General features: G+C 41.5%; 4 protein-coding genes and 1 long non-coding RNA gene across 8 annotated transcripts; 3 read left to right on the top strand and 2 right to left on the bottom strand.

Moving 5' to 3' along the window:
• Positions 1-1,304: 1,304 nt before the first annotated feature.
• MRE11 (MRE11 double strand break repair nuclease) lies at positions 1,305-21,787 on the bottom strand. Of its 3 annotated transcripts, XM_086739632.1 has the most exons (20): positions 21,569-21,787; positions 21,143-21,257; positions 20,489-20,621; positions 19,431-19,591; positions 18,719-18,806; positions 17,674-17,815; positions 16,514-16,628; positions 15,237-15,422; positions 14,406-14,577; positions 13,584-13,664; positions 12,892-13,018; positions 10,947-11,050; positions 9,312-9,485; positions 8,078-8,140; positions 6,902-7,109; positions 6,029-6,112; positions 4,978-5,033; positions 4,460-4,527; positions 3,988-4,066; positions 1,305-2,841 (listed from the first exon to the last, which is right to left on the bottom strand). In XM_086739632.1, the coding sequence occupies exons 2-20, from the start codon at positions 21,160-21,162 to the stop codon at positions 2,791-2,793; spliced, it is 2,112 nt and encodes a 703-aa protein (XP_086595758.1). In that variant the 5' UTR covers positions 21,163-21,257; positions 21,569-21,787; the 3' UTR covers positions 1,305-2,790. The 3 variants fall into 3 exon arrangements, with proteins under 3 accessions (XP_086595758.1, XP_086595759.1, XP_086595760.1); XM_086739633.1 differs by lacking the exon at positions 6,029-6,112; XM_086739634.1 differs by lacking the exons at positions 21,143-21,257; positions 21,569-21,787 and having other exon boundaries at positions 19,431-19,572.
• A 190-nt stretch (positions 21,788-21,977) lies between these two features.
• Positions 21,978-24,787, top strand: ANKRD49 (ankyrin repeat domain 49). The gene is made up of 3 exons (XM_086739630.1): positions 21,978-22,026; positions 22,295-22,858; positions 23,749-24,787. Exons 2-3 carry the CDS (start codon positions 22,601-22,603, stop codon positions 24,205-24,207), a joined length of 717 nt encoding a protein of 238 aa, XP_086595756.1. The 5' UTR covers positions 21,978-22,026; positions 22,295-22,600; the 3' UTR covers positions 24,208-24,787.
• Positions 23,598-28,677, bottom strand: LOC147602389 (uncharacterized). Its single transcript, XR_015257508.1, has 2 exons — positions 28,536-28,677; positions 23,598-23,933 (listed from the first exon to the last, which is right to left on the bottom strand). It is a non-coding gene; the product is annotated as an uncharacterized LOC147602389 (long non-coding RNA).
• C1H11orf97 (chromosome 1 C11orf97 homolog) lies at positions 28,555-33,764 on the top strand. 2 transcript variants are annotated; one of them, XM_086739631.1, is made up of 5 exons: positions 28,555-28,648; positions 28,773-28,872; positions 29,342-29,446; positions 32,521-32,646; positions 33,239-33,764. In XM_086739631.1, the coding sequence occupies exons 1-5, from the start codon at positions 28,613-28,615 to the stop codon at positions 33,244-33,246; spliced, it is 375 nt and encodes a 124-aa protein (XP_086595757.1). In that variant the 5' UTR covers positions 28,555-28,612; the 3' UTR covers positions 33,247-33,764. The 2 variants fall into 2 exon arrangements, with proteins under 2 accessions (XP_086595757.1, XP_010117144.2); XM_010118842.2 differs by lacking the exons at positions 28,773-28,872; positions 33,239-33,764 and adding an exon at positions 32,777-32,839 and having other exon boundaries at positions 28,558-28,648.
• A 7,135-nt stretch (positions 33,765-40,899) lies between these two features.
• On the top strand, positions 40,900-42,156 carry FUT4 (fucosyltransferase 4). Its single transcript, XM_010129020.2, has one exon. It carries the CDS (start codon positions 40,915-40,917, stop codon positions 42,010-42,012), a length of 1,098 nt encoding a protein of 365 aa, XP_010127322.2. The 5' UTR covers positions 40,900-40,914; the 3' UTR covers positions 42,013-42,156.
• Positions 42,157-53,197: the final 11,041 nt, after the last annotated feature.

Genomic DNA, 53,197 nt, shown 5'->3' with positions numbered 1-53,197 from the left:
AATATAAAAGAATCATCCAGACATACTAAAAAATGCAATTTAGAAGCATTCAAAAAAAAAAAAGGAATAATGCCTTTTTGTCTTTTCAAATACACAGAGAAGTGTACATCCCTTCCCCCACCCCCCATTTCCCTAGGAACAATCCTTTTTTCACTACCAGGGCTTTGCTGAATTTTTGAGCTTTCCTGGGGCAGGTGGATTGGAAGATCCATGAGTGAGAAGCAACTTTTCAAAAACTATCCAGTGTGATCTCTGAAAAATAATGTTGATTTTATGAGCATTTTAACCCCCCCCCCCCCCCGCCATATAACAAATCACATTAACAATTATGAGAAGTATCTGTTCGTAGCAGTCTTTCTACACACACCAGGTTACATTTTCCCTCCTGACGTGAAGGGTGTCATGTTTATCTTCCACACAAGACAATTTGAGAACTGCTGCAGTTCAATGCTACAAACAAAGCTGCTGTGGATTTGACAGCTGACTTAAAAAAAAATTGTGAAAAAGGTAGAAAGAATCTTTGATACAATTCCTCTTAATCCTATATACGTTGCAAAATCTCTGCCTAGGATGTGCCTGAAACATTAGAAGGCAGCGTTCCCTTAAGACCTTAAAGAAACATAAACCAGGTGAGTTTGAAGCCTTTCTAACAAAACAGGTTTAATTTGTCATGGTGGGTTGACTCTGGAGGGTTGCTAGGTGCCCACCAAGCTGCTCCCTCCCTGCCATCAGCAGGACAGCGGGAGAAAGTATTAAAAAATTGTGGGTCAAGAGAAAAGCAGTTTAATGGACAAAAACAAAGATTGTATCTAAAAGCAAAGCATAAAAAGATTTATTCTCTATGTCCCATCAGCAGGCAATTTCCAGCCACTTCCTAGGAAGAAGAGCCTCAGTACGCATAATGGTTGGGTTGGAAGACAAACACCTTAATAACAAACTTCATCCCCCGCTCTTCCTTTCCCTCAGCTTTTATTGCTGAGCACAACATCATACGGAATAGAACATCCCTGTGGTCAGCTGGGGTCAGCTGTCCCAGCTGTGCCCTCTCCCAGCCTCTTGCGAGGGCGTTGGAGAGACAGCCTTGATGCTGCAGAGCACTGGTCCGCAGTAGCCAGGACACGGGTGTGGCATCAACACCCTGCCAACTACAGATGCAGAGCACAGCACTGCGTGGGCTGTGATGGGGAAAGTTAACTCCAGCCGAGCCAGACCCACTCCATGAGGATAGCAACACGAAGCAGAAAAGTGTTTTAAAAATGTAAATCCCTCAGATTCAGCGTGGTCCATACAACTGACATTCACGATTTACTTAACAGAAATAGTTTATTTAAAAAAAAAAAAAATATCTAGACCCTCACCTTGGAGAGTATTTACAGCAGCTTTTTAATTGCATAGGTAATATTACAGCTTTGACAGCCCTTAAAGAAAGGAAAGAGCCAGACTACCAAATTATTTGCTGGTACCTTAAGAGATCCCACGGCTTTGTACGTTGCTACTAAGCTCTACGCTAGAAATTTACAGGTCTTGATCATTTTTTTTGAAGTCTCCAGGAAGCTCAAGGCTCATTTAGGTTCCCTGCTACAACATGTATGCAGACAAAGTAACAACAGTCACGTTCAGTGAGAGCCAGGGAAACACAAGTGCTCAATCCCATCTCTTTGAAGGAGAAAGTAAAAATGCAAAGGCATGGCTGCAGCTACTCAATGCATTTAGTGCTCCTCTGACATGCTGGGGCAGCTGATGAACTCTTCTGGTCTTCTCCTTGATTAGCTCTAGTGCTTTAGAAGAACATTTTTTTGGGGAGCAGGGTACACAGAGCGGGAAAGGGAGAAGGAGGAATAGGTCTAGGTCTTGGTTGCCTCAACAGAAAGAGTGATTCCCCACTGTGAATACCATACTGTGTTTTAAAACCCACATTCGGAGAATATTTGGAAAATAGTGATGACATTTTAGGAGGGTTACTGAGGCAGTGGGCTGAGGAAACAGATACCTGAAAAACGTCAACTAAGAAAAAGGTGAGAGGCAATGTCCTGCCCACTACTGGCTCGATGGCTTTATTCTTCAAGCAGCATTCCTGGTGAGGCTGTAAGGTTCTAGCCCCTACATCTTATTTACAGGGTAAAAGCTGACAACGCAACTCAATCTGAAGTCTTTGGCACTTCTTGAATTACAGAGCAGAATGCATTCCCATACAGTACAACATCTAATAACACTGCATTAGTGGGTTTAGTTCTCCTAACAGAGCTGAAAGTACTAGAACGTTTTCCAGCTTCAATACTGAAAACTGTATTTTTGGGTCAAACTATTACTCTTCAAAGTTCTCAGTTGTAGCCATAGAAAACTGCAAATAAGGACAAGTTTCGTTATGCTGACCAAGTCCGTGTCCCATACTTGCGTACTACTGTGAATTTACTCCTCTGCAAAATCTAAGCCCAAAAGATGGAGTTTTCTATAAAAGATATGATCATTATTTACACTGTCATCCCAGAAAGAAAACAGGCTTTTAGATGTTTTAAACTAACTTGCAGTTTCAGGCAGTATTTCAGAATATTAAGACACTCTAGTCTAATCCATCAAGAAACACAATACCCAAGTCATACCAAATTTGATGCCATTGGGGAAAAAAAAAAAAAAAAAAAGCAAAACACCAAACCAAAAACATTTCCTACACATGAAAACTGAAGGCAAGCTGTCGTTTATAGAGAAATGCCATATAGAGAATGCCTTGCAAACTGCCTTCTCTTTTCTTCAGTAACTTTCACGTTTCTCTCTTGTACAGTGAGCCAGAAATCACTTCGTTCTTCTTGACATTGCAGTGCTTTTGAATGGATCAAATTCATCCTGCAATTTATAAATAGGTATGAATTACTAGAACTAGCATGCATTCAGAGTCATAAAAAGTCAAGCCATCTTTAGATTAAACTAGAAAGCCTGGTCACATTATTCCGTGTTTTCTGAGAAACCTGTTTTTGTTGGTTTTGACATGAAAGACATATTCCATTGATTCAAAAGTCCAGATAGAAACTGAGTTTAAATCAATATGATCAGAACAGCTACTCTGAAATGAGGAACACTCTATATTTCAGGTGTGACCTAGGAAAACACTGTCATGAGCAGCACATACCTCAATGAAGTTATGTCCATGTTCATATCACTCATCATAACTTACTGAGATTTGCATAAATCAAAAATACTGTTTTATTTTGCATGTACAAGCAAACATGTAGTTTTGTATTTCAGGTACAAGAAGAAGAGATAGTATAGGCGAGAGAAAGGACAAGAATTTAAACATCTGACATTGTTAAGGCTGGGATCCTGACATACATGATAGTCTGCTAGTCTGTGAAAACAAACTGCACAGCGCTGGACAGTATCATGTGCATGCTATTCAGTGCAAAACTGTGAATAAAGTTCTCCTTGTTTAATTATGGAAGAAACCACTTCCTAGCAGTTCAGATATATGCTGCAAAATCAGATGTCTTAAACTTGAAGATAGTGTTCTAATTTTTTTTAAGTGTATTTACATAACAACTTGCAACAATAAAACAATAAAGTGCCCTGGAAAACAGTCGTTTTAAATGCAAAAAATTAAAATTCTTCCTTTTTAAAAGAAAAAAAAATACATAAACAAATTAAAGGACATAGCCAGGCACTAGAAGAGATTATGATTATTTTCTTCCTCAGGCAAAATAACCAATTCCACACATTTCAGGAACAAAAATTAACTGATTAACAACTGAAGGGAAAAAGGACTCGATATTTTTCTGAGGTCTCTTCTAGCCTTATTTTTGATGATCATGTAGATATTCTAATTAAAGCTGGTTGCAATGACCTAAGCCTTGTCAGTGAAAACTTAAAAAAAAAAAAAAAATCAATTTTACTCTGAAAGGCTTTATTGAAATAGTGGTAAAACAGTAAGCTACAGAAACTTACACAAAATACAAAAAAAAAAAAAAAAAAAAAAAAAAAGACCACTATGTACCATACCTCATCTGACTCAAAATCAACTCCTCTAGATGTCTGGCTCTGTGAACCTCTTTTACTAACTGAAGGAGTAGTTGACAACCTTGAAACACACAAAAGAGAAAAAAAAAAAGCATCCATCAGCATGTTCTCAATTACCAGACACTCCAGTAACTTTCCCTTCAACTTAGATTTGGACCACCAATACAAAGATTAAGAATGAAAAGAAATAGCAATAAGTAGGACGATCCAAATTCTCAAACTAACATATTAATTCTAAAGCTCTGACCTAGCTTCTCTCAATCAGTAGACCAATTTATTGTTATAGAAAGATCATCCACATGAATAGGTAAAAATTTATAGAAACTCTCTAAATAGTGTTATGACTTTCTTAAAAATCTGTTTTCCCAGGCAGTGGATCAGATCCCTGGCCCCTGCTGACTGCCAATCAGCAATAAGGCAGTCGTAGTAACATTCCTGAAGCAAACACACCGACCTTTGATTTACTTTGGAAGAAGGAACAATGGACATGTCTTCTATATCGGAGTCATCATCTATAATAACCTGAAAAAGTGATAGAATTTATAAAGCTTTTTCACAGAATTTATTCTTACAGAGATATTACAGTACTATAGCATAGAAATATTTTTTTTTAACTACACCTACTTCGCTATAATGTACACCTGACAGGGCACCAGGCTGGAACTGTACAATGTGCAAATGCAGCACAAGTTTTGCTCTTCAGATCTCTGACCTTGCAGAAACCCACAAATACACATGTACATACACGCTGTATCTTAGACTATGGTCACAAATAAAACATGGTCTTTGTTTTTCTCAGACAAACCTCCTATAAAAAAAAAAAAGGTACAAAAGGTCTACAAATTAACATGCTGGAACTGATAGCTTGGGAACATCCGCTGGTTTAGGTCAACGTTTTGACCATATATTTATTTTTCAAATCAGAAGACAGCAAAAGGCAGCACAACTTCATTCATGCAAGATGCTTCTTACCTCAGGGGAATATTTAGACGAATTCAAGGAGGACTCTGGTTTCAAAGACCTGAAGGCTAGAATAAAACAAATGTAATATTTTTGAAGTGTTGTACAATAAAATGCAAACAATGACATATAATTCTTTTTATTTAAGAACTGCTTAGCATGCATTTCCTCTGCAAAATACCCTGTAAAAAACTAAAGCAACCCCCCCCCCATAATTTAAGCGTTTGCTAGAGTCTGACAGCCCAGGGGTCTGTAACCCTCTGTGCAGCGGCAGGTGCTTCTCAGTCTGGCTGAGAAATCTGCAGTAACTTTGGTTAAGAGGAAGGTAAAAATATTACTATAATTCATATTCCTGTATATCTAACACTTAGTGTAGACACTGACACATCTGCCAATATTGTTATCTCTGCAGTATTTTAGGACATTTGCCGAGCAATTTAAAATTTAGGTAATTTGCTGATTATTTTGAAACTTGCTCTACCTTTGGGTATCTTGTGTGGGATTCATGTGTAGATTTGTGAGCAGTATTTTTTTCTCTAATACTCAGATCACCTAAGCTGTTTCCTCAGAGCCTGTCCCCTGTAGCAAGGAAGGGCCGCTCTCAGAGATGCAGCTTAAATGGCAAATAAATTTCTCTTCCCTAGTACAAACTGGCATTTCTAAAACTCGCCATATTGCAAGTCTAAATGGATTTGCATTAAAGCTTATGAGCTTGGAAACATCAGTCAAGTTTAAACATTTTATCCACTGAGGAATATTCTGCATAGAATAGATGCTATTAAGCCACAATCTTTCTATGCTTATTCCTTAGGGAACTGCATACAGTTCCCTATTTCCAGTTCGACTCAGAACATTTCATGGCTGCAGGGTATCACTATTTTTTCCCACTCCATTTTCCTTTCTCTCATCACTGTTTGTTATTCTATTTCATTAGAATCAAAAGAATCTCTCACAGCTGTATTGGACTAATAGAAATAAAGACAATTAAGGCACTTCATCGTTAAAGAAACACCTTTGTTACAATTTCAGAGAGATTAGAGTAATGGATAGATCGAAGGCCTACCATCCATGATAGACATATTCTTAGCAGGCACAGATACAGGCTTGTAGGTTCTGCTGCTAGTAGCTGATTCTTGGCTAGTGCTTCCTGTAGGGATAATAAACAATATGCAAATCTGATCAGTGGTTATTTTGTGGTTTTTTTCCCCCTTTTAGTCTATCCTTAATGAGCGTGAAGTCACTTAAAAACATACACTCCTCTTTTCTCCTTCACAAAACTAGTTTAAAGGCATTAACTAGATCAGTCCTGCTTTTGTTTCAACTCATCCAGCTCTTACACCTTTGGGCACATTACTGAGATAACTCAAAGGAGTGTATTACTGCAAGACCACATATTTTCTTTTTTTTAGTTAAATATATATTTACAAATAATGAAAGTATACACATAATGGAAGTACTGCTATCACTGTAAAAATGTACCACACGCAGCTAAGGAGCTTTTAAATTCATTTTGCTTAGGAAACATTCCCAGTTTTCTGTCACTAGAAATAATGAAGTCTCTTGTAAACTGCATTAGGACAGAGACAGTCCGTACCTCCTCTCTATACTGACCACCATTAGCAGTAAGAAAGGTTTATCCATGCCCTTCATAGCACAGACCTTCCTAATAATGAATCTTTTAAGAGTCTAGTATGTTTCCATAGCGGGCAAGCAAGATATTTTTCTTTTAATCACGTTGTGAAAAAGTCACAACTTAAACCTTGGAAGACAGTCATGTGTATGTAATACGATATCAAAAATATTTGTGAATATTTTTTTTCCAGTAGAAGTCCTTAAGCAACAAATTTCCACCTGATGGAAGCATCAGAAGAGAGTTCCCTTTTAAATTAAAAATAAGTCAGTAACTGTAGTACAAAGAACGTGAAGTTTTTCTTACCTCTTCCCCTTCGAGATGAACCTCTTGCTGACGAATTTTGTCCTCTTGCCCTACCTCTTGCCCGACCTCTTCCTCGGCTCAGTGTTGCAGGAAGGCTATCATCTGAATCAACAATGCCTTTCATTCCTGTATCCATGAGTTCTTCATCACTGGAGGCTCCGACAAGAACTGTGTCCTCAGATCTGTGGGCTCTAGCCCTGGTGATTGCCTGAAATGGAACAGACAGTGCTATAGGAAAAAGAATCTTAAATGATGAAATGCACCAGTGTTAAATTCTACTTATGATATATCTTTCTAAACCACTGAAGCTTAAAAAACCCAAATCCACAGCTTTACGGAAGGTAAAGAAGTCTGTCAAAAAGCAGGGATAGTATTTAGTCTATTTGATTTAGATGTGCACCCATACGTAGTTAGCTAAGCTCTCGGAATGGGGCTAGTTAATATGACACATTGCCAGTGGAGTCTGGTGAACAGCTCAGGTCATCCTATGCCATTGCTGTGTGCATCTGCTCAGAGGAAGCATCCTCTGGGCTCCACTGACTTGACCTTCATGGATGACAGTGGGTGCCTAAGACAACTAGTTCATGTGAAGACACCTCAGATGAGGAGAACTAAATCTCACCCCAGGTGTTCTTTTTTTCAAAATTTCACTCCAGTCCAACATAGCTTGCAAAGACAAAGGAACACCAATGCTGTCAGTGGTTGGCAATTCTCTTTGGAAAGACATATGCAATCTAGATATGAATCTCTGGGACATCTAAGACGCTAAGATTGCTGATGAGGACAACAGCACCTAAAGGTTTACCAATAGTACCAATTTGTTCCAGTAACATCGCTCAATACAGCCATCCACTCATCCCCTGGTGATGGGATCACAAATAGTTTAAGACAGATCTCTGAAGGTCACCTGCCAGGTCTAACCTCAGTTCAAAGCAAGAACAATTGAACATTCAGGTTTGCAAATTTGCACAAGAAAAGAGAACTCAAAAGCAAAATTAAGCAGTAGTTGATGCACATATTATACCAAGGAAGATTTCAAAAGGACTTACTAATCTTCCCTAGGCAGACAGGGACTTTTTGGCAAGGATAATGTTGAAGCATTGCTAAGTGACTTCATTCATACGCAGAAGTCACCATTCTATTCTTCAGCCTATGTTCAAAATTCAAAGGAGTTACCTCACGAACTTCTTCATCCTCTTCTTCAGTGTTCTTTTTTCTACTCTCCCTAAATTTTCGCACCTGGAAAAAAAAAGTTCCCATCAAAATAACAGTTCATTTCATATAATAATCAAACCACAGTATGTGAGAAGTCTTGATGACTGAATTACTAAGTCAAACTCAGGCGAGAGGTGAAGAGTGCAAGAATAACTGAACAGTTTGTTTTGAGCCTTTTCATGCTGTCCTACAGTTTAAGAATTCCCATTCTATTAATAACTGGAGCTACATCACTGAGGAGAAAAAAGCTTTGGACATGGTGAAAAGCAGGAGATACTATGTTCAAGAGAAGTAGAGTATACGTAATTTGGCAGTCAGGGACAATGAAATATGAATAACTGTAAAAGATGGAGTAGAGCTAAGGAAGCAAGATAGAAGACAATGACATTGAGAAGAGACAAACGTTGCAATATATGTACAACTAAGACAGCGCATCTTGTCAAGTATGCAAAAAGATATGATGGGTGAGAAGGAAAGAAGACACTAGTCCAAAAGACAGACACACAAAAAAAAAAAAAAAAAAAAAAAAAATCCCCAAAATGGCACAGAAAGGCTACAGGCACTGATTGTTTATAGTCTCTGTCAACCCCTCATGAATTAAAGCAATTAGCAAGAAAACAGGTAGGTGCAACCTTCCTCCCCCACAACAAATTATTCTTTGCACAATGCATAGTTAAACTGCAGAACAACTTGTCATACAATGCTTGAATTTTACAACTGGGCACATGCTGAAGCTCAAAAAGTTCAGAGAAGTCTATTACAGTTTACTAGATACACATAAACCAGGTTTGTCTCTGGGAAACCCTGAGCTGCAAACAGTTAGAGCTAGCTGAGCATCTCAAGAATAAGTTTCCTTTTTGCTTGCCCTGTTCTTGTATTCTTCCCTAAGCCAACATGAAAAAGCTAAGAAGAGATTGTATCTACCATCTTTCTCACAGTAGAGAGATATAGTGCTACCTATATATGCACCTGTGTGCAAATAAAGTGAGAATCAGTATAAAAACCCCATTTTCAATACAAGCTTTCAAACTATGTATTTGAAACTTCATCACCATATTTATTAATGCCAGAAAATGACTAGAGGTAAGAGTTGCACATGCTCCACACACAGGAAAATCTATTAAACCAGGCTTGAGCACTGTTTTTTCTACTATTTGTCTTGACCTCTAAGGAATTAACATTAACAGAATATTACCTCCTCATCTATTTTTTCTTCCTCTGCATCAGTGCGACGCTCCTTAAGAAACCTCTGTGTTTTTTCTAGTTGAAATTTCACCAGCTCTTCTATGGCATCTTTTTCCTCTTTGTCCACAAACTCTTGCACTGCTTCTCCCATTCCTCTTTCAGTTAGAAGTGAAAGCTGTACTTTCTTTATAATTAGGGAAAACATTTTGTTAAGAAGCATCTGCCATCAAAGAAACTGAGGGGTTTTTTTTCTTTTTTTTTCCTTTTCCAAAGAAAACAAGAGTTCCAGCTGTTTCAGACAAATATTACATTAAGTTGGTTCCAAAAACAGTAACATGCACTGAAGATTTCAGAGAAAAGCACAGCAGTAAGCAAACATGTTACTCATCATAATACAGTTACAATCCTTTTGCTACTAGCATGTTACACCTACTTAACTGAGTATTTTCCAGACTTGTCAAAGAAAAAACATAAACAGTAAAGAAACTACAGTACAAGTGATATTTAAAATAATTTGTCTGAAATGTATTGCTGAGAGGAGAGACAGTAAACTGCATTCTTTCATAGCTACTCTCCTTTTTTTAAACTAAGGATCAACTTGCAGAGACATAAAAACACTATTAAAAACAGGCCCTGAATTATTACTGATGCTAAATTACTTAGTTTTACCGTAAAATTCTAACATTAAAAACCAGCAGTTACAGAGCAGGGCAAACTACTTTTACAAAGTATTAAAAGCTATTAAGCAGAAATCTACTCTATTGAAATGCAATTCTGAAATACCAGTAGTTCTCACATGTTCACCCACATGATATTCATCAAGATATTCTACATTAAGATATTATTCTACAATAAGATATTACTATGGACACTAATTAGTAAAAGTAGTAGATACTACTAGTGATGTTTTGCAGCCATTCCCTTCTCTACGCTCCTTCCCAACACAATAAGAAGAGACATTCTGAGAAGGAAACCTCCATATGGACAGTAATGTGTAAATAGCAGCCTCTTTTGTCTGTAAACTACAGCACAGATAATTTATTGGTAATAAGCCCTATAGATGCTCCCAAACAATTTCTGATCCTTCCAGGTGCCTTTTGGCATTTTTTTTGAGGGTTGCATCAGAAGCATTAAACCTTCCCTGAAATAATGCTGCACAGAGGAATAAATTTTACACCTGTTATAAAATAAGAAGTTTACAAAGAAAATTAAACAAGCATCTCAAGTGAATGACTGACTGTAATGATGCAGAACGTTAATTTCAGCAATTAAGTTTTCTTCCCAAGGAAAAAAAAAAGTTTGCTAAAGAGATAAATAGCAGGGATTTTAATTCCCAAGCCTCAGCTTACCAGCAACACTGGAACTGAAAAGAGTTTGGTATTTGTTTATTAGATATTTTTAGTCTAACATTTTTTGAACTTCCAGCTACAGCCTCATGCCATGTGTTCACACACCCTACACAATCTAATCTAAGACATATATACTTCATATAGGAATTCACATACAATTACATACGAAATAAATTCACTTCTCAGTGAATGTCAGTCTCTTCAGGGCTCACTACTTCAATTAAGAAAGTAAAAAAGATAAAAGACTATATTCCATTAAAAAAAAAAAAAAAAAATCACAAAAGGTAGAAAGATACCTTCTCTGCTGTCTGAAAATATTGCTTTACAAGGTCTTCCACTCTCAGTGTCATGCCCTCAGAAGCTGGCCTGCTAACCAGTTTTCCGAAATTAAGATCACTGTCTAGAATAGAAAAGCACAGTGGCACTGTCACTCACATTTGCAGCTTTTAATTATTATCATCCTACTGACAGTAATAGGAAAAAAAGGTTAATATAGGTCTCTTAAGAATTGCAGTCCCTTTTATGTGCAAAGGTTTATCGTTCTGTTGAGTCTATTGTCTGGAAATACAGGTAAACATAACGGATGCAATAATTGCACAAGTCAACACCACCTCTAGCAGACACAAAATGTTCTTCTAGCTACTAGATGTATGCAATTATAAATTGAAGACTATGTCCTGAAGGTGATTATAATTGAACTCTAGAAGATCAAAACCAGAAGAAAATCAAAGTACCCATCAAAGCACAAGGGGTTTTTGGTTTTTTTTTTTTTTGATAAGTAACTCTGTTACTAGAGAAGAAATTTTCCTGCACAGCACGCTGACTTGATTTTCAGCAGAAAATGTTCATAGGTCATTAAGGCTGCCCCCCATTCTCAGGCAGCAAGGCAGGAATGACAGAAGAATGAAAGGGATAATCAACTGAGCTTACCATATACCACACAAAGTAATATAAAGTGACTTGCATAGCAAGCACAAAAATTTGATTTGTTAGCCTTGTTACAGAAGCAGCTATGACAAAAGAACCAATAACAACTTCTGAACTCATGAAGTCTTAACAACACCTGCACCGAACCACAGCATTACGTGCACATGTAGTGAAAATTTTGACTGCTTTACTGGCCACTTCCCTTGTGTTACAGGATATCTAATAAAGTAATGCAAAGAACCATGGTATTCTTTTTACATTCCCTTCCTGAAGCTGAGATGCTCGTTAAGTAGGAAAATTAAAATGAACTGATGAAAGATAGTGACAGATGTAGTAGCTCTCTTGTATTCCTAAAATGTTAACGAGATTATACAACTATTAAAAAAAACAACAAAGCAAAATAAAACAAGGTCAATACAGTATAAATTAAAAAACCTCACTAAAAGCAGTTTTTATTCATGAAACATGATGCTTTGAACTTTATAAAACTGACAGTGTAAGTAAAAGCTGTCAACGGAATTAGAGTATTGCAATGCGCTAATATGTAATATTAACAGTTATTCAGCACAGTATGTTCTTGTGCAAGCTCTGTTTTCATTAGTGACTATTACAAATCCAGTATTTGGGCAACATCTATTAACCGTTTATTAAAAACACTAGGTCCAGTGAGAAATTCTACAATAGTATCACCTATTATTTGTTTTGCACAAATGCTTGAATAGAGACATACCTGGAACAGACTAAAGAGCCAAGAGCACCCCATACACATGATTAATTAGGGCAAACAAAATGCTGTTGTACATTCAGACCATTTAAAAAAAAAGAAAAAAAAATTACACAAACATCTCTCAAGCCCATCCCCTCCATTAGTATTTAAAGTATAAATTAATTATGACAGTAATTAAAAAAAAAAAAAAAAAAAGAAAAAACACAACACCTGCCTCTTTTCCTTCAGAGTGCCCAAAAGCAACCATCTCATTCTGAGAAGTCTCAGGAGTGACATGTTTAATGCCTTTCATGGTAATTATCACAGAATCATGGCGTAACTCAGTCTGCTATGGGGCTATATGCATTACTATAAGCAACTCAATAATATTTGAGGCCAAAGAAAAAAGAATTATTTATGAATAACTGTCAGAAGATGCTGTGATGAATATCAGAATTTTAGACAAACCCAGAAGTAGAACAGAAATAGTTGTGCAATATTTATACTTAAATGAGACTATGCATCTTTACTCCTCCTACAACACATCAGATGGTAGACACCAAGCCTTAAAACCAAGGAAAGTCAATGATTCTTTCCTTTATAATTACCATTTTTCTCTTTTTGTTCACGATGCCTGAAAAAGTGTATGATGTCTTTTGGGTTAGCCACCCTATCCAGGTACTTCTGGCTAAAACGATGGACATTGAATGGTTCGAAGCCCCCTGTATAATCAACCTAAGAGAAGAAAGGAAAAATTGAAATATGAAACAAGCAGAAATAGAGAAGCCACACAAATCGAGATGAGTTTGTTATCCTTCAAATTAAAAATCAAAGTAAGAATTAAGTCAACTTATAATTAACGCTTTACCATACTATGGAGAATAGTTAATAGATAATAATAGCCAATAAATAATATTAGCAGAATAGCTAACAACAGCCCAGATTCATAACTTGTTCCTAACTTGTTTCATTTACTAATCTTCAGGAAAGTTTCCATAAATTAGGTTAGGAAGAAGCTCAGGATAATACGACTTAAGAAGAACTTCTCTGCAAATAGCCACTTTTGATCCCCTTACTCAAACCAGCAGAGAAGTACACTTAGGACCAATCTCATCCTTTACCACAGAATACTAGTTATACCACAGACAAATAAAATCATCGTATGAAGGTGATTTATATTCACTTGTACACAGCAAGAAATTTTATATATTATGTGTTTATACAAAAAGCATGACTTCGCTTTGAAGGTTTTCACAGTGACTTTTCAAAACAAAGCAATCCAAATGGAACAATTTCTTACTCGTAATCTTATGAGAGGCTTCTCTGGCTGGCGTGGATTTCCCAAGCGTTCTCTTTCTGCGTTGTCCAGCATCAATTCAACCTATGAATTAGAATTAGAAATTCAGTTCCACTTTGTTCTCTTAGAGATGCCTGAATCCTTCAAGTATAACTTAAAACATATTCAGCGGCAGGGGGGAGCTATAAAAATAAATAATTAGAGGATGTGCTCTCATTCCTGAACTCACATATGTACCAGTATGCAGCCAAAAGCTGTAAGAATGAACAAGAAAAAAAGCCATAATAAAAGGCTTATCTTTCAGATATAGCATAGTCTAGAAGCATCTACATCACTGATTACTCATACTATTTTACTGTATAGCCATTATCCTTTGCTAAATTTCTAGTTCCGGGGAAAAGCAGGAAGAGACTTATACAGACCTAAGAACCAAGAGCAACTAATAAATCTGCTTAGTTACTCCTGCCACTTCACACTGGACAGCCCAGCTCTCAGGGTTTAGGTACGCGTATTCATGCTGGTTCCAAAGCGCACATGCAGCACTATCCCACTCTTAGGTGGAAGTTTTTTGTACAAAGATGATACGGACCCCCATAAAGCAGCTCCAGGCTACTTTAACAGGTCACCCCAGTCAAGGAATCTGGAAGCCAAGCCTGTGGTGAACGTCATGGAATTAGTCTCCTATGGAAACATTGCCTAAGCCCATCTCAAATAATAATACAGGGCAAAACATAAGATTTCCCACCTTCCAATCTCAAAACCAGTCACAGATCACATTCCCCATCCATACGCTGTTACCCATATACTGTTAGCATTACAAGTCACCTTTTCCATGCAGAATGCTTGTATTGCCTGAGTTACTTTAGGATTGTCAGGATTAAAAAGATCTGGGTGATCAGCTAGAACAATATCCTCCATGTGGAACGTTCGCACTGTCTCGAGAGCAATCTTCTGCATCTTCATTTTTTTCCCCTTAACATGCAGCAAACCAATGTGTCTAGAAGGAGAAAGGTAACTTACTAGAAGATAAACTTAAGAGAATAAGGGTATATTTTACGATGCGAGTTATAGAACACTGGAACAGGTTGCCCAGAAAGGTGGTGGAGGCCCCATCCCTGGAAGCGTTCAAGGCCAGGCTGGATGAGGCTCTGAGCAACCTGATCTAGTCAGGGATGTCCCTGCTCCTTGCAGGGGGGTTGGACTAGATGACCTTTGAAGGTCCCTTCCAACCCTAACCATTCTATGATTCTATATATATTTTTTTTTAATTCATGTTTCAGTGACAAAAGTTCAAAAGCTATAGGAAGTTCTCTAATCTGTACTTCAGGGTTGGCCCTGCCAAACTTCATTTCTATTGTATCTAGATTGTGCATGTTCCATACACAAGCACATGTACAGTTCCTTGTATTCCAATTTATCAGGATGGAACTCCTCCTAGACAAGTTCCATGTGCTTCATATGTTAGGTTTAATCCTAAATAAAGCAAAAGTTATTCCGGGCACTGATTCCATCTACTCCACGTGTTATCTCACACTCTGAAGCTAATCCACACACTAACATAAGTCCTTTCATACTTAATAGCAGTATTTTTTCTTTCTCAACACAACACACGAGAGACATAAGGATAAACGAGAACAAAAAGAAAAGATCACACACTTCTTTGCAGCTTCTCCGGGGGACAGGGATGTCACCACTGAACTTCCTGGCTGAGAAACATAGAAACATTGCCGTTCATTCTGGAACGGAGCTATTTTGCACTCGTGTTCGTGACCCCACACAACAAGATTAATAAAGTCATCTAAAAATTGCTCTGGAATGTAGTTGGTAGCTCCATGTTTGCTCCTGTTCAATAAAAGAGAAAAATAATTAGAATGTGTACAGGCACAGATGGGCAAGGGGGGAGTGAAAGATGAGAAAAACATCAGTGTTATTCAAAGTGATAAAGAAACTCCAACAAAAACATCTGATGCACATTTCACATCAGGTACTCTTCATCTTTATTCCTTATGCAAATGTTTAAAGTGTCTGGTTAAAGAAAAAAGGCAACTTACACAGCTCATTCTTTTCTGCTCCCCTCTTTTTATTTGGATCTCCCTTTTCTTCTTTTTCTATATGTACACTTTTATAGCACCTCATGGCCTTTTTTGGTTGAGGGTTTTTTTCTTTTTTTTTTTTTGGTTGGGTTTTTTTTGTTTTGTTTTTTTTTTTTTTTTTTTTAAGGGTGGAGTCAAAACTACTGAATTAAACAGATATGGGACACATCACCCCCCATCTCTTTCCAGAAGACAGAGGAGATGGAGAAGGAGTGAGCTCCTTCAGCCTACCAGACAGAGATCAGTACACAGGGTTTGAACTGTATTTGTTTACTTCTGTCTCCCTGTTACCTGCAGATGAGGATTGCACTCTTATTCAGGAAGAACTGTAAGAAAGCATTTGGAAAAGAACTGTGCTTGTTGCTACTACCACTGCTGGGAGAAGTGTGTAAGCAGAACGAACACATGCTACCTATCCTCTATTCAAGAGAAACTGTAAAGCGTAGCAGTGCAAGTGAAGAGATGGTACTTGTGAAATTTTTGTTCAAACTAGGATAGAAAATGCAATATGAAATGTAATAGTCTTTCAAGCTCTAACAAGCAGACCAGACTTAATGACATGCATATCACACTACAAACTCTTCACTGTACCTAACTGTAAGAGTCTGGGAAGAGATTTACAAATATTCCCAACTCATTCAATTAAACTCTTTTCCTTTATGATTGTTATGTAAGAAGAGCTGTAGAACAATGCTTTCATTTGAGAAAATCTTAAGAAACTGGCTACTCACAAGAAGCACCAACTACCATAGCTGCCTTTCTCACCTATCCTTTTCAAGGCAGTTTAATGAAGTAACTCAGTAAGTTTAAAAGTCAACATAACTCATTCAAGACCATTACCTATTTTGATGAATCACAAACAAGTTAAACCAACTATCTTCATCTTCCTTTGGTCTCAGCATGGTTACTTGTTTATTGACAAACATACGATACAACCTCTCATCTGGAATAGCTCCTGGAGCAGACAAAACAAAACATAAAATCATTTCTGTGCGGTAAAGCAATTTTTTATAGCATTTTTATTAGCAGCTCCATTACAAAGAGCATGAAGAACACAACTTTGTTCCAAGTTCAGATTTTCATTTCATTACCTAAGAAGTCTGAGGCATGATTATGAATTTCAACAGATCAAAGTACAAATTGGCTATTTTAATAGGTAGACTTCTGAAAATAAGCCATTTTGACATGAAATCTACCTCTAAACAACTGTTAAAAGCAGTTTCATTAAGTACATCTGGCTTGAGACCTCTTGCCAGTTTTCTGTGCCAAACAATTGACTATCGGCAGAATTAAAAATATTAGAAAAGGTGCTTTGTTTCTTGTTGACAGAATAAGAAGTGTGTTTTGTTCTAAGGTGGAGTCCAAAAAACAGATACTACTGAGTACGGATGGAGTTCTTAAATATACTTTGAAATTCTGTACCAAACAAGAAACAAAGCACGAATTCTGCAAAGTTTGTGCTTTCCCACACAGCAGGAAAAAGTCTGCAGTACTTCTGAACTGTTTATCGCCGATTCCTTCCCTGATGTTTTTAACAAGGAAAAAAAACCCAAACCATCCATACTCAGGGTTCATGATGCATTTCAATAAAATCCCATATGGTGAACATACAGTGTTTAAATTTTACCTAAGTAAGAGGAAGTAAGCTTAATACAAAACAGTGAGAATTCAAGACTGTGATTGCCCTGACTTGATATACAGGCACTATCCATGGCTAACTTAAGCAGGGTTCATTTAAGATCAATAAAAGTCTAGAAATAAAGTTATTGCAGGATTTAATTCAAAATTTAAGAAAAAAGCAAAGGAAAAAAAAAACCTGGCAGCCAGTGACAATGCAGTAGGAAGAGAAACTTGACCCTGTCAGAGAACTGATACACTTTAATTTAGCATTACTTTCACGTTTGTTGCAGCACTGCATATTTGTTCCAAGTTAATTTAGACCCATTGAGCCTCAATAATACATGAACCCTCCAGCCACAGTCTGGCAGTCTAATACTTACCCAAGCCATATAGAGCAATTTTTGTTCTACCCTTACGCAACAAAATGGGACTAATATCTATTTTCTCCACAGAAGTTGAGCGTCCAAAGTGATTCAACAATCCTGCACAGCTTAAAATATCCAGTGCACACAGTGCATCTGCCTGTAGAAAATATTAAGAAACAAATATACAAATCTTGAACAGAACATTTAATCTTTAAAGTCTAAGTGAAACTGTCTCAAAAGGGAGAGGGAATATCTTTCCTTAAGTAACTTCTGCAGCTGAAAAACCCCGCTACATATATTAGCTTTTTTTTTAGTACTCATGGGTAGAGAAGCAAATTCCTTACAAGTCCTGCTTCATTTGAACAATATGAAAAGAACATTAAATCATTCAGAAAAACAAAACCAGAAAAAAAATCCCCAAACAGCCAATGTCTCTAAATTACCACAGAAAATTATCTGGTTAAGCTAACTACTTCCTAGTAGGTCCAAAGTTAAACTTGTGTTATTAAAACACTCATCTCCATGATACACTGTTATTTGATATAAACTGCAAAATTATTAATTCAACACAGGCGCTTTGCTGCTTTCTAAATGTCCTTTTCCTGCTTACTTTCAGTTGTTGATTTTTAAACTAGCATTTCTCCATTATTAAATTATCTTCCTTGAAAATATAAAATGCATATGCACAAGTGAAAGTATTAAAATTCCCCTTCTTTAAGGAAAAAAACTTTCAGTCTCTACAGATAAAATTTGTTTTAGAAACTTTCTGAAAGGCCGCCATTTCTTGGCATCATAGACAGTGATTCTGCTTTCAGTGACAGAAATCTACATAAATTAAGAATTTAAACATAGTTCATATGGATGCCTTAACTTCTTTCCATTCTATTTTTTAATGCCACACTTAATTAACAGAATTCCTAAAGATACACCAAATATTTATGCGAAGATTGGAGCAACTGACTAGAATTAATCTGTTCTCCAAGAACTTTACTTTTATACATGTCTCTATTTCTATAAAACTATTTTTGTAATAACAGTATAGTACAATTATAATAATTACCCCTGTGGGATCATCATGATTGCCATGAATACTAAAAATTGGAATACAAATGTTGAGATTTTTATCCTGATAATTCACCCATGGAAATCTGAACAAGAAGAGGAAAAAAAAAGTTAAACTATATCTGCAATTCCCAATATTCTTTCCAAATCAACATAATCAGAAATACAACATGACAGCAGCACTAATATGTACATTGGTGGCTATGAATAAGCTTCAGCTGCACAGCGTAAGAAGATTCTTACTCACGGACTGGAACAGCACTTCCCACTGGGAACAGGGTAGCAAGGAGATCCTATTGTTTTAGAGCAAGTCTATGAAAAGGATTGTATGACATGTTGTCTGGTATGTGCAAAAGCAGTGGACTGGGCTGTGCAAACTCTGTTTACACACAAAGAACTCTGCAGATTTTACCACAGCAATTCATGTAAATTGGTTTACTTGCACTGTACTTGCAGGATATAAACTATATATTATATAAACGTATCAAATGTCACAACACATTCAGAAGTTTCACAAAAAATCGCGTGCATTCCTTTACAGACTTATATTGTAAAAGATGAGAAATGAAGTGATCCTCTAAACTGTCCCACAGAAACAGACCTCAAACTACAAGGTTCCAGTCACAGAGGGTATAAACCATAAAGACCACAACACATTCACTCAGTACACAAACCAAACCTTACATCATAATTTATAGGAACATACTTACTTGCTATAATGAAAATTAACTGCCTGATCACTCAGAATTTCAAACTGAACAGGACGATCACCCATGCAGTATTTTCTTAGCGACTCCAAGCAAGAGTGTACTGTTTTTCTGGAAGGTTTGTTTTCATGAAAAAGGTCCCCACCTAATAAAACAAAGTCCACCTGTATGTAACAAAAAGCTCTATTATTTTAATACAACATTTAGCATTACCTTGAAAGACTTTAAGCAAACTGTTTAAAGTATTTCTTTTAAGGATTTCCACATATCTCCTCATATCTGCACTTCTAGGTAAAACGAGTTAGTAGTATCTAATTTCCTCATGAATCAAACATTAACTAAATTATTCATTAAAACTAAATCAAACCCAAAAAGACCCATTTATGAAGAGCTACGGAAGAAAACAACTGACAGTGTTGGAAAAAAATAACCATGAAATGTTTTAATAAGCGTCTCCAGATTGGCTCCTGAACACTTTCTTTGACAGGCACGAGGAGATATATTGTCTTTTCACTGCTGTGGTACCCAGTGGGAAGAGCTCAGTAGCTATCACCACAGCACTTTGAGAAGGTACTGGTTTCAGTTTCTGTATATATTTAGCTTTTGAAAAAGAATTACAGAAAAAAATTCATCAACATTACAATTAATTTGACTAAAAAGCATTCAATTCTTAAAAACAGAAGCAACACTTTAAAAGTTTGTAACTTTTTTCCCTACTTTCTGAGTTGTCTGAAGTCTTTGTATCATTACCCTCACTCTCTCCAATTATTTTCCCTTCTTGCAGAGACAAACTCTCTCTAAATACCATGGGAACTGGTGCAGGCACACTGAAAATACCGTTAATGTAATCAGGGTCATAACTTAGCAAGAAAGCTCTCATAAAGGAATAGGTATCCCTTTTACTGAAACAGAAATGAAACTGGTTGCAATAAATAGTTTAGTTTAGTCATTTCATGTTATATAACTAAAGCTTGCACCAGGACTAAGCTTTATAGCTTCCGGCAGGTTGGAGCGTATTTTTCACAGTCTCACTCCTTCGCTTCCCAAAAAGCAGTACTTACTTCATTCTTTTGAGCATGGTCCAGAATTTCATTAAAAGTTACAAATGTATCATTTCCACGCACTGGATCCTTCTCCAAATAGCCAAGATGAATATCGGTAGCAATAAGTATTTTAAAGGTATCTTCATCATCCCTGAATGAGACAGGAAAACTTGTGTTAGAGAGCAATATACTTAAGGATGTCAACACAGACTTCATTAAGGTAAGCTGTTCTGTCCAAAATCATTAAATACACTGGAGGTTTGTTATAAAACTCTATCAAAACATAATTCCTGTAATAGTCTCAAAACATTTCACTACTTTGTTGCAAACAGCACTTCGCAAAAATCAATCAGTTTGAAAACTGGGTTATCCCAATCAGTCTATTCCAGTAAAGGGCTACAACCACCTCTCTGAAGTATCTATTTGTAGAATCATAGAATAGATTCAGTTGGAAGGGACTAAAGAATCCCTTTCTGCCTTTAAAAAGACTCGGTGAACAACTGTTAAATTTCTCTCTTTGCACTGGTGATCTACGCACATATGAAAGCAAGCATAAGGACCTGAGGGAAAACATAAATGCTGATCGGAGTTCTCCTTAACTTATTCCAAAGACACAAGAAACTTGCTATCTGATGACAGAACCGCACAGAGCTGCAGACGAGAGGAGCTTACTGCGAGTTGACGGCACTCATCTTCGTGCCACGACTCTTCACAAAAAGGCTCTGGACACAGCTTGGTAGGTCAGGTCAGGAAGTCAGTTTCTAGCTTCACGGATGCTATGTAAAGCCTAACGCACAAAAATACAAACGAATTAGAACGAAGGGCACAGTGAGCCGAACGATCAGTGACCCAGGCTTTTATCAGTAATTCCTGCTTGCAAAAACCCTCAGGATGCGGGCAGATCCGGGCTGGGTTTAACACCTGCACAGGGCGCCCGGGCGCCCCGCCGCTCCCCTCCCCGGTGAGGCCACGCGGAGGCAGGCAAGGAACGTGCGACTTCACGGGAACGGCCGCAAAACGTGACCGCGCAGGAGGGAGGGCTGATGGGCATGGCGGCACTTGGGTCCCCGGGACGAGCACGACCGCCAAGGGGCTCACCGTCGGCTCACGGTAACGGCGGCAGCAGTCGGCCCGCTCCCCCTCAGGAGCGCGGGGTAGCCACCAGCACCCGAGGCGCTGCCCTGCTCCGAGAGGAGGGTTACGGGGGGAGGCCGCGATCCTCCACCGGGGGCCGGCGGACAAGGCCGAAGCTGCCGCCCGGGGCCCGGCCCGGCCCGCCCCGTCCCTCACCCGCGGCCTAGCGCGGCCACCGGCCCCCGCCCGCCGTTCCCATGGCGCTGAGAGGGGCGGGGCCCGGCGCTAGGGGCCCACGCGCGGCTCTCGCGAGAGCTCACCCCACGAGGCCACCGACGGTTGGTCAGCCGCGGGCCGGTCCCAGCAATGCGTCACGTCCGGTGGCGGGCTCGGGCCGGAAGAGCTCCTTGGGGTGGGTGGTGGGCGTGCGTCCCTCGGTGAGTGGCCCCGCCCCCGGAGCGCGCCGTTGGAGCGGGCAGCAGGTCAGTCCGCCTGTGAAGCTAAGCAGGGCCGGGCGGGCGGCCAGCGTGGATGGGAGACGGGAGGGACGGCGAGGGGGTGCGGGGGCGGGCGTTGAGGCCCTGCCGGGGCGGGCGGCGCGGCCTCCGCGGAGGGGAGCGAGGCCGGGGCTCCCGGGCCCGGCTCGGAGACGGGGAGGGCAGGGCGGAACGCCAGCCGGGGCTGGCTCAGCGGGGAGCCGCAGAAACGCCGCTTTAGTTCGAGTTTTTTTCTCCAAATCTCGTTTCTAAGACGCGGAGTGTTTCGAGTGCGCGCTGCAAAGCACCCGCTCAGCCTGTGCGGGTCTAAAGGTGACGCCGCTTTTAGAGAGGGACAGCACGATGTTCTCGCGTGGGTATTAAGCGGGCATTCTGGCAGAGCCGGCAAAGCCCAGCTTCATGCAGGAGCGTGGAGTTTGCTCTTGAGTTTTGCTGTTCACGGTGTGGCAGATGTCTGCGCCATCCGTCAGATGCTTTTACTGACAATTAGCGCGTGGACAACAGTAAAAGTTATTATAAACTCCGTTGTATATCTGCTACTTACAGGTGCTGACTGAAAATGAATAAAGACAAACATATCGATGACGAAGATGATGACAGCGAGCTGTTTGAGGAATTTATGGAGAATTTCAACCAACTTGAATTGCTGGAGACACACAGGCACTTGATTCCTGTAGGAACTCAGAGCTGTTGGTCAGGACAGTCTGATGATGACGATGATGAACAAGAAAGAAGTGAGGAATGGTACGAAATGCAAGAAAAAAAAATGGAAAAAAATCCAGAGAAATTGCTACTCTGGGCAGCTGAAAACAATCGGGTAAGGCGTTTATTCTGTTCATATATATCACTGACAATAATTTTGAGCAGATATTTACAGTTTCCTCCACAAACAAAAGCTCACCTACACAATCCTTTCTCTCTCTGAACTGTTTTGGTCCAGCTTTGCAAGCCACTGTACGTAAAACATCTCCCTTTGTAGCCCACACACACAAAAATATTTCTGGATCAATTAGATTTCAGAACAAAAGCTTTGATTGTAGTTCAGAGTTAAAAATAACAGCCCACTTCTTAAACTTCTACAAAGTGAAAGCATGCCAGGCTCTTTCTTCATGGCAAGTAAGCCTTTTAACTGGAGTGGAGAGGGTGTATCTGAAATTTTATTTTCTCAAAAGCTACACAAGCTTTATTTCTCAAAAGCAGAGGATGGGTGACTGTTTTCCTGTCTCTTTATGGGGGAGGAAGGGTAAAAAGCTTTTTATTCTTGGAAGTGAGGGAGAGACGACAGAGATCCTGTTACGTAACTGATCACACCCTTGTCCACATGAATTTTCATGAGTTGCCTTTCTCACACACAAGCTCCATCTACAGGTCTGTGGACGTACTTACTTTTGCTTAAAGCAAAGTGGGGAGAACTAGTGCTGTGTATTTTTCCACCAGACTGTTCATGTTGTATCTCTTTAAAAAAAAAAAAAAAAAGCCACAGCAAACAACCAAAAATAAACGCAAAACCCCCACAAGCCAGAACAACAAAAAAAAAACCCACCTCAGTAACAAAGTAACAATAACCGGTTTTATTTTAAAATCTCTTGTTGCATTTCAGCCTTTTTGAGACTGACAGAAACTGTTTTCTCGTAAAACTTCAGAACAGTAGACCCCATACATCTTGTTTGTAGAGTTTAGTATTAAATTATCTGTTTCCTTATATAGCTGAGTACGGTGAAGAGGCTCCTTTCCGAAAAGCTGGCTCCGGTTAATGCTCGTGATGAAGATCAGTACACTCCTCTCCATCGAGCTGCCTACAGCGGGCACTTGGACATCGCGCACGAATTGGTCGCCCAAGGGGCAGACGTTCACGCGCAGACAGTGGACGGCTGGACGCCTCTGCACAGCGCCTGCAAGTGGAACAATACAAAAGTGGCCGCGTTCCTTCTGCAGCAGGGTGCGGACATCAACGCGCAGACAAATGGTTTGCTGACACCGCTGCACATTGCTGCAGGAAACAAAAACAGCAGAGAAACCCTTGAACTCTTACTAATGAATCGCTACGTGAAACCAGACCTGAAAAACAACTTGGATGAAACAGCCCTTGACATTGCTAGGAGGACTGACATTTATCACTACCTTTTTGAAATAGTAGAAGACTGCATAAACGCCGTGACCCCTTAAAAGTTGTGGTTACGCTTGTGAACATGAGGTTGGCTGCCTCTTGTTTGTGTTCTGCATGCTCAGTGGTGGTCTGTCCCTGTGCAACAAGGTTTTAATTTAAGGTACTTCGGTATTCTCAGGCAAAATGTCACTTCTTACACCTCGGCTCAGTGGTCTCGCTCATACTTTTAATAACAGAGGCGTCACTGCTGTTATTCAAGGTATTCAGAAAGCCCCAGTAATTTCAGTGAGTCTCCACTTAGTGCAGATTTGGAGGGGCTTTTGTAATTGGACTGTCCTGTCAAAGCAGGAGGGAAAACTGGAATATTTACTTGATGTGAAAGAATTCTGGCTTGGTTATGCAGAGTTTATTACAGCTCACTTGAAAATTATTTTTTGAGAAATTTAACTTTTTTTAACACCGCATGAAAGCTCAGAATGAATGTAACTTATTTGGGTGATACGCAAAATGTTTAGTGATCCTGGTGTAAGGCTCATTATAAAATATTTAACCCTAAGTATTTTGTTGCCATATTTTTAATTGAAAGCTCAATTATCAATGCCATCACCTGTTCATAAATCAAAAGCATTATGCATAGGATGGTAAAGTAGTTTTGGTTTATATTTCCCTTGTACTTTTTCAAGAAATTACTTTCTGTGAAGATCCTGTTTACTCTTCCCTTGCAAATTAAGTTGAGGAGTAAAGTTTTAATATCATGAATATGGCATTGAGTTAGAACAAGTAAACCTCAACCGTATGAGGATAAACAGCCAACATACTGTTGTGTCTGTGTCGTAGTTCAGCCCTGATCAGGACCAGACTACGCAGTCTCTCTCTCACTCCCCCCACCCTCCGAGAGAACAGGGGGAGATGATATAAGGAAAAATGGCTCGAGGCCTGAGATAAGGACAGGGAGAAAATCCTTAAAGTTACTGTTATGGGCAAAACCAGACTCGACTTGGGGAAAACTATTCATTTATTACTAAAACTAGCAGGAGAATGAGACAGCAAATGAGATAACCTCCCTCCACCCCTCCCTCTTCCCAAGCTTAACATCTCTACTACGTTCCCCTCCGAGCGGCACAGGGGGGAAGAGGGAATGGGGGTCACGGTCAGTTCATCATGTGTTGTTTTTACGCCGGTGCTTCATCGTCGGGGGAAGAACTCCTCACATTCCTCCCCTGCTCCGTTGTGGGGTCCCTCCCACAGGCCACAGTCCTTAGTGAAACTGCTCCGGTGTGGGTCATCTCTTCCACGGGTGCAGTCCCTCCAGAACAGCTGTCCCAGCGGGCCCTCCACGGGCCACAGCCGCCTTCAGGCATGCACCTCCCCTGATGTGGGGTCCTTCACGGGCTCCACGTGGATCTCTGCTCCTCCGTGGGCCTCCATGGGCTGCAGGGGGACAACCTGCTCCACCGTGGTCGTCACCACAGGCTGCAGGGGAATCTTGGCCAGGAGCAGCATTACTGCTCCCCCTCCTTCTGAACTGACCTTGGCATCTGCAGCCGTTCCTCTCACAAGAAAAGTTCTTCACAACAGGCTGGCAGACGCCTCTCAGAATCTCTTCACATCATCCATCTCATCTTCTCTCCACTTCTTGCAGCCTGAGTTGGGTCCAGTCAGCCGCCTGGTGAGAGGCCAGAGGGTGAGGCCTGCAAGGCCCATGAGGCCTGTGCCTGCCCCTCTGTGCCTCTGCCCCCGCTCAGCCTCTTCACATCTTCTCTCCTCTTTTTTTTTCTGTTTTCCTTCTTAAATACGTTATCGCAGAGGCATTATCATGGGACATTCTGCTACCAATTGGCTCGGCCTTGGCCAGCAGCGGGTCCGCCCTAGGCCCGGCCGAGTCCACTGAACAAAGGGGAGCGACTTCTAGCAGTTTCCTACAGAAGCTGCCACCTTAGGCCCCCCCTCACTAAACAAAACCACAACAATCTGATTGAGTTACAGCTAATTTAGTGCAGGACACACTCAACAGTGTTTCTTTTCCACTTTTGAATCCCCAAAGGGAATTCCTTATTCCAACTCAAATATTAGGACATCAGCACAGTTAAAAAACTTTACTGGTATTTTTCCTCAAGATTCCTTAATTTCCAGACCATTCATTTATTTTCTTATTTGCCACCTTTTTAATTTGTGATAGCTTGTATTACTAATCCTGAGCACTCGCATGTGAGTTGGGCTTCCAAAAGTTCTGACAGATTTGGCTGCCATCATTTAAGTAAACTCAAGGTGATGGGGTGGGCTGGTTAGTTTGTTTCTTAAGACTTTGAGGCTTTAGCACACACTTGTGTGCGGCTTCTCCCTGCAGTCATGCCAGCTGGAACCTCAACTGGCATGCAGTGAAGACCTGGGACTTTTCATCTGAGGTGTTCTTGTCAGGTCTTAGCACTGAGTACTGTTTGGTTTAACTTAGCAGAAAAAATTTAATTAATGTTATAAATTTTCACAACAGACATCATAACTTGCTGCTTCTGTTTGTCAGTTCAGAAAAATTCTATGATTTTTAGAATTTATTTGAGAGTTTATTTTACCTGTGTTACTGTTCACATCAGCTGTATGAGTCTGAATCTTTCAACTTCTCTTGAAGAATTGACTTCTCTGGATTATTTAGCTATCTTTGTGAGGTCCAGTAATGTACACTTCCTGTCTTTTTTTTTTTCTTTCTCCCACCTTGGTTCAAGTGTAAGTTTGAGACAAAAATCACTACTAAATACAAGTATTTAATGAGTGCGGGTATTTAAGTACAAGTACAGTACATCTCAAAACAATTACTCTGAGCAGGCAGATCTTTTTTGATCAACAGTGGTTTGGAAGGATACTCACAGAACTTCAGCAATGCTCTCAGCCCAGCAGATGGTCTGCAAAGTGGTGTATTGCATGGGAATCAATACACTAAAGGGTTTTCCACAGTAATGGAAATGGCATGCTGCACAATTTCAAGCTTCAACTTTACAATCTATAATTCAGGAGTGGAGAAACCTGCTTTCTCTGTGTTAATCAAATTGAACTGAAAAGTGAATATAAGGCCTGAAGTGCTCTCACTCAATTTGAGAGTTGTAACAAAACAGTTTGTTGTCCTGTGCAGAAGCCTTCCTGAGTGATCCCAAGCTCCTTCCAGACACCGCTAACAGCGCTGAAGCACCTTTGTAACAGCAGCAGCAGCAGGGCTGGGGTATGTTGGCCCACATCTGGTGCTCTGATCAAGCATTTATTGAGGGCATCTCTGCCATCTGCCTTTCTAGAAGCCCTGGTCTGCACTTCTGTTAGAGAAGTGCCCCTGAACTATGAATGGTACAAATGATTTGTAATGCTGCTTATTTTGAAAGCTTGGTTTCAGGACACCTGTGGAATATGAATACACCTTGAAATGCATCAAGGAAAAATAGACAAATGGATTATATCATGCATTTGTGTAACTAGACTTGGTTTATATCTTATAAAGTCTCACTACTGTATGCAAAGTCTTGATGTTGAGGAAGCTACTGCAGGGTAAAGCTTCCAACCAGGCGAGCAGGACAGCTTCCCCATGTGCTCACTGGCAGTGTTATCCACTGACTACTGTAACTGCCAGCTGCTCTTTGTTCTCAAAACTTTTAAATGGCAAAACAAGGACAGTCAAGTCTACTTCAGTCCTATGAACAGCGTCTCAAGATGCCTCATTGTATGAAGGGCGTTATTAAAACCAAGCTAGTACTTGCGAGTATTAGTAAATCTACGTCATCCATCCAGTTAAACTGGACTCTTCTGTCCTTATTTCCATCGGCCCGCCATTGCCTCAGGTGAGGACGACAAGGTCTCCTTTGACAAGGCAGGCCAGTGGTGTCACCCGACGGGGGTACAAAACGTTTGTGATGTGCGTGCCCGCTGCCAAGTGCTGTAACACTGACTGACAAACGAGGAGCCATGAACGATACCTAGAGCAGAGTTGTTAATGGTACCTAGGGCTGTCACCGGCCCTCTGCCCCATGCGGGCTTTAGGTGGCCATGGCCTGCTGTCCCCTGGAGATGGCGACTGGCCACACCCTACCTCAGAGGCACCCCTCGTTGTCGACACTGGCCTGTGGAAGGGGTACAACACTCCAGCCGTGACTGGAAATGGTGGACTCGACCTGCCCCCGTCGGCACAAGGCAGTGGGCTCCCTCCCTCAAGAACCCGCGCTCCCGCCGAGGCGCAGCCCAAACATGGCGGCGGGCAGCGCCTTGCCGCCCGCCTCTGCCCCGCCGGGGCGCTGGGCCTCGGCCCTGCCCGCCGCTCCGCCGCCGCGCTCCCTATCGCGGGCGGAGGGGTAGAGCCGGCCCGCCCCCGCCCGCCCTCGCTCCCTTGGCAACCGGCCCGCCCGGCTCCTACCTGCCCGGGCACGGCGGCGGCCATGAGGGCGGCGAGCGGGGAGCAGCCGGCGGTGGCGGCCGAGGAGGCGGGCAGCGATGTCCGCGGCGAGGCGGCGGGAGGCGGGCAGCCCTGTGAGCGCGGCGGTGTCCCGGGCGGGCGGCGGGACTCCGCTTCGCCGTCCCCGCCCCGCTCGTTGCGGCCTCCGTTCCCGTTCCCCACCCCAGCCCTCACCCCCCCGCGCCTTGCCCCCCGCAGCTCCCCACTGATCCCCTGCGGCCACCTGCCTCTGTGGCCCCTCGCCTCCCCCGGCCCCGCGTACCCCACCACGGCAGGGGCGTGGGTAGTGCCCTGTCAGGTAGGAACTCCCGTGCCGCCATGATGTGCCCCAGTCCCCCTTCAGCTCCCTGGAGACCCTCTTCAGCTCCTTGGAGATCTCCTTCAGCGGGGACATCTCCTTGGTGACGTCCTCCATGCGTGGCCCTGCCTTGGGGGGTGGTTCGCCAAGGGAAGACGCAATGGCCATGGCTTCCCCGAGGGCCCTGGGGTGGCCTTGGCCCCCGCATGGGAAGAGTCACCTCGCCATGCGCGGCAGCCCACCAGCCCTCCCTTTGTAGATTTACCCACCGCCGTTCTCTTGTGAGGCATCGCTCGATGTCGGGGAGCAGGGCCTGGCTAAACACTACTGTGTATTTGTAAATTATTTGTCTTAAAGTGCATTAAAGACAGAAGCTAGAGCAGGATAAAATTACATATATTTGACAAAGCATGTTAGCATTCAGGAGGTTTAAAATAACTGGTTATTTTGTAATACGTTTTACTAACAGGGAAGAAATTTGTACATGTTGAGCCATCTAGGAGAGTTAAGGAAATACTTGAAGAGGAGCTTTATTTTCAGAAAGAAGCATACCACATTAAACATCCAGCTGCAGGTAATTCTCTTTATCAGCAAATGGCAAGTGTTCATCGGGGCACATGAAATGTAAATTGTTTTAATGAACTCTGGCAAAATTATTATTAAAAAAAAAAAATCAGCCCGAACATTTATGTAATAGCCTAGGGAACATTTAGGAACAGAAGAATTGCATATAGTCTCTTACTTTTTTTTTTTTAGTCTGAAATTACAGTACCATAGAGAACATGGATATTTCCATATGATCTATCAGTTTAATAAACCAGAAACAAACACCAAGCAGTAGGGAGGTTTTATAGAATCATAGAACAGTTTGGGTTGGAAAGGACCTTCAGAGGCCATCCAGTCCAACCCCCCTGCAAGGAGCAGGGACATCTCCAACCAGATCAGGTTGCTCAGAGCCCCATCCAACCTGGCTTTGAATGTTTCCAGGGTTGGGGTGTCTACCACCTCTCCAGGCAACCTCTGTCAGTGTTTCCCCACTCTCATAAAAAATTCTGTTTTGTTACCTTTCTCTTTGAAAGAAGTGTTGTAGTTAGTAGAATACTTTGTCCCCTCCTGCTGTTAAAAACCGAAGTTGGTATTGAAAAGAAGAAGTTGAGGTAAGAATGGTAAGGGTAAATAAAGGACAGGAAAACAGTAAAAGCAATGAGAAAATCAGTCTGTTTAGGCAGCTTAAAGGTTATGGAGAGACTTGATTACAGTAGGCAAATGAGGAAATGGAAATCCAAGAGGGAACAAGGTGTTTGGTCTGGCTAAACTATTGAAAGTTCTGAGAACTGGAGGTAAAAATGATATAAAATCAGAGTAGATATGATTAGAAGTTTTTTAACTAAGAGAGAACTTAATGATGGAAACAATTTAACAAAGATTACTTAGATTCACCATTTTTAGTACATACTTTAAATATTTTATACTTACAGCTAGCCCTGGTCCAAGGTCATTTGCTGGTCTTGATGCAGGAATGAGCCTGAAGCCACGTGACCCATGTAGGACATAACTCAGGTCATGCTGGTGGTCTCTTGAAAACTTAAGATCTATTAATCTAATTGTAGAAAATTAATTTTCAGTAATTTGACATGTCTGAGAATAGGACATCTTATCTGGTTGACTACAAGGTCTTATTACCTTTATTAGCCAAGTCATTGTATTTTATTAGGTACCTCTCTGTAATCCACCAAGTAAAGCTGGTTATTTACAGCTTCTCTTGTTATTTTGTTCTAGTGGCCAGTATATTAAAAAAATATGCCCAATTAATAATGTTGATTTGCATGATTCAACTCCTTGCTTTTCTTGAATTATTTTAGTGCCTTTTTCAGTATACAGGATTTTCTTCCGGAGAAGTTGTATAGACATATATTTGGAATACCATCTGTTCATAGTATTTCAGTATTTGTATCACTAGTAGCCTGTAGAGAGAGAACCACCGACTTATTTTACAGCTAACATTAGCGCTAGGACCTTGAACTGTTTGTCAGCTGTTACTCCTAAATGCGTTATCCTTTTGCTCCACAATACACAATTCCCATTCTGTACCCCTACATTCTTTTCCATAGAGGAAAGCTATTCCTTGGTTATATTAAGCTGCATTTTGTTGGAATAGGCCCACCACTGTCTCTCCTAATCATTACATCCTCCACAAATGTAATTAAGGACATTTTTTCCTTTATTTCCAAACTTGGAAATGTTTGGAGAAAATCTGTCTGTTTTCTCTTATGCAGGATTAAGGCCCAAATCTACACTTATTCAATATGAATTAAAACCAGTTGGGTTCAGAGATGAAAATGTACGTAAGTTAGGTCATGTAATCAGTATCCTGTCAGGTGTAGAGACCATTTGAACCTGCAACTCCATTACTGTGATTAGGCTCCTAAGGCAATTACAGCACAGACCTGCAAATGAACTACTTATGTAGGCTCTGTTTATAGTAAATGGAGAAAAAGGCACTTTGAAAACACAATTCTTCTGACTTGTCCTAGATAGCTACTGCTGCCCTGTTGTGCTCTAAAAGTGCCTGTTCTTTTCCCATTGGCTGCAAAGGGGTTCTGGACGAGTAGCCGAATTGCAGATGCTAACATTGGTCTGCTCAGTCTGCTCGTGTGTCTAATGTCACTAAGAGCTTAACCCAACTGTATTTCACCGCATCCATCTGCCAATGGATCAAAATTGTCTGGAATATTTCAGTTTGATCATATAAATGGATGCTGCCATATATGTTCTCGTGATGTCTGGGGAGTCCTCCAGTGAAATGTATGTTACGAAAGCTTAAAGTACTAAGGATAATATAGGAACACTACAAACATATTTGTTACAGGGATGTGTAACAAGCTCCATGTATAAATGGTATGTATAGCATAATAAGTTATATGTGTAGCATAACAATTATTTATACTACATGTACAGTAAGGTCAAATACATGTTGGTGTACAGATTACTCAGCAAGTACCTAGCTCCTTTCTAATCTGTATACATCTGGAGGATTAGAGATGCTCCCAGAGTGGCCTGGGCTCTAATAAACAACAGTTGTCAGGTTGGGTATTTACTGATTTACACAGTTTAGATTGTTAATAAGTTGATTGTTTTACATAAATTAGATGGCTAGTAAATGGTAGCCTTTCCACAAAATAAATTAGCTGGGTTTTTTTTTTTTTTTGTTTTGTTTTGATGGTGTATGGTTTGGTTTGTTTTGGGTTTTTTTTTTCTTTTGAGGGGTGGGGTTTTTTTGTTCTTTTGTTCTGCTGTCTTTTTATGAAGGCATTTGGTATCCCAATATGACCGATAAATCATGCATCGATGGTATTACTGCTGTTTCTTGTACATTATAGATCAGCTGCATCCTGCTTCAGTTAGGAGCCTAGTAGTCCTAAGCTGTTCTACAGACAGTAGAGAGCGTCGTGTACCTTTAGCAATCTGAATTGCTCTCTGAAGATGTCAATCTCTTTTAATTAAGTGTGGAGGAAGATTATAGTGTTCTGCTTAACTACTTCTAATTACTGTGTAGACCAAAGGGACTGTCTTTTAAAAGTTACATTAATTCTAGAACAAGTTGAAGTAATCAGTTGTAACAGTATTATTTTGACAAATTATTAGCAGTGGCTCTGGAAGGAATTTGGAGCGTGAAAAAGAATTTCTCCATCGGAAGCCTGAAACCAATGTCACAGAACAGAAACGGTTTACTTTTACAGCCTCAATTCTACTCAAGGCATGGAGGAATGAAAAGTAAGAGTCAATTATAAGAAACTTTAACTGTAACACCTCATTTTTAAAACGTAGAGGAATATTATTTTACAATTCATAGACATACCATAGGACTGCAGACCTGTTTTGTTCAATGTTATTTTTTCATCAGATTACCTATACGGTCTTATATAGTGATCACTTCTTGGCATCTTTCTGCAGAGCTATCCCCTCTTCCTTTAGTAAGTAGCTAACAAACTTGAAATCTTTGCATAAGAAACCTGTTTAGGACTGCTGTGTGGGGTCACCTTATTTCATATTCTGAAACCTTTTGCAAATATCTGGAGTAATCACTTGCCTCCTACTGATGAGTGGTGAGTGTTGGTTTTGTGTACATAATGAACTTCACTTGCCTTTCTTAACATCCAGCCTTAACCAATTCAAATGTAGGAGAAATAAGTAGAACAGACAGAAAGAAAAAAATACATATCCATGTTGCTAAATTTACTGAAGTTAATGCATTTATTTTTGCTTCTCCCATTTACTGCCTTTCCCTAAAAGTAACAAGTAGTTTGGAGGGGGCTCACTATGTGGTTTCTCACCCGTCCTTACAGCGGATCTTGTTTTTTTACAGATTGCTGAACTGTAGTGCTATGAAGACCTGAGTCTGTTGTGATGTGTCAAATCAAGCCTCAAAGTGACTAGCTGCCTTTAGAAATGTAGATCGGTATTTCTGAGATTTTGAAGATAGTTCTGCTTGGATAGGGAACTATTTCCTTTGTTGTTTTATTAATATCCTCATACTGCTTTTTAATCAGATGTTGTAGTCGCCAAATCTGAACTATATTTCAGCCAGCGATGAAGATGTCACAATCCAAAGATAACAAAATGTTCTTGCTGACAAAAATATGCTACTGTGAAACTTGACACTTTCATGGGCTTTTCTGTTGCAATGTGATGCTACGTTTCAGCAGAAGACTGTAACATAATTGAAGAGATGCCTTAAAGTGCCTTAGGCTGAGTCCATTCATTAAATTGAGCAGTTCATAAGCCAAGAGTTTGTGATTCAGTATCTAACGTGATTTAATAAAAGTTCACAATAATGAAGCCTGTGATGTCTCTATATATGTAAGAATCATCATAGTGTCAAAGAACCACAGAGGCAGCATAGAGCCGGAAATAACATGTCACTTAACTCTCACTCTTAACCATTATTACAGTGAGGTAATACCAAATCATTAGTTTGCTTTGTATTATCACAGCACTTAGGAAACAAATGTGGATCTTTCTAGGTACTGTATAAAACCAGAACAAAAGATAGCTTTGAAAGGTCAAGGATGATCGGATCCTGTTGGTCAACTATTGTTTGCACAGCTGGTGCTGAAAATGGGGAGTTGGCTTTTATGGCTATGGAATGTCCCTTCTTTGAGGACTAAGAACTGCTAGGAAGAGATGAGATTCACCTCAACAAGTGGGGCAAAAGCTGTGTTTGTAGCTTATCTAGAAGGATCCATGATTGTTTCCTAAGTGCACAAGAAATACGTGGTTGTGATCATTTGCCTGACCAACCTGGGGAGGAGAACTAGAAGTAGGAGTGACAGGGAAGGGAGATGACAATCCAGGACCAAACAAGTGAGGAGGTAGTGGACCAGGTTGGTAGGCATGATATTTCCTGTTTAACAGTCTAACTTAATGATCAATCTCTGACATATTTCTAGACTAATTGTAGCACACTTTTCCAAATTAATAATACTTAGCAATTACCCTACAGTAGCCAGAATTCTTCCCAGACATCCCTCCAGCCCATTTGTGGGATAAACAAGTGTTACTGTCTTTTTAAAGGAGGGAATTGTATGGTACAGCAAAAAAAAAAAATTCACTAGGACTGATGGATAATTTAAGATCAGAGTTGAAGAGTTCCTTACTCCCAGTGCTAACTCAGACTGATAATTCATATCTTTTGTAAGGTGTGATCCTAAGAGGTGGAGGCAGGATTTGTTTCTGGGGCTCCCAGATCCTAAGGAAGTATTTAAACCACACTGAATACTGTTAAAAAGGAAGATTCTCACTGAGAACTTCGTGAAGCTAAACTTTGTTTTCCTTTGCTTTCCTTACAATGGAATGAAATGGGATATTTTTTTTTTTTGATTGTCTGGAGCTCTTCTCTGACACTAAAAGTTTGTTTTTATTTTTGCATCAGTGAAAAGGGGGGGGGGAACCGCTGAGTTGGCTCCAAGCCAACTCTTTTCAGCATTTCCATTTGACTTCTAAATGAAAATAATTATTGGCACTGAAAACTGCACCTGAGGAACTAGAGGAGTAGCTGTTTCAAAACATTATTCTCACTTTTTAGATGCAAATTTGATCTTGAACCACACAATAATGTTTGAAAAACACTGGGTTTCAGATAGAGGCTTTGGTTAAGTCTGTGGCATCTTATTTCTGCTTCTTGCTTCATTTTTTTTCTGCTCCCCTCCCCCTACTTTCTTATTATTAGAAATTTTTTTCGTGATCTTGTTTTAAAATTTTCCAAATGAAAAGACTTTCTGAGTCTATCCTGGATTCCTGCACCAGCTCAGTTTTACTGCAACAAAGGCAGATTTGTGAATCTCATTTGCGCCTTTGCTTCCTCTTCCTTTTTTGTGCAACCTTGTACAACAGAGGAATGTCTTTTAGATCTTTTCTGCTGAATATTTTATTTCTGTTAGGAGGCTTGGGTAATTCTTAGCTAGTCTGATATATTCATGTTCATGACCTTTTTATGTGTCTCATCTTTCATGTGAATAAAACTAAGCAATTAGTTTAAATATAATAACATTGCATAGTATTATAGTAATGGTATTAATATTACTATGTTTATAATATATTTATAATGTTTTATTAAATGGGGTTTCAGGTTATTTAAATTTTCTGTACTCACATTTTAACATAGTGATTTTCTACAGTCTAACTGTTCAGCTACCCTTTTCTCTTAGTTTTTTTTTTAATATTGTTTCATTTCCAAACTCCACACTGCTGTTTTGAAAGACAAATGCTATCATTGCTTCCATGTGTTACTAACAGTGTTCAAACACTCACATCTTTCAAAGGCTATGTCTACATTATCAAGCAATGAAGCACAATAGGAGTGAGTCAAATTATTAAAGCCATTGGTGTTGAGAGCCCCGTAACTAGACTGTATGTTGTTTAGGGGATTTACTTCAAGCTAGAGCTAGTGTCATCTTCTAGACTGAAACATCACCTTGACGCTTGAGGTTTAAAGATGTTTGAAGAAAAGCTCTAGCCCCAACCCTTGCCCTCTGGCCTGGGGGACACTCACACGGTAAAACGAGAGCATCTGAGCCGGCTACACATCACTGCCCCTGCCACTGTTGCTGTGTGAGGTGCAGTCCAGTGCTCCAAAAACCAAGGAAGATTGAAATCCATTGTAACTGCTAACAAATACCCACAGAGCTAAATTCAGGCTTGCTGGTACACACATACATGTCAAAGTATCTGAGGATTATGCAGTTTTGGTAGGAAAGTTTTCTTCTCCCATTTGGCCTCTGGTGAACAACAAAGATGTGTGCTGCAATGGAAGGTTGAAGAGCATTCTGGGACAGGATCCTGCATCCACAGTGTGCACAGCGCGTTTGTTCATGCCTGTGCCTTGACCTGGAGATGTCAGCTTTACACAGTTTTAATCCTGCTCTGCTCACAGTCACAAGTGGAACTGTAGCCAGGCAGAATATTTTAACATCACGCTTGCTGCATGTGCAATAACATGGGCTTATCGGTCCAGGAGCTGTTCATCCAACGAGGCAGGCATTGCAGCTGAATCTGTTATCTCTGGTCATATTTCAGAATTTTAAACTTCCAAGCAGAAAGATCATAATCTTCAATATGAAGCACTAGGTAATAAAATTACAGGCATTTAAACTTTACGCTAAAATACAGTGGGCAATTTACACAGAACAGAACTTTTATCACTCTTTTTCATACAGGATTTAGGTTCCTACTTGGCAAAAACTTGCGTTGAAACCACGAGAACTGTTTATGAAGAGGAGACTTCAAAGTCATTCTTAGTGTCATTTTGGTACCAGATAGCAGCCTGCTACTCTTTGAAGTTGATCACGTTTTCCTAGGATAAAAAACTCCACAGGGTTTCCCTGATTGACAGAATGTCTGGCTTGATAGCTGTGGCTGAAAATACAACCACATTTTGTAAGCACCTTTTCAACTGTATTTGCAAGACAGTTGACAAATAACTTCAAAGACTTTTCTATGCTTAAATACTTCTCAAGTGTGACAAAACAAAGTGAGTCAGAGCAGATGAGGAAGCCAGCTGGGAAGCTCTAGGTGAAAACATTTACTGCTATTAGAAACAGCAAATATTTAACCTTCAAATAAGTAATTTTTTTTTTTTTGCAACAGCTTCATTACCAATGGTCAGCATTTTATTTTAAATTCCTGACTATCAGCAACAGTGGAGCTTGCTGTGGTTTTCACAGAGCAGTTAAACCACAGTTCCCCAGTTTGTGTACACAGTACCAAGAAGTCTGTGTGGTCCGCAGTCCACGGAGCTGTCTCCTGGGCTGGTTTCCCTCCAAAGCAGACAAAAGCAGGTGTGTTTCCTCTCGAAGGTCTGCATGCATCTGGTAATGCTACTCAACCTTCACCATATTGTACTTCCCAGTGACATCTGTGGAGTTTTTCCTGGGTCAGAGTGAACAAAACTCCTTGACAAAACCTTACCAGAGCAGAGTGGCTGATTGCGATCGTGCCACGGACACGCTGTGTCTTACAGCAGAAATGAGGCAAATGAGCTGGTCTGGGTTACTGCCAGCTTGGTATTTCTTCTCTAGAAGGGAAATGAGACATTAAAAAGGAGAAACTCCTCCCCTACACACAGGTCTGAGGACAGCTGGCTTCTAACCCTAGTCCTGACAGTGAGGTCACTCCCTGTATCCCTCACTCTGCAGCAACACAGCGCATCTTGTTTGTACGTTTACTACACCAAAATTTCTAGGAGGCTGCTAGGCTCTTAGCTGAAGACACACCTACTGTTACTTTCAGTAGTGACTACGATGAATATCTAACTAAAATATATTTCTGCGCTATGTCTCCCACATTGTGAGGACATTGAAGAACACATAGTGATAGCAAAACAATTGGATCTGTAATTTGCAACAATTCTAAAATATGCCTTGAAAATAGGCTTCATTATGCTGTAGATACAAATTCTATAAAGACTTTTGAACTAGTGGACTCCTCACAACATGTAAAAGTAAACACGTATTTAGTCTCCACAGAGGCAGGTGTAATATGAAAAGGAACTTACAGTGTTTTACTCCTAGAAACATTTTAGGCTACTGACTTCTCATCTTGAACGGATCTAATTCTTATTTGCCATAGTAAGATAAATAGGAAGTGTTATGACACTGGATTTCCATGCTGTATATACCCTCACAACTTACTGTGGATTTCAGTAATAGCTTTCTTCAATGTGCAGTGTAGAGCTTTAGCTGATGGTGTGTTGATGAATACAGAAAGCCTTATTTTGATCTCATACTAAATAATTCAACAGATTTGTTCCCATATTACAATAGTCCTAAAATGGGTGCCATTGCAGTGTAGCCGAACGTCACGCTGAAGTTCCACTGTGGGACTGCAAAAACCCAAAAGTAATTAGCTAACTCTTGCTATTAATCTTCATAAGGAAATATTTTTTTTTTCAAATTTGCCTCTACTTGGCTTATAAAGATTTCCATGTTGAGTTGTCCTGAAACATTTCATAAACCCTGAATTAATGCCAACATCTTTTTTCACTTTACCACTTGCAGGAGCAGGCCTGGCATCAGCAATGACATTGGCCAGGCCTTGGCATTGGCATGGCTTAGCATCGAGTCTTCAAAAATGAAAACTGGACTGGACAAAGACTCCTCCAAAGTCATTTATCAATCCTGAAATTAAGTTCCTGAAGGAATATAAGAACTGCCATTGGCAGCTAATATGACCAAATTGATTAAGTGAATCAGAATTCCACAAAAGTCAATTGACCTCTCCTGCTGACTTTCATGGGTTCCAAATTTCTCGCATTGTCTGCAGAAATGTCTAAAATCACTAACAGCAGAGCTTTTGGACCACTTTGAATCCTTAATGAAGGCAGACTAGGGATTGTGCTCGTTAGAGGTAGTGTTCATTGTGTTGGGTGGATTCTGAATTGATTCTAGGTGCAGTTCAGGCCCTCAGAGCATTGACTCTCCCTTAGCATTGCATTTTTACGTTTCTTTGCAGATTCCTACTGTGGTAAAATAATTTTCCCAGATTCCCATTTTGTGACTAAAATCTACCTGAAGATGATGTTATGAAGATGATGGAGCCAGACTCTCTTTGGCTGTAACAAGGGACAACAGCCACAAATTACAGGTTGGGAGGTTCAGGGCTGGACATTAGGAAAAAAATCTTCACCGAGAGGGTGGCACAGCCCTGGGGACAGGCTGCCAGACATCTTGTGGAGGCTTTATCCTTGAATAATTTCAACACCTTGGTGCTAGTCCAGCCAGCACCTAGGTGGGCACCTTGGCCAGCGCTGGCAATGCTGCTCCTCTGAGCGGGAGGTGGATTTGTGGCCTCCAGAGATCCCTTCCAACCAAGACTACGTTGGAGCAGAGGCAGAAAGATACCAACTATAAGCACAGCTGTTGGCGTTTCTTGTATTTTATGAGTGCTTACAACATGGAAAACAGAATTCTGCAAGTGCTTTTATGTAGCATTAATAAGTTTATGGATGCACACGACCTAGTTACTAATGTAACAACAAACTCACACAAAATTATTCTTTATTTTGGGGGGTAAACAGGCTTGAATACCTTTTTTTATTAATACAGAGACAAATCATAGGGCCTTGACCTATGTGGTATGTAAAAGCTATGCTGCAATCCAAGTGGTCAGTGAGAATTTATGCCTGGTGTAACTCTACTGCCTTCAGTAGATCTGTATTAGAGGACCTTGGATCTTTACCTGTTGGATATGAAAACGCATAGTGTCAGAGCTGGACACTCCAGTTCTGTACAAACAGTCTCTGAACTGTGTGAATCAATGATCTCTTAGTTCACCGAAGCAAATGTCTTGGGAAAAAAAAAAAGTTTTGAGCCTATCTGATGTACTTCTTCATACCAACTCTGTGAAACAGAGGAATTTTCTGGTAACCAGGTTTTGTAGTTTTTAAACAGCTGTGAGATTTTAAAATTTTACTGTATGTGGTTCAAAGAAAGCTTTAAAAGGACAAAAAAAAATCCTCTTCTTTAATTTCTTTTCTTGTAGTTTTCCAAATTGTTAATCCTTTTAGAGGTGCTTGAAACTGAATGTATCAGGAATTCAAAACTACTGTGGCTGCTGTCATGTCTTTTTTTTTTTTGCTAAATAAATGATTTATTCAAACCTCCTCTCAACTTCACTCTCTAAATTGCCACTGTTATAAAAGAAATTCCCCTGCCTCTTCCAAAGTACTTCTCTGCAAGGCCACCGAATACAGCACGTAAGCCACAGCTCAGCTGGTGCGGGAAAACCCTTTCGCTGGAGTTTAAAACCTCTGTTTCAGGCGTGGACTGGAAGAAATAGGTGAGAACGTGCGTGGGAAGCAGCAGAGTGGGCCTGCTCTCTCCTGGGCGAGAGGGCAGGGAGGCAGGAGGCTGCCTCGGCCTTGCTGGGCCCGTTGTCCTCTGCCCCACGCTGCTACCTGCGCTCATGGGGTGCGGGTGCCCCGAAGCCCCCCGAGAGCTGTCCCCACACCCCTCCTTGTGCGCGTGCCAGGGTCTGGCCTTGGGGCAGAGGGGGCCCTTCCCGAGCGCGGAGCCACGAATTCCCCCTGCGGCCTCCCGCCGGGGACGAGCAACCCAGCAGGCTGGGGAGCAAGGGCCGCCATCGCCAGCACCTGCCCGGGCCCCCTCAGCCAGCCCCGCGGCGGCCATCGCGGGCCCTGCCGCGCGGAGGGGCGGGGATGAGGCTCCGCAGCGCAGCCGGCAGCCCGCTGACCGAGCAGCGGCCGGGGCGGGGGCGGTGCCGCACGGGCGGGGCGGGGCGGTGCCGCACGGGCGGGGCAGGGCGGGGCCGCGGGGCCGGGATGCGGCGGGGCCGGCACGGCCGGGAGGGGCCGCGGCACCGGCACCTCCCCGCCGCCGGGGCAGGAGGTGGGGGCTGAGAGGTGGCGGCAGCAGCAGCATCCCCGGCCCCCCCAGCCCGGGGTGCAGCTATGCGTTGGCCGGCTCCGGTCCTGCGCCTGCCCCGCGGCGGCCGCCGAGGGCAGAGCGGCGGCAGCGAGCGGGCGGGATGGAGCCGGCCCCGCGCCGCCGCCCCACCGGGCGGCCCGGGCGCCCGCGGCGGTGGCGCCGGCGGCTGCGCGGCTGGCGGTGGGCGCTGGCGGCCGGGCTGCTGGGCGCCGCCGCCGCCCTTGCCCTCTACGCCCGCCTGCCGGAGCCGGAGCCGGCCCCGCGGGCCGCGGCGGGAGACCGGAGGGCCGGCGAGGTGACCGTGCTGCTGTGGTGGGAGCCCTTCGGCCGCCCGCGGAGCATGGCCGACTGCCGGCGGCGCTACAACATCACCGGCTGCCGCCTGAGCGCCGACCGGAGCCGCTACGGCCAGGCGCAGGCCGTGCTCTTCCACCACCGCGACCTGGCGCTGCACGGCGCCGAGGGGCTGCCCCGCGGACCCCCGCCCCGGCCCCCGCGGCAGCTCTGGGTGTGGATGAACTTCGAGTCGCCCTCGCACTCGCCCGGCCTGCGGGGCCTGGCCGGCCTCTTCAACTGGACCATGTCCTACCGGCGCGACTCGGATGTCTTCGTGCCCTATGGGTACCTCTACCCGCCACCGGCACCCCGGCCCTTCGTCCTGCCCCGCAAGACGCGGCTGGTGGCCTGGGTCATCAGCAACTGGAACGAGGAGCACGCCCGGGTGCGCTACTACCGCCAGCTGAAGGAGCACCTCGCCATCGACGTGTACGGGGCACGGGGGCTGGCGCTGGCCGAGGGCGGCTTGGTGGAGACCGTCTCGGCCTACAAGTTCTACCTGGCCTTTGAGAACTCCCAGCACACTGACTACATCACTGAGAAGCTCTGGAGAAACGCTTTCGCCGCCAGCGCCGTCCCCGTCGTCCTCGGCCCCCGCCGGGCCAACTATGAGCGCTTCATCCCCCCCGACTCCTTCATCCACGTTGACGACTTCCCCAGCCCCCAGCTGCTGGCCACCTACCTGAAATTCCTTGACAAAAACAAACCCAACTACAGGAGGTATTTTGCCTGGAGGAAGAAATACGAGGTCCACGTCACCTCATTCTGGGACGAGCATTTCTGCAAGGTCTGCGAGGCCGTCAGGGCAGCTGGGAATCAAATCAAGACAGTGCGAAATCTGGCCAGCTGGTTCGAAAGCTGATGTTCCTGACTGGCCTGTGCCAGCAGCGGACTGCGCCAGAGCATGGGGACAGATGAGTCTCGCAGAGATCATTAGCTAAGGTAGTGCGCAGAAGGCTGTGTCATATGTGAGAGCAGCATACAGGTACAGATAAACAAGCTGTGAAAAGCCTACAAAAGGAAGATCTTTATTATAGTGCAAAATTATGAAAGAAACATCAGACAAGATGATTCTTCAAGAACAAAGTTAAATTTCCAGAAGTTGCCCAGATCTGAAACCTTTGCAGCTGTGTGTAGCTCGACATAAATAACCAATGCCAAGTTCTTCAGCCGTACAGCTGAAACCAATTTCGTCAGCTATGACAGCTTCCTGGACGGTGAAACTTTCCTCTGCTTACAGGGGATACATGATCAGTACTGGCTTTCTGTACTCCGAAGACAGTAGCGAATATTTTTAACATTGATTGTTATGCGTGTGAAAGCTATTTGCAGACAAATTCTGAGCTGCAAGTGTTGAACGTAAGAATGTAATGGTACGGTAGCACTTTTTAGCAATGTTTGAAATTGCTGCAGCCAACTAATAATGCTTTGAGCCAAATAATAATTCAGTTTAGGAAAATGTGTGTGGAGAGGACTGGATCCGAGTGGAACAAACAGCTCAGATGATGCAGAGTCTTTCTTCTGCTGCCTACCAGAACCATAGGCACATTTATCCTGTATTAAAGTGGAGAACAGCTATAAGTACAGGAAAAGACAGATTGTAGAAGAGAAGTTGGACCATTTTCACCCTCCCTTTATTCAGGAATGTTTACAGGAGTCTGCGTTTTTTCTCTCTGCAAAATTACTGCCATATAGGAAAGAGCAGGGAAAGGCTCAGAGCTACAGGGTTTTTATTACTGTATTGGATACGTATACAGAAAGGCTAACTTATTTCTCTAGTATCTTTAGACTGTCCTGTTGTGTAACGATTGTTTTGGTTTATGGCTCACGTTTTTGAAAATTCTGCCAGGTAGCAGAACACTGCTTTGCTGTTTGTAAAATAATAATTTCCAAAAGAAACCCCCAAACCTCAGTCCGGAATCACTGCCTTTCAAAAAGAAAATTGCTGTAGAGAGCAAGATATAGATTGTTGGTAAAATACAGATTATGTGAGGAAAGAATATGAAAAGGGAAAGATTTTTTTTTTTCCTTTTGATTTTGAGGTTTTTTCCAGCTCAGTTTTTTAATCAATAGAATGGTTCCTATGGTAAAACTTCTTTCTTTCAGTGCCTACCGGGAACATTTATGATAGTTACTGTCTTTCAGACTCTACCGTTTTGCTGGAGTAAGATATTCCTAGTCGTCAGCCTATGGTTGCTTTTTGGTTAGTTGTGATCTTGCACGGCGAAATTTGGAAAGAAACCTCAATTGCAATTACTGGTCCTCATGAAACTGAGCCCTCCTTGCCCTTCGCAACTGTAACATTTGGTAGCAAAAAATGATAACCCACAAGGGTCCTGCACAAGTGATTAATGGATTCATCCAGCTCCTTATTAATGGGATGGATAATCCATGGAAATATGCTTGGAGAATTCACTTGGAATAAAATCATGGGTGCAGAACAGGTGGAGAAGGAAGAAAGTCAGTTGCAATTAAAAGCTGGGCATCAGAACAGGTGAGCTGTATTTGGGTTAGAATAGGATTAGATTTGACTTGAGCAATAAGGGACATTGCTAATAGTATAGCGTTACCAGTAATGGCTGAGCATCAGGATAATATAAGCTGTTTCCACTTGATTTTGTCCTTTTAATCTGTTTAGTTTTTATCACAGTTCAAGTAAATTATATATATAACCTCTAATCTTAAAAGCAGTGAGCAGTCTTTGAAAACTAATATTTAAGATTGCACTACTTTTTATCAGTCTGCTGAAACTAGTGCATTTTTTTCAGTCCTTCTGAATTTTTTAGCATTTTCTGAAAGTTTCCAGGCGCACAGTTCTGTGTGATCATTAGTAATGCCACAGGCAGAAAAGCAGGCTATGGGAACATGGGAATTTCCAAAGATTACAATCAATACTTTTGTTTTTCTCATCTTCTCTAAGAAAAGCAGATGAAATCTTTGATGAACTAGAGTTTTATAAAATTCAGAAAAGAGCTATGCAATAATTAAAGGATCATGTTTGAATAAGATGTAAGTCACCCATTGGTGACACCGTTTTGCTGTATTTGTAAGTTATGCATTGAGTATATTCAAGAATTGTATAATGAAAACTGCAGTCTTGTAATAATTATTGCAGAGCGCTTGTTTTGGGAGAAAAAAAAAAAGAAGCCTTTTCTAATTTCATAGTTCTTATGTGAGCATTGCATACTTTTCCTTCTGGATTTGGGAGGAAACTCAGCCTTGGTCTACAGCTGCTGAAGTCAGTAATACAACATCTCTATAAATCTGTGCTGGTTTTTGGCTCATCCACTGCACAGTCTCATAGTTAGCGTACTGTTACAAGCTAAGGACTTGCAATTACTGTGTAGAGCCCAAGTTCAATGATGAATAAAAAACTTGCCTAAGCACATTGGATGGTAGATCAGATACCAGACTCCACAACATATTGCAGGTGATGTATATAATCCATCTGTAAAAATTAAGTAAATTTATTTTTTATTTTAAGTAGAAAAGTCTTTGTGAACACATTTTGAAAAAGTGTTTTATTCCATGCCTTAAAATATTGGTGTGGAAGGAGAGAAATGAAGATCATTATCTTCTGGTTTTTATAAGGAGAAGAAATAATATTAATTTTTTATTATGGTATAAATGGAATAGAGAACTAAGTGATCCTTTAAGTTACATATTGTATCTCAGGGAATTTTGTACTGTAAAGTCTCTTAATCTTAATAGAGTGAAGTAGCTTTGTATTTGTATTAATTATTTAGTTTGACAATAAAATTAAAGAAAGGAAGTAGCACAAAATGATCCTATTTTAAAATTTTTTTTCTTCTTTCTGTGTTATGAAAGCTGTAGAAAACTGCTTTGAAAGGTAATGAATTTATTTTTGTATTTATTTAGTCAGTAGAAGTGGCTGATTGTGCTCAAAGTAGTCAGACTGTCTGAGGTTAGGAATGAAACCTGGTTGTGCCAGGAGAAAAATATTTTCATAGGAGAGGCTGTGCTGAGTTATTTTCTGTATGAAAAGGAGCATTTATTGAAGTTGAATGTCTGCTGGAAAAATGTCATTTCAAACAAAACCAAAACCCAAACTTTCTCTTGACCTACAGAGGATTTGAATGTGGTTGGACCCCCCCCCCCGCCTTAAATTTCAAAATTAACTGAGAATGTGTTTATTTTGATATTGAGCAGGTAGTGCTACAGCTGCCTTTTTAGCTGCAGCTTTTTTCATGCTTGTTCGTCATTGTTTTCAACTGAGTAACAAAAGACAAAGGTCCCAAAGCAATTTTCCCAAAGCTTTTATTAACCCGGATTGCAGCACAGATGATCACTTGCCTCTCTCTTTACGCATCTTCTGTGCTCGTTGGTGCACAGTATTGAGAAACTTCCAGCCCAGCCAGGATGGGGTAAGTGCTACAGTCCTCATTTCCCCCCACCCCTCAGGTGACTGATGTATCGCTGTCACATTTAACTTCTCTAAGTAGAGCTTAAACTGACCTCTTGTTTACTCGTGCTCCAGAGGGGAAACTTTTTTTTTGTGTTTTTCCAGACGTTATTGAACTCTGGGTTGGGGAAACCGGTGGAAATATTTTTCTGCCAAACACTGAGTACCGTTTGTTCAAGCTTGTTTGGTGGCTCTTAAGAAGTGAGTTACGCCTGATTAAATTCACTTGCACAGCTCTCTATCCAACGATCTTATAAAATGGTATTTGTTTTAAGAGTGTAAATAGTCCTTTGTAGGGAGCATAGAGCTGACTCAATCTAAAATCTGTTGACAAGAACACAATGACTTAACATGGATTTAAGTGGTGTTTAACTAAAGATAAATCAGGATCCAAGTATAAAAGCCTATTTCTAATCAGTAAAAAAAGTCATTGTTTGAAAAACTCAGGTGTCGCTTGTAACCAATGGGGTTTAACAATTATGGTCTCTATTTTCTTCTGTGTGGTCAGTTTAAAAACAATACTTGAGGCCAGAGTATCTGTGTCTGCTCTACATTCTGCGGATGTTTTAGTTTATGATCTTGAGCTAATGACTCAAGCCTGAATTTGGCACAAGGGTGGCTATTCCTGAGAGTGTCACCTCAAAGAGTATCTGAGAGGAGTCAGACAAAGCCTGGTTTTCAGGAGTGCTTTGAGAGCTGCAGGGATTTGGCACCATGGACAGTAAGGTGCTCGGGGTGTTCAGGAAGCATCCTGAAGCTACGAGCCCCTTTTTCTTGGAAGACTTTATCTTAAGGAGTAAATACTTCTCCAAACCAGTAAAGTTCTTCAACGATTTTAGGTCCTTGGAATTATGTAATTGCATGGGTTTAAATTTTGCAAACAGAGTTAAAATTGAACTTTATTTCAGTAACACTTGATATTTTAACAATATTCTTTTAATAGCTATCGAAAAATGGTCCAAAATTTGAAAACTGCAGCATGACTTGCATTTCTCTTTATTTATTAAACCATCTTTTGAAGTTAATCAGCCCATAGGTTAGTTATGTGTATCATGGAAGACAATTCTACTTTTCTATCCTCAATTTTACCACTGAAATAAAGACAGGAAGCTAAGTGTGGAAAGAAACAGAGCACTAGTGATGCCCAAGTTGTGGTGTAATGTGGCTCCGAGATCCTGATCGCAAGAGTGTCTGTGACTGGAAATTGGCCATCTTGTCTATGAGCAGAAGGCACAAAGAGGATTGCAAACATGACGTGCAGGTTGTCGTTTTGTCAACACATTTTGGTGCGTTCATAATGCTGCCAAATAATTTTGTGCAGTGTTAAAAATGATTGATTTATTTGAAGCAAGCACAAGAGGACTACATGAAATACAGCAAAAGTACAGGCAAAGTTGCATTTAAAAATGGAAAAATTATGCAGAGTTTTTTGGTTTTTTTAAGAATGGCTTGCAATTGCAGGGAAGCATGGATATGTATTTTAACTTCTTGCTCTTGCCAAAACCAGGACAACTATGAGAGAAGATAATTTTCTTGGAAATGCTGACTCTAGCCCAAATTAAAAACAGAACGTTGAGTCATGCATGTGCTCATGCTTACATCTGTTTCTGAATAGGACTGGCCTCCTGAGAGTAAGGCAGAGCTCTGAATGGTTTTATTTCCCTTCCAGTCCCAAAGTTGCATTTTGCTTGGCTTAATGCTAGTTTCCCTTCTCTGTCCTTCACACATTGCTCCTCAAATGTGCACAAGCCCATGGCTCTGATGGCTTCTCACTCTGGAGAAGCTTCTTGCTTTGGAGAAGCAGAGCTGAGGAGAGACAAGTTAATATATGGATGTGTGCTGAGAATTTTGTTTGGATTTTGCAGTAGTCCTGGGATAAATGCAAATAAGCAGTAGAGGCTGAAGACAAAATAGAGAAGCACATTTTTCTGATAGTATTTGCCATTATGTCAAACCTAGATTTTATTCTTAACTGCAGATGTTAAATGTATTCTACCATTTTACAAAGGTACTTTAAAATAATAAAAATAACTAAAGAATATATTTCACTGGTGTAAATGGGAAAAAAAAAAGGAAGTTGTTCGTGGATTTATAGCGCTGAACTAAGAATTAGGTGATTTTTGATGTAGAAGTTTCTGCTGTAGTTGTGGACAAGTTATTTGTCAATATAGGGCTGGTCTGAAGAACTGGATCATATCTTTTGCAGACTTCCCTTTAGGTCCTCTGGGACTGATCCTCAGTTCTGCAGGAACACATTTGATTTCCAGAGATACCCCAGGCATACACAGCTGCAGTCAGCTGCTTGTATCCTGGGCTTTATCTGCTTGTTTCTACCTCTACCCCTGCGTGGAAAAAAAAAAAAAAAAAAGGAGAACAAAGCGACTGCCAGCTCCTCTGTCTCTTGTAATCTTCTGTCCCTTTTCTGTCCTCATTCTGGACAATGCTCTTTAGTGCTGGAGAAGGGTGAAGATGGAAGCATCTATGGGAGCCAGCGTGTGCGCGAGCTCAAGAGAGAGCTTGAGTGTGCAGCTGTTTCATGAAGGGAAAAAAGAAAGAAGGAGAGACATCTTCCTAATCACACTTCCCAACATACAACCTTCTTTAACCTTTAGAAGAAAGATGGCTGAAGGCAAGGGGAGGCTCGTGCTGGTTTCGGTCCTTTTCCACGCCCAGAGAATTGCTAGTTTTTCTGTGATCGTTGTAGGAGAGGAGAGAAAATGCACCTCCTCTCCTACCCTCTTCTCTTTTATAGCCTGAGGTCACCTCTGGTGAAACACAACTGCCCCATGGAATATGAGCCTTCCAAAATGTCACGAGAGGCAGTACTCCAACTAAAACTATGGCTCCTTGTCAGAAAGCAGAGTGCTTATGAATCCACTTAACATCCGTAGGAGTTTTGACACTGCTCTCAGTGGAACCAGGAAATCGCTCAGCTTGTATATGCCCTTGCTAGTGGATAAAATTAATCATTAAAACTTACGCTTTGTCCAGAAAGTAAAAAGCAAACATTCTGCCGAGTTCTTGTCAAGTTATTAAGGTAACTTAATCCTACAAGTTATGACTGTTTTCTTTATTCTTGTCCTCATGTGACGGTATGCTTCCCCCCTGCCTCCAGCCTGACCACTTTCCCGTAACCCTGCTCAAGTGATAACCGTCAGTGATGGGTGCATCTGGTTGTGATGGCTGCATCCAGCTCAAAGTGGATTCAGGAGAGACAGATAACAATGCAATAGCCAAGGGATGGCGATGCAATCCCCTAAACACAGTGCTGGTTAATGTCTGATTCAAGCCAAATTTGGCAGAAACTAACATCTACAGTTGATGTGCAAATGTGGCTATGAGTCAATTATCTTACTCCATAAATAGTGAGAAGCCCAGGAGCCCTTTGAGCTCCTCTGCACAGCAGTGACCTGCATGTTGGGATCTCCCCTTGAGTAGGGACGCCTCTCAAGGTTACCCCTCGAGGCTGAGAGATTCCTTGTCACAACAGATTCTCGGTAAGTGACTAACAGCATGCTCAACTTTGAAATCTTAGCTAAGTGACATAAAGGATTGATTGTGCACATGTAATCCTTTGGACGTAAAGCATTGGTCAAGCCTGAGACTAAGACTGGATCCAGCCATGCCTAGACTCCTCTCTGAGAAGGAGTTTAGAGAGCAAGGGGGTCCTTTCTGAACCTCATGACTCAATGGGAGGGTCTCTCTGACAGTTTTGTCTGACCCTGTCCTCTATGCAGCAAATAATCCAGTGTGCCTTGCCATCAAATCTTGTTAAACCAGAGTCACATTTACCATTTACTATCAAACTTTGATAAATTGCTGTTTTATATGAATAACCCGGAGAGGGACTTTTGACAAGGGCATGTAGTAATAGGGTAAGGAGGAATTACTTTAAATGGAAAGAAGGTAAATTTAGGTTAAGTATAAGGAATAAGTTTTTCACTATGAGTGTGCTGAGGCACTGGCACAGGTTGCCCAGAGAAGTTGTGGATGTCCCATCCCTGGAAGTATTCAAGGCCACGTAGGATGGGGCTTTGAGTGACCTGGTCTAGTGGAAGATGTCCCTGCCCATGTCAGGAAACAATAAATGAATGTCATCAAAAATTTTTTTTTTTTTTTAAGTTAGTGAAGTACTTTGAACCCATTCACCTAAGAAATTTGAGGAGTGCAAAGAACTTCACAGCAAAACATGCAAAGGAACCCTTTGGTCACAGGCACAGACTTTTCCATAGCCTCAGGATGTTCCCATGCCTGACACCTGCAGAAACAAGCTGGAAAAGCCCCATAAGTTTTTTCCCATATGTGGCAACTGAAAGAGAGCAGGAGAAAGCAAGGACATCATCAAGGCAGTAAAATAAATGTGTTAGATGAAAAGCTTGCAGGAACTTGGGTGACCTGACGAGGGCAGGGGCTGGGGGGATTCCTTTTTGATCTCACATCTGGGAGTAATTTTACCCTGAGCATACAAGCATGCTATATCATCCTCTCAGCCTCTAGACTGAGTGTCATCACTAGGACCATCAGGGCACTGAACAAGTTAAGGTTCATCTCCAGTGTTTCAGAAGAAAGATGAATCTCTTTCCTTTTGTAGATGCCTGAGATACAGAGGCACAGGCCACGTTCCTTGTACTGGTTACTGAGTGGTGACATACTGTGGGAAAAATCCTCTTCTGAACATCGCCTCAAGGGGTGAAGTGATTTTAACCAACCTTTCTGTATAGCCAATGGTCTTAAAACTGAACGATGTGTCTCCTTGCCTCAACCAAAGCTAATCACACACAAAGAACAGAAGAGCTTCTTCTAGGAGGCAAGCGTCCCCAAATGGCAAATTGGAGAAACTCTCTGTATTTGCACGGTAATCTTCCCCATAACAGTAGCAGAAATTGGGTTGGGGAAATCTCAGCTTCTTTTTTTTCTGAACACCTGCTTCTCCACAAATTCACATCCCATCCTCCACTGCCTCAGAGCACTCCCTCATCTTGTGCCTCTTCACATGACTTATTCACATGCTTGATCCTGCTTAACTGCAAGAGGATCTGGACTGTTATAACCCGCCCTCGAGGCCATGCATTTCCCTCTAGCAGATGCTGTTCACCTCTGTGAGATGCCTGCTCCTCCCAGGCGTCCCTGTGCCCCACCATCTTGTAGCTTGTCTGAATACTTGAGCAGCGTTACTTGTGGGGCAGTGAGTACAGTGGCAGATCGTATCTTGGCCCCACATCCGTAATCAAGCCCACAGGCCAAACCCACAAATTAGCACAGATATCTCTAGATAAACCCTTAAGGAGGCATTGGATACCTCAGACAGGCTCTATCATTGAGGCCATCTCCTGTTTGCCTACACATGAATGACCTCATTTATTTTACAAAGGCTACTTTAAGAAGACAGACTGTTACCTTGTCCTGAGAGAAAGCAGTTTGCTTTTTTTTTTTTTTCCTGATGTTAACTGCTAGAGCATGTGCAGGCTGCCAAAACCAAAAATCTGGCTGCTCGGGATATTGGTCAGCCACATGCTGCTTGTATTGTTCTGTCAACACACACATAGCCCATGGATTTAACAAATAATTTTGGAGTATATGGAGTGTTACCAACTCTTGTGGAAATTCCTTCTTATCGTCAGTCTAGACCACACTATATGCTAGGAAGCCAGTGATTTGAGCAAGACTTTTAAAAATAGGTAAACTTTTCTATGTCATGTCCATCTCTCTTGGTCTGGATTTTAATGTTTTAGATCATGCTGGGAGGGCACCGTTACTGCGCTGGTGTACCGTGCTTTTGCTTATCTGGCACAGTCTAGAAGCTTTAAGGCTGCCACAAAAATATGTGCAAATGAGCAAAGAAATAGAACAGATTTCATCAGATGAGATGAAACTGCCCCTTTCTAGAGAGGTTTTAACCTAAGAATGAGAAGGATAATTTCAAATGTTTTATTGGAAGTCACATAAATAGAAGGTAGCTTTGGGACTGGGAACCTGCTGTCTTGTGTTGAAGTCACTTCCAGTTAGAAGTTTATATCTGACCCTTCCACCTTCAAGACAGAGCAGGGAAGAGTCCATATGCTAACGCAGGGTTTGCCTGACAGAATACAAATGAGAAGTGGATAATGAATTTCATCACTACCCTGTGATTACCTATTACTGGTCATCACTTTTTAGGCTGGATGGCAGGTCCATCTCTGGCAAGGTGGAGGTTATGAGGTTCTGTGCTTGCAATTTCATTTTTGCTGCTCTTCAGGTGAGACCAGAGATCCTAACCAGTGCTTATGTATTTACAGCTTTAATGTGTCATATGGATGCATATGTTGATCCCCTGTGGCTTACCTACTGGTTTTCATTTGAAGTTTGTTATGAAAGAGCAATGTGGATATCATTTCTACATCTTACAAATGTGTGAGTTTGCTCCAAGGTGCTTCAGCATCAAAGGTCCCACAGCCAAAGCAGCCTGCTACACCCTGAAGACTTGGACCTGGAAGGACTTGGACATTTCACTTGGTATTGAAATTAAACTTGATCTGCACATATGTAGGAATTTGTATTTATTTCAGGAAGCCAATGTGCAGAAACTGGCTTTTACTGAATACCAACTTTCCCCTTTCAAGCTGAAGAAGCGTCTGTATGAAGGTACTGATGGGCCAGCTGAAACACAGGCTTGTAGTCTGGGCTGTAGTGAGGGCAGGTGAGATGGGTAATGAATGGTGGGGAACATGAGGGAGACAGGGCCTGAGCAGGTGCAAGCAGGATCCAGGAGCTCCCTCTTGGCCAGCAGTCCAATGCGTTTTGGCAGGGGCTTTTGGCTCTTCTGAAGAGGAAGCCTGGGAGACCCGGGGTGATCTGGCAGGGGCAGAGCCTGGCAGAGGTGGCTGCTGGGCAGGGACCTGGGTCAGGCACTGGGTTGGCACCTGCTTCGAGTGCTGTCTCCATGCATCCCTGCTGCCTTTGCAAGGGTGTTATTAGGAAGACTGAAGTCCTCCCTTGAACTTGCAATCTAGACATATCTATGCACATGTAAATGCTGAAGGAATATGGCCTGGGTGACTGACAGGTCCATAGCAGAACAAAAAGTATCCGGTTGGTTGTCTGCAACCTGAATCTGGCCCAAGACCTTACCACGAAGGAACACTGGCTTTGTCACATTCTGCTTCCTGGATTCATCAGGTTTCTCGTGGTGTTCACAGTACATTAAAGCCTTCTGTATTGATCCTTCTGAAATGCTACTGCTGGATGAAAGACAAAGTATGCATTTGTTTCAGTGGCATCTCACCCATCTGGTTTTACCAGAGCAGGGTAAGAAACATCAGCAAGGCAGTCTATTTAATTTCCAGGACTGTCAGTCGTCTGATGTCACAAGTACTTCTCTATTCTCCTAAAAGAAAGTAAATTAAATTACATAGCTCAGGTTACTTGGTTTATACAATGAAAATTCAGCATTAGCATCAAGCTAAAAGAATTTACACCTTTAGTGAAAGTGTCACAGAAATTTTTCTCTGCTTGAGCCTCCAGAATGTCTGGCAAAAACCATGAGATAGATATCTGAGGGTCTTCAGAGTCCTGTGACCAGCCATGTCATCTTTCCTGACCTTGACTCTTAGGACTATATTCTACATTTTTCATTATCTCCTCAAAA

This window comes from Chlamydotis macqueenii, chromosome 1, assembly GCF_036417535.1.
Source record: "Chlamydotis macqueenii isolate bChlMac1 chromosome 1, bChlMac1.mat, whole genome shotgun sequence".
In the NCBI taxonomy this organism is placed as follows: domain Eukaryota; kingdom Metazoa; phylum Chordata; class Aves; order Otidiformes; family Otididae; genus Chlamydotis; species Chlamydotis macqueenii.
This window is presented reverse-complemented; position numbering and strand designations above follow the sequence as displayed.

What these genes read in the sequence shown, in the direction of transcription:
- MRE11 (XM_086739632.1), bottom strand. Translation starts at nt 21,162, where the DNA reads ATGAGTGCCGTCAACTCGCA. An exon ending in ATGAGTGCCGTCAACTCGCA is followed by an intron (nt 20,622 to 21,142) that starts GTAAGCTCCTCT and finishes TGTCTCATTCAG; the next exon opens with GGATGATGAAGATACCTTTA. An exon ending in ATTTTCAGACAGCAGAGAAG is followed by an intron (nt 9,486 to 10,946) that starts GTATCTTTCTAC and finishes CTAATTATAAAG; the next exon opens with AAAGTACAGCTTTCACTTCT.
- ANKRD49 (XM_086739630.1), top strand. Translation starts at nt 22,601, where the DNA reads ATGAATAAAGACAAACATATCGATGACGAAGATGATGACAGCGAGCTG. An exon ending in GGGCAGCTGAAAACAATCGG is followed by an intron (nt 22,859 to 23,748) that starts GTAAGGCGTTTA and finishes TTCCTTATATAG; the next exon opens with CTGAGTACGGTGAAGAGGCT.
- C1H11orf97 (XM_086739631.1), top strand. Translation starts at nt 28,613, where the DNA reads ATGTCCGCGGCGAGGCGGCGGGAGGCGGGCAGCCCT. An exon ending in CGTGGGTAGTGCCCTGTCAG is followed by an intron (nt 28,873 to 29,341) that starts GTAGGAACTCCC and finishes TTTTACTAACAG; the next exon opens with GGAAGAAATTTGTACATGTT. An exon ending in CATTAAACATCCAGCTGCAG is followed by an intron (nt 29,447 to 32,520) that starts GTAATTCTCTTT and finishes AATTATTAGCAG; the next exon opens with TGGCTCTGGAAGGAATTTGG.
- FUT4 (XM_010129020.2), top strand. Translation starts at nt 40,915, where the DNA reads ATGGAGCCGGCCCCGCGCCGCCGCCCCACCGGGCGGCCCGGGCGCCCG.